The sequence below is a fragment of the Carya illinoinensis genome, chromosome 8 (assembly GCF_018687715.1).
Source record: "Carya illinoinensis cultivar Pawnee chromosome 8, C.illinoinensisPawnee_v1, whole genome shotgun sequence".
In the NCBI taxonomy this organism is placed as follows: domain Eukaryota; kingdom Viridiplantae; phylum Streptophyta; class Magnoliopsida; order Fagales; family Juglandaceae; genus Carya; species Carya illinoinensis.
This window is the reverse complement of record NC_056759.1, coordinates 32,504,146-32,576,234: the sequence shown is the minus strand read 5'-3', so window position 1 is coordinate 32,576,234 and position 72,089 is coordinate 32,504,146. Positions and strand designations below refer to the sequence as shown.

Below are 72,089 nucleotides of genomic sequence, written 5' to 3'. Positions count from 1 at the left end.
CCCGGTTCCATGCCCGGCACGTTCGTAGCCAAGCATCCCCTAGCCCCGCTCCCGTCATCTCTCTCGACAACTCAGGGGACATCACTCAGTTTATTCCGCTCCCGAATGACCAGAGGAGCTCCACCGAGATAATAACCCATCCCGGCTTGGGCTCGTGATACACACGCACCCGTAAAACCACTCACGCCAAAACACAGGCTTTTCACACGTGAACAAAAACACACATGCATGCACCATGAAATGCCAAATCAATGCATGATAAAATAACCAACCAACATAAACAATTAAACAGACAACTCCGTCCTCCATCCATCCGACCCCCGAAACTCCTCGGACTCAGTCCGGAATCAACAACCAACAACAGTAAATAAATTGAATGAGCAATATATATTAAAATCTGAAAATAGGGTTTGGAAAATACTTACAGCGCTATACGGCAATTTTAGAAAACAAGCGGCGTTGCAAGCGGCGGAAAAACAACAACGTCACAGTGAAAATTCACTGTGGCCGTGGGTCTGAAAAATCCACTTTTGAACGGGGACAAACTAGGACACGGGATTGATAGGGAATGGTCTAGAGGTGGTTGTGAAGCTATTGGAAGTGACGGACGGCCGTGGGTGGCGGCGGAATGGCCGGAAATGGCCGAAAATGGCAAATCGGAAAACAAGCTCGTGGGAGCTGCTCCGGTGGTCGTTGGAGGCCGGAAATGGGTGGGTTAGGACGGCAAGGGACCGGTGATGAAGTGGTGAAGAAATGGTGGCCGGAGGTGGAGCGACGGCGGCGGATCGGAGTGAAATCCGTGCGCCCTTTGGAAGCTTTTTCCGGCCAAATGGCCGGCCGGTTGGGGGTGGGTTTTGGAGGGGTGGTGCACCGGAGGGAGAGGAAGAGAATGGGACCGGTGGGAGGCCGAACGGTGGCCGGACGGCGGCGGTAGGGGCTGGGGAAAGTGACGCCGGCGTGAGGGAGAGGGAGGAGAGAGAGAGAGCACGGGGGGGTCCGAATCGGGGAGAGAGAAGAGAGAAAAAGAAAAAGAAAAAAAGAAAAAAGAAGGAAAAAGGAAAAGAAGGGAAAAAGAAAAAGGAAAAAGAGAAAAAAAGGAAAAAGATGTGAAAAGAGATGAGGCCCAATCCTCACTCCGGGAAAACGAAACAAACCGCCAAAAAGATTAAAAAACCACAAAACAACTAAATAAAACACAACATCAAATAAACTAAAATAAATTAAAACCCAATTTTTAAAACGCAATTAAATTAAAATAAAATAACTGATATATTAATTAAAATAAAAACAATTATTTCAGCGAAAATACACTTAAAAGCGGGTCATCACATCCTCCCCTCCTTAAAAACAATTTCGTCCTCGAAATTGCAAATCAACTACCAACTTAATGCAAGCCACATAAACGCTCAAAAACCAACTGAGATCAAAATTAGAATACATACCTTCATCATTCGAACAGATACGGGTACTGCTCCCTCATGTCCGCTGCTCGCTCCCAAGAGAAGTCTTGAGCTAACGGATCTCCCCAAGCCACTTTAACTAAAGGTATCGTCTTGGACCTCAACTGTTGCTCCTTCCAATCCATGATCTGCGACGGAACAACTTCATAAGTGAGATCCGGTTGTAACTGAATACTCGTTGGGTCGACGAAGCGTGGCTCTTGCTGTCCAAAGCTCTTCTTCAGGGATGATACGTGGAAGACATCATGAACATCCCCAAAATAATCCGGCAAAGCAACTCTATAGGCAACGGACCCTACTCTCTCCAGAATCTGAAAAGGGCCGACATACCTCGGATCTAGTTTCCTCTTCTTACCAAAACGCTTAACACCTCTCATGGGAGAGACTTTAAGGTACACCCAATCACCAACTTCAAATGACAATTCTCTCCTCCTGGTATCAGCGTAGCTTTTCTGGCGACTCTGAGCTGCCGCCATTTTTTCTCTGATGATCCGGACTTGGCTTTGCATTTCCTGAATTATTTCGGGTCCAATTACCCTACTCTCCCCAACTTCATCCCAACACAAGGGCGACCTACACTTTCTCCCATAAAGAGCTTCATAGGGAGCCATCTGAATGGTCGCATGGTAACTGTTATTGTAGGCAAACTCAATGAGCGGCAAGTGATTTTCCCAACTTCCTTGGAATTCCAGAACACATGCTCGCAGCATGTCTTCCAGAGTCTGAATGGTGCGTTCTGACTGGCCGTCTGTTTGCGGGTGATAAGCAGTGCTGAACTTCAACTTAGTACCCAAAGCTGCCTGCAAACTCTTCCAGAACTGCGATGTGAACCTCGGGTCTCGATCCAACACTATAGTTTTTGGTATGCCATGTAGCCGCACTATCTCTTTGACATACAAACGGGTCAACTTACCCAAAGAGTCGGTGTTGTTAACAGGCAGAAAATGAGCACTCTTCGTTAACCGGTCCACGATCACCCAAACAGAGTTCTTCCCACTAGGTGTTCTCGGCAAACCCACTACGAAATCCATCGTGATGTCATCCCACTTCCACTCAGGAATAGGGAGGGGTTGGAGTATGCCTGCAGGTCTCTGATGCTCGGCCTTTACCTGACGACACGTGTGGCATTTCTCCACATATAAGGCAACGTCCTTCTTCATTCCATCCCACCAGTAATTTTTCTTCAAGTCACGATACATCTTTGTACTGCCGGGATGAACTGAATACGGGGCCGCATGAGCTTCCGCCATGATTCGTTCTTTGAAATCTGAGTCCTTCGGGACCACTCTGCGATCTCGGAACCGAAGTACCCCATCACTATCCATGCTATAGTGCAACGGCCCTCGAGATTTTCGGACTCTTTTCCTGATGTTCAGCAGCTTCTGATCCTTTCTTTGGAGAGCTTTCAATTCTTCAAAATCTATTACCCGAATGTCCAGAACCGAAGACAAAATCTCTACTTGCTGCGAACTCTCTATAAGGAGCCTTCTCATCCCATAAAGTAACGAATCCATTTCTGACGGTTCGGCTTCATCCTCCAAATGAGACTTCCGGCTCAACGCATCAGCAACTATGTTAGCCTTCCCCGGGTGGTACTTGATCTCACACTGATAGTCACTGATTAGCTCTAGCCAACGCCTCTGCCTCATATTCAAATTTTTCTGGGAAAACAAATGCTTCAAGCTCTTATGATCAGTAAATACCTCACAAGCTTCCCCATACAAGAAATGCCGCCAGATCTTGAGTGCAAAAACAATCGCAGCCAACTCTAGATCATGCGTCGGATAATTCTTCTCATGGTCCTTAAGCTGACGAGATGCATAGGCTACAACCCGTCCTTCCTGCATAAGGAAACAACCCAAACCGAACTTAGACGCATCACTGAAGACTACAAACGGCTTATGCGGTTCTGGGAGTGCTAACACTGGTGCCGTCGTCAACCTGTTCTTCAATTCCTGGAAGCTTCTCTCACATTTCTCTGACCAAACAAATTCTGTATTTTTCCGAGTCAAAGCTGTGAGAGGTCCGGATAAGCGAGCAAAACCCTCTACAAACCTTCGGTAGTAACCGGCGAGCCCCAAGAAACTCCTGATCTCGCGTACTGTAGTTGGGCGTGGCCATGACAAAATGGCTTCTACCTTACTAGGATCAACTGCCACTCCACCCTGGGAAATTACATGCCCAAGAAATTTAACTTCTTCCAACCAGAACTCACACTTGCTGAGCTTGGCGTACAACTGGTGCTCTCTCAATTTCTCAAGTACCAGACTAAGATGATACACATGCTCTTCAACATCTCGGGAATAAATCAGTATATCATCGATAAATACTACCACAAAGGAATCCAGGTAAGGTTGAAACACCCTATTCATCAAATCCATGAACGCTGCAGGGGCATTAGCCAACCCAAACGGCATCACCTTAAATTCATAATGCCCATACCTCGACCTGAAAGCAGTTTTAGGCACGTCCTGGTCTCTGATTCTCAGCTGGTAGTATCCCGACCTCAGATCAATCTTAGAGAACACGGCTGCTCCTTGAAGTTGGTCAAATAAATCATCTATCCGCGGGAGAGGGTATTTATTTTTGATGGTCACCTTGTTCAACTCCCTATAGTCAATGCACATACGAAGGGTTCCATCTTTCTTTTTAACAAATAATACTGGAGCACCCCACGGCGACGTACTAGGCTGAATAAACCCCTTCTCTACTAATTCTTGCAACTGAGTCTTCAACTCTTTCAATTCAGCCGGTGCCATGCGGTAAGGAGCCTTATGCACAGGAGCCGCTCCAGGTTCCAAGTCTATAACAAACTCCATCTCTCGCACGGGGGGTAGTCCGGGCAAGTCATCCACAAACACATCGGGGAACTCTTCCACAACTGGAATGTCTGCCAAGGACTTCTTCTCAGACGGCGTGGACACCATCTGAACCAAGAATGCATCCGCTCCCCATGCAATCTCTCTTCTTGCCTGTATCGCCGATATAATCATCGGCTTTTCTTTTAATCTACTCCCCGCAAATTCCAGACAATCACCATCCGGAAGCTGAAAGCTAATTGTCCGACTTCTGCAATTAATAGTCGCAGAATATCGGTATAGCCAATCCATCCCGAGGATGATATCGAAACCCAACAGCTTGAATACCACCAGATCAGCATCCAAAAACCTTCCCTCAAAGTTTAACGGGCATCCCAAAGCAACCTTGGAACACCACACCATCTCGCCATCGGGTAGCGCCACTACCATAGCCTTCGGCAACAGTTCCGTGACCAAGTTACACACCCGAGCAAACGTGGAAGACACAAACGATCGTGAAGCACCGGAATCAAACAAAGTACAAGCATAAAACTCATACAAACGGACTCTTCCTGAACCAAACACACAACCCATGAAATCCAAAAAAAACAACGAAGAAACCAAATGCACCAAAAATAAATCCAACTTAAAAGATTAAATTAATCCATACCTGTGATTACTCCAGCATCATGGGTCGCTGGTGCCTCATCGTCCACCTCTCCAGGCGTGACAGCATAAACCCGGGCTTGCACTGCTTGTCTCGGGTTGGTTCTTCCACCGTGTCTACCTCCACGGCTTCCTTGAGCTCTAACGGGGCAATCCCGAGCAATATGCCCCACTTGGCCGCACCGATAACACTGGGGTCCGCTACTCGTCCGACACTCGCCCTCATGAGCTCTATTACAAACTCCACAAACAGGCATACGTCCTCCCATGCGAACACTGGAGGATGCTTGAGATCGGGTTCCAGTTCGCTGAACAAACTTCTGAGGCGAACCCGAGCTGCTTCCTTCACCAGAAAAACTTCGCCTCTTTTGCCCTGAAGGGGAGCCCAAACTCAGATTATTTTCCCTCTCTATAAGGGTGGCCACATCCACTAACTCCTGAAAAGTGGATATCCGATGGCTGACTACCAAACGGCGTATATCAGGGCGTAGTCCCTCCTGAAAACGCTCAGCTCGCAACTCCTCTGTGGCAACAAGGTGAGGAGCAAATCGCTCAAGTTCTATGAACCTCCGGGCGTATTGTTCCACTGTTGCGCCCCCTTGGACCAGATTGGAGAACTCTCTTGCCTTTTGCTTCCTTACCGATGCGGGAAAGAAGCGGTCATTGAACTCTTTCTTGAAACGCTGCCAGGTCACCGCAGCGAAAGATCCCAATTCAGATTCCAGCATCACCCTCCTGGTATCCCACCAATCAGAAGCGATACCCTGCAAAAGATAGCTGGCGTAGAGTACTTGCTGAGCTTCAGTGCATCCACACACCTCAAAGGTTTTCTCCAGATCCTTGATCCATTTTCCAGCCTGAAGAGGATCCTCATTTCCAGTAAAGTGTGGAGTCCGATGCGCTAGGAAGCGCTCATAGGTGCATCCGGCTTGCACCATGCTACTGGACCCTCCTGGATACATCCAAGGTCCTCCCTGATATGGCCAAGGACCCCCTGGTTGTGGCCAATACCCTCCTTGTTGCGGACAAGGTTCTCCTGATGGTGGATAAGGTCCTCCTGATGGTGGCCAAGGCCCTCCTGATGGTGGCCAAGGACCCCCCTGTGGTGGCCAAGGTCTTTGTGGTGGCCAAGGCCCTGCCTGTTGAGACCTCGCACTCTGTTGCATAAACTCTGTCATCTGCCGAATTGCTTCGGCTATGGAGTCATCTCTGGAGGTATTTTCCTGTGGTTCCTGAGTATTTTTCCTTGGTCTCCCTGGTCTCCCCATATTCTTGTCACAACACCACTCTTGACCCTCCTTTAAGAAAACAAATAAAACCATCATAAAACCAACGAAAACAAAACAGCACTATACCGCAAGAAACAAAAGAAACCAGCATGCCAAGACATAACTACATAAATAAAAACAAACACACAAGCCCACACAAATAAAACAAATAAGACAACTATACTTAACATAATTTTCAAAACACAACTTTAAAAACATTCTGGTACTACCTACGGGACTTGTGGTTTTACCCAGAGCCAAACCGCTCTGATACCACCTGTGACGCCCCCAAAATCCCCACGCCCGAACACGGGGAAATTGAGACGTCCGGATGGTGACAACCCGGGTCACCATCCCATCGTCGGGTGCCGAGTGTGTGCAAGGCAACAGATGTGTACAGAGAAACTCGCGGCGGATAAAGAAAGTCATAACTAAGTACCAGAATTTTTCTTAACGTAATACAAGCTGTTTAAAACGTACATAGATAAATATTACAAAACACGACTACAGATTTAAACAAATATAAAGATAGCATCAGCAACCCTGCGGAGCCGCATCCTCGGGCTCAGCCTCCTCCTCTTCGTCCTCTAACTCTGCACCAAAAGCTACGGAACCACGAATGGTACCGCAGGTAAGTAAAACCCAAACACTACCAGATAAAAACACATAAAACTCATACAAGATGCATGAAACATGCCCAATGCACAAAGCCCACAAAAACCCAAGTTTTCCACACACGCCAAAAAACCCTTTTTGGCCCACAAATACATCCTTTCCGAAAAACATGCCAAAAGTCACATTTGGCCGCCAAAAGTCCATTTGGCCCAATATCTCGCCGGAAGTCCATCCGGCCCAATATCTCGCCAGAAGTCCATCTGGCCCACGCCAAAAGTCCCATTTGGCCTCATAAACCATTATCCAATTTTAACCGTATGCACCATGACCTCCCCTAGGGGTCATCCGCACACCTTGGCTCCAGTGTCACACCGTAGAGTACCACCACGCATGTGACACCTAACGAGCGATGCCCAGTTCCGCGCCTCCCGCGCGTGCGTAGCCAAGCATCCTCTAGCCCTCGCCAGCGAAGGGCCACGGAGTCGGTGAGTAGGGCGATGCTTGGTTCCATGCCCGGCACGTTCGTAGCCAAGCATCCCCTAGCCCCGCTCCCGTCATCTCTCTCGACAACTCAGGGGACATCACTCAGTTTATTCCGCTCCCGAGTGACCAGAGGAGCTCCACCGAGATAATAACCCATCCCGGCTTGGGCTCGTGATACACACGCACCCGTAAAACCACTCACGCCAAAACACAGGCTTTTCACACGTGAACAAAAACACACATGCATGCACCATGAAATGCCAAATCAATGCATGATAAAATAACCAACCAACATAAACAATTAAACAGACAACTCCGTCCTCCATCCATCCGACCCCCGAAACTCCTCGGACTCAGTCCGGAATCAATAACCAACAACAGTAAATAAATTGAATGAGCAATATATATTAAAATCTGAAAATAGGGTTTGGAAAATACTTACAGCGCTATACGGCAATTTTAGAAAACAAGCGGCGTTGCAAGCGGCGGAAAAACAGCAACGTCACAGTGAAAATTCACTGTGGCCGTGGGTCTGAAAAACCCACTTTTGAACGGGGACAAACTAGGACACGGGATTGATAGGGAATGGTCTAGAGGTGGTTGTGAAGCTATTGGAAGTGACGGACGGCCGTGGGTGGCGGCGGAATGGCCGGAAATGGCCGAAAATGGCAAATCGGAAAACAAGCTCGTGGGAGCTGCTCCGGTGGTCGTTGGAGGCCGGAAATGGGTGGGTTAGGACGGCAAGGGACTGGTGATGAAGTGGTGAAGAAATGGTGGCCGGAGGTGGAGCGACGGCGGCAGATCGGAGTGAAATCCGTGCGCCCTTTGGAAGCTTTTTCCGGCCAAATGGCCGGCCGGTTGGGGGTGGGTTTTGGAGGGGTGGTGCACCGGAGGGAGAGGAATAGAATGGGACCGGTGGGAGGCCGAACGGTGGCCGGACGGCGGCGGTAGGGGCTGGGGAAAGTGACGCCGGCGTGAGGGAGAGGGAGGAGAGAGAGAGAGCACGGGGGGGTCCGAATCGGGGAGAGAGAAGAGAGAAAAAGAAAAAGAAAAAAAGAAAAAAGAAGGAAAAAGGAAAAGAAGGGAAAAAGAAAAAGGAAAAAGAGAAAAAAAGGAAAAAGATGTGAAAAGAGATGAGACCCAATCCTCACTCCGGGAAAACGAAACAAACCGCCAAAAAGATTAAAAAACCACAAAACAACTAAATAAAACACAACATCAAATAAACTAAAATAAATTAAAACCCAATTTTTAAAACGCAATTAAATTAAAATAAAATAACTGATATATTAATTAAAATAAAAACAATTATTTCAGCGAAAATACACTTAAAAGCGGGTCATCACAAACTTTTTCAAATTTCAAAATAAAAATTATATTATAACAATATTTTAACTTTATAATCTTTTTATTCAATTTTTTTTCACATTACTTATAACTCAATAAAATTTTAACTCAAACTATTTTATTACTATTCACAAATTTTTATTTTACTACTTGTCAGAAATTATTTCACTATTGTTCCCATATTTATCATATGACTATCCAAACGATGCCTAAGACCAACATATTTCAATTCAACTATTAAAATCTGATAAGTAGCATGTCATCAAATTCTGGCAAATAGAAATGAGGACTTTTACCTATTTTCTTAGATAAGCTTGAAGCATAATCTTAATTTACTAATATATAAATGTGGCATATTTAATGGCACAGTAAAGAAAAAGTTGTAATGATTATATAAAAAAGAGTAAAAAAATATTTTTTTATTTGAGCGATATTTAAGAAAAAAATTATGAAAGATTTTAAGAAGTTTTGACAAATGCTCATTTCATATCATTTCATTAGTTGCTATATACCTAGCAATAGTTGCCTCCAAAATGCATCCAAATTAAAATTGTACTTTTAAGAAACAAAAGGTTACCATTAATTAAACTACAAAATTACGGTGGGTGGAACAAATTAAAGCCTGATTTCAAAGATGGTAATTAAATATATATATATATACACATATATGTATAGAAATGATATTTATAGTCTTGGACTGTGCAAAAATATATATATCGTGTAATCTTTTAAAAAAAATGAATAAATATTAAGTCCATATAAAAAAAATTAATTTTTTTTATAATATACCTCACTAATTTTAAAATAATTATGTGACACTTATACACTCAGATCTATTACTATATATAACATTACTATTGTATCTATCCTTAATTTAGCAGGTAAGATTGTGACCACTTCAAAACGTATTGTGCTTTGCAGCTAGTGCGCATGCATTTCAAAGCACATTGGTACGAGATCATAGATGGCAATTAATATTGATGGCCCTGATTTATTTTATTTTAATAATATTTCTATTTTATAGAATAATTTTATTTAAAATTTTTTAGATGAGTATTACCTATCATGACATAATTTAATTTATATAAGATTTAAATAATACGAGGGGAAATATCATGATACGAGATTAATTATTGGTACAAGTTAATTAGCGCGCAGCTACTTAATTAATTAAATCGAACGTAATATCTTCCACAACTTGGTTGTCATGACTCATCATGACCAATGAGCATACCACGCACATTGGACTACGTCACTACAAGAAAAACAAATTTTTATAATCAATTTATTGCAATGAAAAAACTTGATTGTGAATGGTCTTTTCGTTACAATAAACTAATCACAAAAATTTATTTTTCTTGTAGTGCGTACAGTAATATGGATATCGAAACATCCAACCAAATATATATATACACACCAAAATAGGTTGTTTTTGTTATTAATAACAAATAACGAAAACGACCTATTTGACCGATTTGACTAGGGGTGTTTATCCGGACCTGATTTTTTTTCGGTCCGTTCAAAAAATCTGGAATCGGGGCGGTTAAAAAAACCTAGATCCGGTTTTATAACCCGGTTATCTGTAACCGGGTTATACATCTACTTTTTTTTTCCTTCCCCGAAAACGGCACCGTTGCTAGATTGAATACTTCCTCCATCGCTTACTCAATGTCTCTCGAATCCTCTTCACTTTTCATCCCCTTTCTCAACTTTGTCTCAGTGTCTCTCATCTCTCGCCGCTCGTCTCTCAAGTCTCTCGAATCCTCTTCAGTCAATCAATCTTCTCTCAACTCTCGTCTATCGTCTCTCAACTCCCAAGTTTCTTGAATCCAAAATCCTAGCCGTGCCATTGCGATTGTGAAATCGGTAAGTTAATCTCTCTCTCTCTCTCTCTCTCTCTCTCTCTCTCTCTCTCGGTTTAGTTGGATTCATTTTTTCTAGATTTGTGTTTGATTTTCGCTTGGGTCTGTTTGGATTTGTGGTTGATTTTCGCTTGGATCTATTTGGGTTTGTGTTTGATTTTCGCTTGGATTTGTTTGGGTTTGTGTTTGATGTTCTGGGTTTAGTATTTTGTGGTTTATATTATGATTTTTTCTGCTTTTGGTCTAGCACCCATCATTTGGTAAAGTAAAATACCTGTTGGTGTAATGAATCCGTTTGTAATGAGTGATGTGACGTAGTAAATCCTCTTATGTGTGCGAATAAATCACAAAACACCTGCTAAAACAACAGCAAGCCCAACAAATCTCATGCTTAATATAGATAAATAAATCACAAAATGACGATGCTGCATTCCAAAACTACTTATTGGTAGACCATATGTACCCTTGAGGATAAACCCCACAGAAATGTCACGAGGCAGGCAATAGCTTGGAACAAGTTGCGCATGTTTGTCACTTGGTCTATTGATGCCCAAAGTTACTTTCTTATTTGAACTTGAGAGGCACAAATGGGAGAGAGACAAATGAAGAATCTAATGACAACCATCAACAAAAACCACATTTTTCATAAAACTTTAAAATGTCTTTTAAATGGAAATGAATTTTCAATGAGAAGAACTTTAGAATGGGAAGTTAATTGTTTTGTATGCAGGGTAATTGTTAAATGGGAAGTTAACCATGATTGTCCTTTTTCATAAATTTGATCTATTCAAACCTGTACTAAAATAGAGACAAAAAGGATCATGCTTTTATTGTGCTTCCACTCAGAAAAGCATATCCTGACTTGTTGTTTGGATATGCTTTTATTTTGCTGATTCCCTTTTTGATGGGAATGTTTTATGCATTTCTCTGACTTATTTCAAATTGAATTTATGTTCTAAAATTGAATAATAATTCTATGCTTAAGCCCTTGGCAAGAATGGTGCTGGATGCTAGTTAATGCTTGATTACTTGATGTAGATGTATCACAACAATTGATGGAGCTTTTCTGAGAAGGCTAGCTGAATGCTCAGTTGGGACATAGAATTTGGTCAGATTACAGGCCATCCAATTTGTTGATTTGTTGATTACGGGCTTAATTCTGTGCTTAAGCTCTTTGCTTCTTAATTTGTTAATTACAGGCCATCCATTTACCAAATTAAGGTGAAAGAAATTAATTTTTTTCCCAAATTCAAGATTCAAGATGTGAAGAGTTCTGATATTGTATTAGTTTAATTAGTTGTGATGTATTATTATTTATTTTGTTCTTTGTAAATTTATGTTTTGCATTGTGATGTAACAACAATATTATCTAGTTTGCATTTTTATTTATTTTTTTCTTCAATTTATTTTTTTAGAAAATTCTTTTAAAGTGTTTTAATTATTTTTTTAAAAAATCTAGAAAATTTAAATATGAGATCAGATTTCTTTTTTCTTTTTTTAAAAAAAGTGCTATAAATTCTTTTTAAAGTGATAAAAATATTTTTAGATTTTTGTAATTTTTTTTTTTTACAAAACCCGGATATCTATATATTGAATCCGGTTATCCACCCGGATTGAACCATAATCACCCGGATTAGGAAATTCGGATCCAGATCTAGATCCAGTTATGGCCGGATACCCAGATACAAATCTGGATGCACACCTCTACATTTGACCCATAAAATTAATCACTAAAGTCTCAAACTACACGAAATATTATATATAACAAGAAGTCTCATTTATCTTCAATCCTATATTATATTAATTTATATAGGTTGGCCCGGGCCTCTCACGGCCGAAATATATATATATATATATATATATTGAAGCCCGCTTAGAAAACTTAAGTCTTATTCGTATCATGTTTTTTTTTTTTTGTTTTTGAAGAAAATCCACCATTTCATTAAACCAAGGAAGATGGAGATACACGATTACAGGGAGGTCCAAAGACCACAACAACTGAACTTTCTCCTAGCTTAAGGGAATCCTTGGCCAGATTGTGAGCCATTTGATTGCCACACCTCCTAACAAAAGCCATAGACCATTGGCATAGACTGGATAGCACCAAACTAGTGTCATACATGACCATTCCCACCCTATCCCATCTCTCAACCTGTTGATTAATGCCATTCACTATCTGCAAAGCGTCCCCTTCCAAGATGACAGGGCTGAACTCCAAGTCCTTAGCCAGAGAAGCTGCCTGAAAAGCTCCTAAAGCTTCAGCCAATAGAGGGTCAGGAATGCAGGAGACAAGAAGCTGCTTTGTGACTAAAACCTTGCCTTCATGGTCTCGGGCCACCAGACCAATGCCAACTCTAGCTTGGGGCACATCCACAGCAGCATCCTAGTTAATTTTAATTGAACCTGAAGAAGGAGGAGACCACCCAGTTTGAGTATTAGACGCTTGAGGTGTATTTTTCCTACTTCCTTGGGCCTCCTTATAAGTTGCAAGAGATAGTGATGCTTGATTCACCACCAGCTTCGGATGCATGAAGGAACCCTCAAAAATCAGTTTATTTCTTCTAGTCCATATGTTCCTGGTAATGACTGAAAACAGTTCCATCAAAGGTTGTGTACCTTGCTTGCTGAGGCACTCGAATAGTTCCTTAAAACTGTCTACCCTTAAAGAGCTTTTTTGGAAAAACATATGGCTTTGACTCCAAACATCCATGGCAGAGGTGCAGTTCCAGAGAGCATGAGTGGTGGTTTCCTCTTCCGAGCAACAGATAGGACATATAGGGGAGTCCACAATCTTTTTCCTGAAGAGGTTGAGTTTTGTAGGGAGAGCTTCTAAGCATGCACGCCACAAGAAAGATTTGGTAGCATTAGGGACCTGCAGATACCACAAACCAGTCCAGTCTCTCTGCCTCAGCAACCCTCTATAAGACTGTCCCTTGAGCTGTGCTAAAAGCTCCTTCTGAAGGTGATAGGCACTCTTAACAGTGAAAGAGCCATCTTTGGATCCCAACCAGATTAGTTTATCCATAGCACCGGATGAGCTTAAGGGAATTCTCTGGATCACTGCTGCTAACTCAGAGCCACAAACTTCTGTTATCAAGCCTCTATCCCACTGCCTAGTTGCTTGGTTTATGAGTCTAGCCACTTTATCATCCTCCAGCAGAATATGTACAGGTGATTGGATTCTATAGCTTGTAGGTTGTGGCAGCCACCTATCTTTCCATATTTTGGTGTTTTGACCATCACCAATGCGCCATATGGAGCCTTTTTCTATCAGTCCCTTAGCAACACAGAGACTTCTCCATATAAATGAAGGCCTATGACCCACCTTGGCTTGAATGAACTCAACACTTGGGAAATATTCCAATTTTAGGACCTGTGCAGCAAGGGAATTGGGCTGTTGGATAATTCTCCACCCTTGCTTAGCCAAAAGAGCTAAATTAAAACTCTCAAGGTCTCTAAAGCCCAAGCCACCTGCAGATTTCGATCTTCCCATCTGACCCCAAGATACCCAGTGCACCCTTTTTTCATTTTGTAGATGGCCCCACTAGTAATGGTGCATAACTTTGTTTATTTCATTCAAAAGGGATTTAGGTAGTTTGAAGACTCCCATGCAATAAGTGGGAAGGGCTTGAATCACAGCCTTAAGAAGTATTTCCTTCCCTGCCTGAGAGAGAAACTTGTTTTTCCAGTTACTGGTTCTTCCTCTGATCCTATCAATGATATCCTTAAATGCAGCATGCTTAGATCTACCAATGAGAGCTGGTAATCCAAGATACTTATCATAGCTTGAGGAGGCCCTAGTTCCAGCAAGATTCAAAATGTATTCTCTTGCAGCTGGCTTTGTGTTGGGACTGAAGAAGATAGAGGTTTTGGTCTTGTTAAGTTTCTGACCCGAGGCTTCTTCATAAAGGTTCAGCAAAACATGGATAGATGACCACTCTCCTGCATTGGCTCTACAGAAAATCAAGCTATCATCAGCAAAATATAGGTGATTAATGCTAAGCTTCCCCCTGGAAATAGGAAATCCATGAATCAACTTGATACTTTCAGCATGATTCATTAAGCTACTAAGCACCTCAGCCACCAGGATAAAAAGATAGGGGGAGAGGGGATCTCCCTGTCTGATTCCTCTAGTTGGAATAAACTTGCAATGAGAACTACCATTAATAAGGAGAGAATAGGATACCGTAGTTACACACTGCATGACCAAGTTAATCCATCTGTTGCTGAAGCCCATCTTACCCATGACCCTTCTCAAGAAAGCCCACTCCACTCTATCATAGGCCTTGCTCATGTCAAGCTTTATAGCCATATATCCTTGCTTCCCTTTGCCTTTGGTTGACATTGCATGAAGAGTTTCGAAAGCCACTATAACATTGTCCATGATCATCCTGCCAGGAATAAAAGTACTTTGGGTAGGTGCAATAATATTAGAAAGAATCAGTTTAAGCCTATTCGAGAGAACTTTGGACACCACCTTGTAAATGACATTGCAAAGTGAGATGGGCCTAAAATCCAGAACAGTTTGGGGATTTCTGATTTTTGCGATTAGAACTATGAAAGTATCATTAATAGCTGCAATATTACCATCCCCATTTAATATTTCCAAGACAGCATCAGTGAGGTCAACTCCTACAATATCCCAGTGTGATTGGTAGAACAAAGCAGGGTATCCATCTGGTCCTGGAGACCCCATGGGATTCATATGGAACAGAGCAAACTTTACCTCTTCAGCTGAAAACTGTTTGGTTAGGTTGGCATTCATCTCCCTATCTATTCGAGGATGGACCTGGTTCAAACATGCCTCAATTCCCCTTGGATTTGATGATGTAAAGAGTTCTTGGTAGTACTGAGAAAACAAACCAGAAATCTCTCTCATGTCTGTTGTACAGCTTTCATCAGTCCTCATAAGCTTATGAATCCCATTGTTCTTCCTCCTCTGATTGGCACATTTATGGAAGAATTTAGAATTTCTGTCACCATCTCTCAACCACAGTTGTTTTGCTCTCTGTTGCCACCTCAAGTTCTCTTCCTCAAGAGATTTATCAATTTTCTTCTGTAGCACCTTTATGGCTGCTGAGTTAGAGCCCTTATTTGAGTCTTGCATCTTCAAAAGTAGCTTTAGTTGTCCTTGTATGTCCCTCTGTTTTTTCCCAAGGCTCGAGCTCCAAAGCTTTAAAGACTCCCTGCATCTATTTAGTTTCCTCATGATTAAATTCATTTTTTGGCCCTGAGTTGTATCCTGGGAAGACCAAGTAGATTGAACAATGTTGTTGCATGCTTCATGTACATTCCAGCTTGCTTCAAATCTGAAAATCTTCTTCCTTCTTGTCTCAAAACTTGAAGGCCTCATACCTCTCTTTGTAGCAATAACCAGTAATGGGCTGTGGTCAGAAGTTTGGGCAGCAAGAACATTGATGTTGCATTCACAGAACAGGTCAGACCACATCAAATTACCCATAGCACGATCCAGTCTTTCTTTAGTGAACTGATCACCCTCTCTATTGTTGCACCAGGTGAATTTTGATCCTTCAAAACCAAGGTCACTCAGGCCACACCAGTCCATAGACATTCTGAATGCTTCCATCTGTGGATATGGTCTGCTGGCTGATCCCATCTTTTCATGGTGATGCAATATCTCGTTGAAATCTCCCAAACAAAGCCATGGTTTGTCCTCCCTTGGTTTGATCAACCTCAACAGGCTCCAGCTTTCCCCTCTCCTTGATGTTTCAGGGAAGCCATAAAAACCAGTAACCAAAATCTGTTGGGGGCTCCCCTCTTCAGTGAGGACCATTGAGATATGATTATGTGAGAAGTTTTCTAAAGAGAAGTCCACACTGCTATTCCATAAAAAAGCTAAGCCCCCACTGAGGCCTCTACTTCCCACCACAAAACTACTGTCAAAATGAAGATTGTTCCTCACTTCCTCAACCCTCTTCCTACCACATTTGGTTTCCATTAAGAATATGAAGTCGGGGTACTTAGACCTCACTAGGAGGTTTAATTCTCGAACTGTACGGGGGTTCCCAAGCCCCCTACAGTTCCAGCTGAGGCCAATCATTGCTTAAGGTGGGGCTGCTCCACAGCCTCCACCAGGATAGTATTGTCACTAAATGCTGATAATTCATGGGAGTCTTTATGTTTTTTCACTTTATTATCCGTGTCTAACTGGGAGACCATTTCCCTTTTCTTATTGCCCCTTCTTTTAGGAGTTGTGACCAAAGAGAAAGAATGATTTACCTCTCTAGCCTTTCTTTTCCAGGTGGCCCCTCTTTGCCGAGTCACTGCTCTCGTGATGCTTGGCTTAAATACTTCTTCATTAGTTAATCCTTGTATCAGATCCCTATTAGATTCAGGTGAGGCTGTATTAATTACAGGAGAGGCCAGCTCCTTGGCAGTTGGAAGTTGACTGTTAGAGGTAACAGCCTCCACCATAGGTGCGATCAGAGACTCAAAAGACAGGTCCTTGCCAGGCATTGACAAACCAGTTGCTTCCTTAAATTTATTTCCAATTGAATTAGTGTCTTCCTCCTCACCTACTGTCTGTTTCAGATTGGTTTCACCTTCTTGCCCTTTTGAGGAATCAGTGTGCTGCCAATGCTGTTGATTTGGACCACCAGACTTGCCTCCATACTGCCTGCCATCAAAAATCTTAGAGTTCATAGGCTGAGCCCGAATCCAAGGGCCAAATTGCAGGATCTTAGGATCAACGCCAGATATAGGTCCCCTCTGTTGAGTACATCTTTTCCCTTTGTGAGCCAATATGCCACAGTGAAAACAAAATGACTGTAATCTTTCATATTTTATGGCGATCCAGTGTTTTAAGTTATTCAGTTCCATCCATTTACCACGTAGAAGGGGTTTGTGTAAGTCCACTGCAACTTGTATTCTCATACATTTCCCCCATGCCACCCCATCTGAGTCTGCATCGACTCTAATGACATGGCCAACTGAGGAGCCCAACTGTTTACCCACTTCCTCTGTCATTGCTCCCCAAGGAAGGCCGTGAAGTTGAATCCAGAAGGGTTCAAAACGGAACTGGATGTCATTCAAAAGAACATCTTCATCAAATTCTAGGAAGGATACAAGGTTTCTATCAAAAAACCATGGCCGGCCCCCTAAAACTTTTTCTTTATCACCAAGAAACTGAAATTCGATTAAGAATTTAAAGTCCCCTAATTCTTTGAACTTCACCCATCCCTCCAGTCTCCAGATATTCGACATGGTGACTCTGAAAGCCTCACTATTTATTCCTTTTTCGGACAACACTCCCCCAACAATGCAATGTTTGCTACGTGTAGCTTTCTCTGATGATCTTGCAGAACGGAACTTGAAGACTTCACTTTCAGCCGAAGACAGGTTCAGTCTCTCCCACCTTTTGGCGAGATCCTACTCCTCCATATTACAGGTTCAAAGAGTATGAAAAGCGAGTGATAATGGACAATACTCCCAAAAGGGAAGACCAAACCACCTTGCACGAGCAAGGGGACTGAAAACCTTACTCTACCTCAAACTCGCGGGAGAGAGAGACAGAGAAGGACCGTTGAAGTTCCTATTCGTATCATGTTTTAAAAGAGAATAATGATATATGAATATCGTATCATGTTTTAAAAGAGAATAATGATATATGAATAATGATATATGTATATGTCTTATTCCCGGTCGGTGAAAACGCTTTCTGCTTTGCCATATGGTTGACAAGGTTCTCAGCTCCGACCGTTGTTTGGGTGGCAAACAGAGATCCGGTTGATGGTACAGGTTCACAGCTTTCGCTTTCAAAAGATGGCAAGCTTCGCCTAACAAACTCTACCGGTATAACCGTTTGCGCCACCAGAGCAGCAGCCTCGACCCCTTTAGCGTCCTCGAAATTGCAACTACAGCTCCAAAACACCGGAAATCTTGTTCTAAATCATTCTCAGAGTGGTGTCATCTGGCAGAGCTTTGATTCACCAACAAAATACTCTTCTTCCACAACAAACGCTAACCAGGATTTCAACCCTTGTATCAATATCAAGCAAAGTAGACTACTCTTCTGGCTACTATAAGCTATTTTTTGACAACGATAATGTCCTTCGTCTGTTATACCAAGGTCCTGTTGTATCCAGTCTCTACTGGCCTGATCTAGAGCTTAGTGATCCTGGACATGCCGGAAGGTCTATGTACAACTCTAGTGGGGCTATATCTGGTCATCTGATCTTTTGGAGATCCTAGCTACAGATTTTGATGTGAAAACTCAGAGAAGAATAACTCTTGATTGTGATGGTAACCTTCGATTATACAGCCTGGAAGCAATGAATGACGGGTGGGATTAGGTTGTCACATGGCAAGCAGTGTCAGATCCATGCACGATTCATGGCATATGTGGACCCTATTAACGTATGTCTACCCAATGCACCACAGCAGAAAAATAAAACTGAGAATTCCACCTCAGAGGACGCAGTACAAACAGAATGTTGAAGAATATTCCTTCTCTGCAGAGTTTGTTATTTTCTCCAGTTGTAATATTCCTTTGCAGCTGTAATATTTCTTACATTCTCCTTTTAGTCTGATATGTAATCGGCTGCCTATATAAAGACATGAGCACTAATGAAGGAAATATGACAGAGAGCATTTTCTCTACAGAATGAGAATTCTTTCTCATAGTTTCTTTTACAATGTTATTCATTTTCTCTGCATTTCATCATGGTATCAGAGCTGCTGACTAGCAGTCTCTTGATCCTAGCTTCATCATGTCTACACAGTCCAAGAATTCCTCATCATCGGTTACCTCCTCATTTTCTCACATTGTTTCTATCAAGTTAACTCATGACAATTACCTAATATGGAAAGTCCAAATTTGTGCTTATCTAAGAGGTCAAGATTTGTTTTCCTTTGTTGATGGAATGCAGACAGTGCCTCCAAAATTTCCAACCACAGATTCTGAGTCTCAACCCAAAAATAATCCTGCTTTTCTCTCATGGCAGAAAACAGATCAAATGATACTTAGCATTTTATTTTCTGCACTTTCTGAAACAATTGTTGGCAATGTTATTTCCACTAGAACCTCACGAGAACTATGGACTGCACTTGAATCAATGTTCAGTTCTCATTCTCAAGCAAAAGAGTTCCAAGTCAAATTTCAACTGACAAATTTGTCTAGAGGAGATCCATATCTGAGTATTTTTCCAAAGTAAGAATGCTTGCCGATACTCTTTCGGCCACTGGTAATCCTCTTTCAGACAAAGATTTTGTGACCTATCTTTTAAATGGTCTTGATCCATCGTATGAGTTATTTGTTACATCCATTACAACAAGATCTGATCTTATTACCTCTCATGAACTTTATCACCTCTTACTCATTCATGAAAGCAGAATGTCTCATAACTCACGTAACACCGTCTCTCTCAATTCTTTGACACCATCTGTGAATGTGAGTACGGGTAACTCCTTCTATGACCAACGTGGTAGGGGGAACAGAAATACCAGAGGACGTACCAGGCCCTTCACCAGAGGCAGATTCTCTCCCAACCCAAATTCCCAAATCCCATCTTATTTCACAAACCGACCTACTTGTCAAGTCTGCCAAAAACCAGGACACACAGCCCTCCAGTGTCACTATCATGCATACCAACTGAACCACCACATTCATTCTCTGCTCATTACACTGCCCCATCCTCCACCATTGATCAAACTTGGTACCCTAACTCGGCAGCCACAAACCATATAACCCATGATTTATCTCATCTTAACCTTACATCTGAACCATATTATGGAAATGAACAAATTCCAGTGGGTAATGGACATGGACTGAACATCAACAACATCGGTGACTCCTCCCTTCTTTCTAACTCATGTTCTTTTCGACTTCATAACTTGCTTCAAGTGCCATCCATTACCAAAAATTTAGTTTCTATTTCTCAATTTTGTTATGACAATAGCTGTTTCTTTGAATTTCATGCACATCATTTTTCTGTTCAGCGGCCCTCTCATTGATGGATTGTATCGGTTTCCCCCACCTGTCTTCTCCTCTCCTCCGTCCGTTGCTCTTGGTGAAAGAACTTCCATCGCACAGTGGCACAACCGTCTTGGTCATCCCACCCTCAAGCTTGTTTCCAGAATAGTGCGTTCCAACTGTTTGCCTTTCTTTCCCAATGTTGCTAAGTTCACATGTCCCGATTGTCCTCTTGCCAAGGCACGGCAACTGCCTTTCTCCTCCAGCACCACACACTTTTGGGCCTTTAGAAATAATTTGGGCTGATGTTTGGGGCCCAGCTCCTATTTTATCAAGAAATGGATTCAAATACTACTTATCTATTGTTGATCATTTCACAAGATTCTCTTGAATATTTCCTTTAAAACTCAAATCTGATGTTCTACAAGTTTTTACTTCATTTATTCAGTTTGTTGAACGCTTTTTTAATTCCAAAATTAAAATTCTTCAAACTGACGGAGGAGGTGAATTTCGTCCCCTTACCTCACTTTGCATCAATCTCGGGATAATTCATCGTTTCTCTTGCCCACACACCCATCAACAAAATGGAATCGTTGAACGAAAACACCGTCACATTGTTGAAACTGGACTAACCTTATTATCTCATGCCTCACTTCCTCTTTCATTTTGGGAAGATGCCTTTGAAACGGCTACTTACTTAATAAACATTCTTCCCACTCCAGTGCTTCAAAATAAATGTCCTTATTTCATGGTGCATCACAAATTACCAGAATTACCTTTTTAAAAATTTTTGGATGCTTATGTTGGCCAAATTTGAGACCATATAATCATCACAAAATTAATTTTTGATCAACTCCATGTCTTTTTCTCGGGTATAGTTCATCACACAAATGATACAAATGTCTTGACCTTAAAACCAAGCGTATGTACATCTCCCGAGACGTTCTCTTTGATGAACACTCCTTTCCCTATTCCAAACAAATTTCTACTCCCTTGTCTAAACACAATTCCATTAATATTCCGTTACCCATATTCCCTACTTCCATTTTAGGTCCACCACCTACTTCCTCCTCAAGGGCACCTAACTCCCCTTGTTCGAATCCTTCAGCCCAATCTCCTCAGCTCAATCTCTAGAGCAGCTCCAATCTAGCTCAAACACCTTCTGAAACACATTCTCAGCCCAACATATCGCCCTATCCAAACTCAGCTCAAACACCTTCTCAGCCCAGTACATCGCCTAGCCCAAACCCGGCTCAAACAACCTCTTCGTCTAACCTCTCGCCGACCCTATCTTCCCCGATTCTCCCTTCTCTCTCTACTGCAACTGAACCTCCATCTAACTCTCCTGAAAATATGTCTTGTTCCCCCAAGAGCACCCATCATTACCCAATCCATGACCCAATCCTCTCGTCCTCGTGTCTTCACCGATGGGACAATCCCTTATCCATCTTGAACATGTTCCATTTCCACTAGAACCGTACCCGATGAACCATCCTCCTTTACCATCGCCTCAAAATTTTCTGAGTGTAAAGAGGCCATGAACAGAGAATATGATGCCCTCATTCAGACCCAGACCTGGACCCTTGTTCCCCCTCAAATTGCTTCTAATCTCGTTGGTTGTAGGTGGGTATTCTGCACCAAACTTCACTTGGATGGTTCGATTGAATGGAGAAAAGCCCGGCTCGCTGCAAAAGGTTTTCATCAACAACCTGGGGTTGACTACAATGAAACCTTCAGTCCAGTTGTTAAGCCCACCACCATTCGGTTAGTCCTCTCTTTTGCTATTGCACAAAATTGGTCTCTGCGACAAATAGACATCCAAAATGCCTTCCTACATGGAAGTTTCACTGAGTCTGTTTTTATGCAACAACCCCCTAGTTTTATTGATTCCAAAAATCTCAATTATGTGTGTAAATTACACAAGGCCATCTACGGTTTAAAACAAGCACCTCGTGCCTGGTTCTCACGGTTAAGCCATTGGCTTCTCAGCTATGGCTTTGTTGCGTCTCACAGAGACCCATCTTTGTTTATCCTATGGAATTCATCTATTTGCATTTTCACATTGGTTTACGTTGATGATATGGTAATTGCATCTCCCACATCAGTTGCAATTGATAATTTTCTCTGTGATCTTAGTCATGCTTTTCCAGTAAAAGACTTAGGTCAACTCTCATATTTTCTTGGATTACATTTAGACTACTTACCTCATGGTATGTTACTTTCCCAAAGAAAATACATTTTTGACCTTCTTTGAAAAACCAACATGACTGCTCCCAATCCCATTTCTTCTCCTATGTCAGCTTCTAGTAAACTCTTAAAATTTGATACCCCTTTGTTTGATGATCCTACTCTTTTTAGGAGTGTTGTTGGCAGCCTTCAGTACTTATCCTTAACGAGACCAGACATTGCCTTTTCAGTTAATAAGTATGTCAATTCATGCATGATCCAAAAATCACTCACTGGACTGTTGTCAAAAGAATACTGAGATACTTAAAGTCTACTATCAATCATGGTCTGTTTTTTGCAAAGAAATCTGGTTTTATTTTACATGCCTATTCGGATGCGGACTGGGCAGGGTGTCCAGATAACCGACGCTCTACAAGAGGCTTTTGCATTTTTCTGGGTAATCATGTTATATCCTGGAGTTCACGCAAGCAGCACACAGTGGCAAGATCAAGCATTGAGGCTAAGTATAAGTCGTTAGCCAACACCACTGATGAACTAATATGGCTTCAGACTTTGATTAAAGAACTTGGATTTTCTCTCTTCAAAGCACCTATTTTATGGTGTGACAACTTGGGCACAACATACCTCACCTCCAATGCTGTCTATCACTCACGTATCAAACACATGGATATTGATTTTCATTTCGTACATGACAGGGTCACTGCCAAAACTCTACAAGTCTGTTTTTGTAGTAGCAAAGACCAGTTGGCTGATGTATTTACTAAGCCACTGGTTGCTGATCGATTCTCTATTTTGAAGACGAGTCTCAATGTCCTTGACACCCCATTGGACTCGCCGGGGCGTATTAACGTATGTCTACCCAATGCACCACAGCAGAAAAATAAAACTGAGAATTCCACCTCAGAGGACGCAGTACAAACAGAATATTGAAGAATATTCCTTCTCTGCAGAGTTTGTTATTTTCTCCAGTTATAATATTCCTTTCCAGCTGTAATATTTCTTACATTCTCCTTTTAGTCTGATATGTAATCGACTGCCTATATAAAGATATGAGCACTAATGAAGGAAATATGACAGAGAGCATTTTCTCTACAGAATGATAATTCTTTCTCATAGTTTCTTTTACAATGTTATTCATTTTCTCTGCATTTCATCAGGCCCAATAGTGTTTGTAGTTATGATCATGCTTCTGGCAGGAGATGCTCTTTCTTGCAAGGATTCAAGATCAAAGATCTAATTGATTGGTCTTTTGGGTGTGAAGCAGAATTCAATCTCCCTTCCAATCAGAGTCATTAAAAGCTGTCTAGTTTTGTCCAACTTTCTCATTTTCATTTCTTTGGCTTTGATTTAGAGTTCCTGCCTAAAGTGACCTTACAACACTGTGAAAATGAATGCCTAAGGATGTGTGGTTGCAAAGGTTTCCAATTTGTATTTAAAGCAGATTACGGTGGCTGTTTATGTTACCCCAAGTATGAGTTATTCAATGGACAACTTACACCAAATTTTGAGGGAGACTTGTATTTAAGAGTACCCAAAGTTGGTTTTGTCTATAATAAGACGTTGGATGCTGCTGAATCATGGTTGGATTGCACAGTCAAACTTAGCAAGCCAGTTAGAGGAACGTATGAAAATAAGACACTGAAGCTTTTGCTTTGGTTTACTACTGTAGTGGGAGGCCTAGAGGTAACCTGCATTTTCCTGGTGTTCTTTTCCCTGTTTATGAGTAGTAAGAATTCCGACCCAGTTGTAGAAGGACACCTCCCGATGTCTAGATTCAAACGATTCAAGTTTTCTGAGCTGAAAAAGGCCACACGAGGATTCATTGAAGTGATTGGACGAGGAGGGGGAGGGGTAGTATAAAAAGGTATACTGCCCGATAAGCGAGTTGCAGCAATCAAAAGACTCGACGAAGCTAACCAAGGAGAAGTTGAATTCCTAACAGAAGTAAATACCATTGGGAGGCTTAACCACATGAACTTGATAGATATCTAGGGATATGTTGACTACATTGCTCCTTTGTTTAGTCCCACACCGGTGGGAAATAATGAAAGAGCAAATCTTTAAGGTTATAAATAAGAGGCTTAGCCTCTTAGTTTAAGTGCACCAGTTGAAAGCTTATCTAGTAACTTTTGACTTTAATTAAATTCCTCTATTAGCTTTTTGTAAAAGGGGAAGATGTGTAAAATTAAAGTTTTACTAGTGGGGTAGCTTTGTGGGTGTGGTGAGGCGAAAAATTATGTGATTGTAACAATATTTCACATAATGAATTTTCTTCTCTGGGCTTGGTGGTTTTTCTCCTGTTTTAGAGTTTCCACGTAAATTTCTTGTGTTGTTATTATTTCTCTATTTTTCTTATTATTCCTGCAAAGGGTAGATTCTAGGGGGATGAATTTGAGAGGTCTAAATTTCCAATAATTGGTATCAGAGACACTAGGTTCTTTTGTGGGGTGGAGCTTTGGTGTGGTAGTGTGGATACGTACAGTCTAAGGAGGTTCTGTTTAGGAGATTGGAAATTTTAAGTGTATCCATTGTGACCCTCCAATCTTTCCTGGGAACTGACTTAGTGAGGTACTATTCATTTCTACAGTAAATTCATCAAAGCAATGTCAGGAAGTAGGGTTTCATATCTTATCAAATTTGAGGTGGAGAAATTTGATGGGAGAATCAATTTTGGCTTGTGGCAAATACAAGTCAAGGATGTCTTGATTCAATCAGGATTACACAAGGCATTGAAGGACAGACCGACACCTGAAGTCAGCACTGGTACTAGTGTAACTGGTGAAGGGAGCAGATTTAAAATGAGTGATGAAAATTGGGAGGATCTGGATTTGAGAACAGCAAGTGCCATACGTTTGTGCCTGGCCAAAAATGTTCTTGCAAATGTGCATGGAATATCTACAGCAAAAGAACTCTGGAAAAAACTTGAAGAGTTCTATCAGACGAAGGGCGTCTCAAATCGTGTGTACCTGAAGGAGCAGTTTCATACACTACGGATGAGTGAAGGTACAACTATTTCAGATCATTTAAGCGTTCTCAATGGCATTGTCGCTGAACTAGAAGCTATTGGAGTTAAAATTTATGATGAGGATCAAGCCTTGAGACTCATCTAGTCTCTCCACCTTCTTATGAGCACATGAAACCTATTTTGATATATGGGAAGGAGAAAATAATTTTTTCAGAGGTTCCCAGTAAAATCTTTTCTGAAGAGAGAAGACTCAGTAGTGGAAGTAATGTTCCACTTGAGAACTTAGTAATGGTAGCAGCTGGAAATGAGAAGATGAAGAATTCTATGAAGAAGAAAGTAGTCTGCTGGGAGTGTGGACAATCTGGGCACGCCAAGAAAAATTGTCCAAAAGCTGGAGCAGGTTCGGCAAGTGGCTCCAAGTCAGTAAATGGAGATACTGGAAATGATGCTAGTGTTGTGTTTCTCTCCATGAAACATTTTGATCTTTAAAAAGAGACATGTACATCCTCATGGTATGCCGCTAATTCCCAAAGTTGCCATGATAGAGGATGTGTTAATATTAGCGAGTCTACAAGTTTGCACATAGGCATTGGTTTGGCATTGATGTAGGGTGTGTGGTGGAAATTCATGTCGATGGCTGATGAAATTTCAGGAGAGCCAAACGTGGAAGTTACACCATAATTTTTAGCAAGGTTGTTTTCGACATGGGTCGAAGTGAAATGCTTAGAATTGATTTATTCTGAGTGAGTATGCTTTTATGGTGAAGCATGATAGTGGGAGCTATGAAAATCTTCATTGAGGTGGAGCTTGGCTGTGAGACCGGTCAAAGTCGCAAGGTGGAGATTGTTGACTAAATTGCTCCTTTGTTTAGTCCCACACCGGTGAGAAATAATGAAGGAGCAAATCTTTAAGGTTATAAATAAGAGACTTAGCATCTTAGTTTAAGTGCACCAATTGAAAGCTTATCTAGTAACTTTTGACTTTACTTAAATTCCTCTATTAGCCTTTTGTAAAAGGGGAAGAGTTGTAAAGTTAAAATTTTACTAGTGGGTAGCTTTGTGGGTGTGGGAGGAGAAAAATTGTGTGATTGTAACAATATTTCACATAGTGAATTTTCTTCTCTGGATCTGGTGTTTTTCTCCTGTTTTAGAGTTTCCACGTAAATTTCTTGTGTTGTTATTATTTCTTTATTTTTCTTATTATTCCTGCAAAGAGTAGATCCTATGGGGGTAAATTTGAAAGGTCCAAATTTCGAACAGGATATTGCGTAGAGGGAAAGCATGGGCTTGTGGTGTACGTGTACATGGAGCACGGATCCTTAGCAGATAAACTTACTTTTAACGAACTTGATTGTAAAAAGAGGTTTGACATTGCAGTGGGCACAGCGAAACGCCTAGCTTGTTTGCATGAAGAGTGCCTAGAGTGGGTTTTACATTGCGATGTAAAGCCTCATAACATACTCTTGCACTCCAACTATCAACCAAAGGTAGCAGATCTTGGTCTGTCTAAACTACTGAATAGAGGTGAGCGTGATCATTCTAGCTTCTCAAAGATGAGAGGAACTAGAGGTTATATGGCTCCTGAATGGGTTTATAATCGTCCTATCACCTCTAAAGTTGATGTCTATAGCTATGGGATTGTGGTGCTAGAAATGGTTACAGGAAAGAGCCCCACAGGTACGCAGCATAGCTCTGGTACTGGCGGATTGGCGAAAGAGTATAATAGATTGGACTCGCTGGTGAGGGAGAAGATCATGATGCATGCTGATGGTGAAGCTTCAAGGTAGTCGTGGAATATTGAGGACATTGTAGATCCAAGCATGGGCGGCAGATATGACTCGGCTAAGATGGAACTTCTGCTCAAGGTGGCTTGGCAATGCGTTGCAGAAGATAAGGATGATAGGCCCACCATGACCCAGGTTGTAGAGATTCTTCGCTGCGACGAGGTCAACTGATATATATATATATATATATATCTAAGTTAACCGTAAAAACAATAATTTATAAGGCTTTTTTTTTCACTAAATTAAAAAAACGAGACAACGAGACCCCAATAATGTAACTTATTAATTTGAATTTTTTTTTTTTTTTTGGCAAATTGATAATTTGACAACTCTTTAATGGTGAAGTTAATGGGTTCTGATATTATTATTATTTTATATGAAATCTTGTTATAGAAATATTTTATTTACGGTGAAGTTAATGGGTTCAATTAAATATGTGGATACTTTAAAGCATGTCTAACATTCAAGGGGTAAGGATTAATATCTTCCTTTATGCAGGTCGAGTAGGTTCTAGATATCTTTCTTTTTGTGGTATACTAATTCACTCGAAACTCGATAAGGTATCTGGTTGAAAAACATGTTATTAAAGTTATGCATATATATATATATATATATATATAATATCTTTCTAAGCAGGATGCATATATGCACATATATATACATCCTGCTTAGAAAGATAAGTCTTAATATTTTGTTTGTTTTCAAAATAAAGTCTTATCAACATTTTGTATTAAAATATAAGCTGCCTAGACAGAATCAACACGAACTTGCAGTACCCATATATTGAGTCCGATACTGGATTTGGTCCGGTCCAGTATTGATATTATTTTTCTTAAAATTGGTCTGATTTTAGTTTTTATTTTCTAACACCGTACTGAATTGATTCATATATATATATATATTTTAATTTCTTATATTCTATAAAATGTATTTTTTATATTATACATCGTTTTTATATATAATATATATAATTATATAAAATAATTTTGTATTATATCATAAATTACTAATTAATATAATATTAAATTTTAAAATCTTATATATATCAGTACTATATATTATAATATATCACTATATAGTCTATAATATAATTATAATATATAATATCATATACTACTATATCTATTATTACTGTATTATTATATACTATAATAACTATATTATATATACAATATAAAAAATAGAAAAAATAAGACTAAATCGGACCGAAACGGTAAAACCAGAAGTACCGGTTCTTCAAATCTCAAAATTAGTATATACCGGTTTGGTTCTAAAATATGTCTAAAACCAGACCAAACCAAACCGGTTACACCCCTAAATATTAAACAAGTTGTCCATCATTGAGTTTTAACTTTGAGTACTACACATAAAGTGACGAAGTTTTGCATATAATTTTCTTTTAAAGAAAACTGTCATTATATATTTATCAAAAAAACTTATCTCGATGGCTGGATACATTTTGAGATGTTTTCATATCAAACATGACATAATAAACTAAAATAATGCATTTAAATCTCCACCAATACATTATTTTATTTTGTAACTGGTATAGTGGTCTTCACTATTGCTGATACTCTCTCTATAGACAAATGTCTAAGAGATAACACTCTGTCTAAACAAAGACTCAACCCCACTTTTCATAGAAAGAGATTAGTCAACTTCTACATATAAACATCTGAGAGACAAACTTTTTTATTTTACTTTCTTTAACAATTAGGAAACCAAAAAGGAAAGCTGTAAGATAGATGCGAAAATAGACGAATTATAGTTTGGAGTAACTCCAGTAGATTTTAGAATCTATGATGGCCCGTGAAGGCAATGTACTTGTCTCATTTTAGTCACAAATGTCAGATGTGCAAGGTCTGGTGGTGGCGAGTCTGATAATCTGGCTTGTGTAGTGAGAAGAGTTGTCAGAATAGGTGGCGTGTGAGAACCCCGTATGGTGATTTTCACAAAACCACCAGTTTTCTCCGAACTATTTTCGACCTATGAATTTACTTATGCCGTGTGTGTCTATCAGGACTTGCCAAAAACCTGTAGATATATCTTTTTCGGCCTTGAAGAAAGCAAATAAAATTAAGGAAAAGAAATCTTGATAAATAAGATGAGTGAATGGAGGAAGAAGGGAATGAGAAGGAGGAGGAGGAGGAGGAGGAGAGAGAGGAGAGAGGAAGCCGAGGCCTTCTCCTCTCAGGTGAAAATCAGATTTGGAGCCCTTAATTTTTTACAAGAGAGAGAAAGGGGGAAGGAGTATCCTTCTCTCCACATTTTGTATATAAGTTAATAATGCATTGTATCTCTCGAGTGAGATATATAGGGACAATACTAAATAGATATTATAGAAGTAATCCATCAGTATTTAATATTATCAAAGAATTTAATTATACTAATAATAATTAATGTTGTAATTTGGTTTGGCTAATATATAAAAAAATAAGGAAGAAATTCTGTAATGTACTTGCCCCAACTTGAAGTTTTCACATGGGGAGAGCTAAATACATGAGGTGTGTCTTTTAATATTCATTACTGCTCGAAATATTTATACCAGCATCAGACTTTGATCTCAAGAATATAGATTTGGCTCTTATATACAGATAGATCAAGATCCATTTAAGTTTGTATATAAATTTGAGGTCTCAATTAAGTGGGGGAAATATATATGGTTAATAGAATGGATCATATTTATGGTCAATATGTTCTTCTTAGGATTATTAATTTATTAGAGTGCGTTTGAGTGCTGAGATGATATGAACCTACCTCAAATATTTTCATACAATAGGCTATACTCCGCATCCAAACATTTTTACTTGAACTCATCATATTTCTTCACTGTTCCTTGATTGAACAATTTGATATAGTTGCATGGCATAGGAGTTAGTAAAAATCATTGATGCGCAATGCCCAAGCTGTATGAACAAGCTCTAAGGAGATGCTTGGTGGAATGAAATGATATGAGAAAATTGTAAATAGCAATCAAATAGTTTGTAAATAGTAATTGTGAAATGGTTTGTGAATTGTAGTGAAATGATTTGAATTAAGATATTTTTATGGAGTTTTGAAAAATAAGAAAGAAAAAGTTGAATAAAAATATTATAAAATTAAAATATTGTTAGAATATAATTTTCATTTTAGAACTCAAAAGTTCAATTCTTTTTCATGTTTTATTTAAAGTGCTAACGATGTGTTTCGTATATCTTTGGGTCGGGCTCTTAGCAGTTTAGGTCTCTTGCTTACAACCTGTAGCAATAGAGAAAGGATCGGGAGTGGCCAGAGGTGGCCCAGGTAGCCTCCGATGCTTAAGTCAGTAATGGCTTACTAAAGAGTAAGCAAAGTGGGTGAATGCAGAGTTTTTAGCAGGAAGATTTGATTAGAGAGTAAGCCGATCCTTTTACCTGAAGGTCCAGGGATCTTATATACCCAGCCCAGAGGGTCAGATGTCCATACCCTGTGGGTTGGGGGGAAGGGAAATCATCCCGGAGCTCCCTTTGCCATACCATCTTTAATACGGCATGGCCCTCATAGTTCAGTCATTAATGCGGCATGATTATATGGTAAACTCATTTAATGTGGCATGATCTGTTGATGCTTACCTTGAGTCCAGTCTTTATTTTGTGGCATGCTTGATTCTCCTTCTTCCGACTTGGATTCCCGGGCTTCCGTTACAACTTCCCATCTTAACTCAAATAGTTATACCCAAGTTATATGGGTTACAAGTTCTTCCTGAGCCGTTGGGAGGCTCCTGCTGATTTGGGTCAGACCCCTTCTGGTTATCTGAAATACCTCAAACATAGAAATTTGAAAAAATTATAATGATTAAATAATGATTAGAAGAAAAAAAATTAAAGATTTCAAATTGAAAAATATTTATATTTGAGTGATATTTGAAAAAGAAATAAGATGAAATGAAACTATTTCTACCCCATGCCTAAGCCACTTGAACAAGCTCTACCTCCATTGATACGAAGCTGTCCTCCAATTATAAATAATTTTTGAATTTTTCAATGAGATAAACTTCAAACAGGGTAGAGTGTAAAACTCCTTTTATACTGTCCAATACAAAAATGCCACATCATAGGTTCATGAAAAAACATTTACATGCTTGCCTCACACAATCTTACCTCCCCTTCCTTTACCCCCAGCATGTACTTACTCTGTAAACACAAATCAAAGAATCCAACCCTTCCTCCAATGGATCAAACACCTTTTTCAGCTCGCAAAGACAAACGGGGACAAACCCAAAGAGATAAAAAGTAATCCCCATTAACATCCACTTTGGAGAACAGTACAGAAAATGAATTAAAAGAAAAGAGATACATATGGAAATGGTGCCACAGAAAAAAAAAACGAAAAAAATGTAGACATCAGCACTGCTCTTTTTCGAGTGACTAGATATATGGGCAATGAGGAGGTAGAGACCCTTTGTTGTTGCTCCATATTAGAATCCATGAGGCTCAAATAAGGTAAGTCCAAATCATCCTTCCTCAAAGGAGTCAACATTCTGGTGAGAGGACTAGAGGAGTGCCGATCGCTGGTAGAATGGTAAGATGTGGTAGACCCACGTCTGCTCTCGGTGATGTAAATGGGGCTAGATATGAAGGCCCTAAAGGCACGAGCTCTAGCACGGAACGTCATCGTCGCCATCACGACTATGACCAAGAACATCGTGTTGTGGGATCCACTTCCATTTGCATACATGCGGATCTACTCGAGGAGAGAGAGACTGAGGCTTGAGAGAGAGCGAGACACAGAGAGAGGGGGGAGAGAAAGCAAGAGGGAGATGGGAGAAAAAAATTATAAGTATGCAGGGTTGGGGGGGTGGTTGGGAGGACGGGAGGGGAGGTAAGAATAAGATTGTGTGAGGCAGACACAATTTTTTTTTTCACAAACCTATGACATGGTAGTTTTGTATTGGATGGTGTAAAAATGAGTTTTACACGCTACTCCGGAGTCTCTCTTCTTCAATTATCAATAATTTTTTACTTATAAATATCCAAAAATATCGATGATAAATTTTCCAATTTAATTAGAAGATTTTGAATTAAATAAATATGAGAAAGAATAAACTTAGGATATTTGATAATATTTAATATTTTTGGAAAATTCAAATTAAAAATATTGGAACAAAAAATGTGTAAAAATAATTTTTTACCTCAATGGGGGAAGAAGAATAATATAGATTTTTTTTTTATTAGACAACATCGAGACCCCAATAAGGTAAGTAATTTGAAAATATTTTGCACAGAGTGACGTGACTTACAACTCTTAAAGCACGCTTTGCCCTTTTAGTTTGTAATTGGATGTTAAGGTGGTTAGATGATATGAGTTAATCTATGAATAATAGTGAGTTTTGTGAGTCTATTGAGATGTGCTTGAATGACTGAAATAGGTTGAAATATATTTTAACTTTTTTTAAAAAGTTGAAAAATTAAGGAGTCACATAATTGATTGGTTTGAAATAGACTAAAATGAGCTCAACACCCAAACAGTAGTAAGTCTCATTGATGTTTAGAGTTAGTTGGTCTGTGATGTGGCATACATTGATAAAGATATTTAGTCTCAACGTTAATATGTGATGATATTTGCAATTATATGTTGGTCCACTCTTTTTAAGAAAATGGTAAATTTAGATCTACTTAAAAGAAATTATTTTTTAATAGTGCATTCCATATTTTTTGAAACAAGCGTATGAAACTTGCACTTCGTACGACTGTATATAGAATTTAGGCCTGCAACCAAGCATTGCAAAGCTGGTTTTGAACCCGACCCGACCCCACCCCGACGGATCTCATTCAAGGAGCCAACATGAACCAACTCAACCCGAACAAAAGCAAAACGGGTCGAACTTGTATGACCCAACTTTAAAACCACGGTTGTTATCCATGCTTCCAGAAATATAAATTGATTCAAATCATTCAAATATTTACAAACCACGGGAGAGGAAGAGAGAGAAGTGGTCTTGGGATCAAAGGAGGAGAAGATCTCGAGATGAGAAGGTGAGGCATCCCCAAGCCTCGACCTGCCCAGCACCAATAGTAGTGGCGGCGGCAGCAGATGTATAAACCACGGCGTTTAGCTTGAGCAACACTATGCTAAAGGAAAAGAAGCAGATCTGTAATTGGAGGCCCCTAACAATGGCGTCTAGCCTCTTCTCTGCATAGCAAACTTAAAAAAGCTCTGCTTTTTGTCTTCTCTCTCAGCGTGGGGCTCAGATTTGGCTCAGATTTTGGAAAGGAGGGTGGCTATACTAATGCTGGACAACTACTAAGGAATTTAGTTTATGGTGGTTGTTGCAAGATGATTTTGGTAGGAAGAGGTGATGGCAAAACTTAATGAAAGAATTCTCTGCATGCAGTATATAAAGGCTATTTTCCCTTTCTGCATTTTTCTCTTCTCTTGTCTTCTCTGCATAGCAAACCCAAAATTTTCTGTTCACCATTTTCTATTTCATTGCGTTTTCCTTTTTGTGAATTTCTTCTTTTTGTTCATGCTTGCTGATGTTGCACGCTAATTTTAGGCAAATAGGGAATTTGGTGTTCATATCGAGCAAGATGGCCTGGACGAGTTTGTCGAACTCGACAGTGCTGTTGCTGTTGGCGTCTATATTGGCCAAAAGGAAGTGGAGATGGTTGCCAGAGGGCTTGAGGCTGAGTGAGCGAAGAAAGCTGAGTGGGCAGCTACTGGCTATGGTTTGAGGAATTTCAGACGGGTTGACACCAATTAATAAACCCGTTATTTAGTCAGGTTGGAGACCCACTCAAGTAATATCCGATAAAATACGGGTCGGTTCGGGTCAGCCTAATTGGGTCTAGGGAGTGCTCAGGTCACATGCACACCCCTAATAGAATTACTCAACATTAAATATAGGTCCTAGATTTACCTATTTTTTCAAAGTGAGCGCTTACGATTTACATATGCTAAAATTGAAAAAAATATTGTTAATTCTTCTCAATTAAGATCTAATCGCTAAGTGTAAGCCTTTTGTAACTAGAGGGTCCGTACAATAATATGTCAAACTAATTTAGCACTTAAGGTACAGGTGAGAAGTTTCTAATAGTTTGAAGATGCCATGTATATAACTAGAGTGTAAGCTATTGGGATGAAACCATAAACCTTTAATGAAGAAAATCGCAGCTGTGACGCCCCCAAATCCCCATGCCCGAACACGGGAAAATCGAGACGTCCGGATGGTGACAACCCGGGTCACCATCCTATCGACGGGTGCCAAGTGTGTGCAAAGGTAACAGATGTGCACAAAGAAACACGCAGCGGATAACGAAAGCTATAACTAAGTACCAGAATTTTTCTTAACGTAATACAAGCTGTTTAAAATATACATAAATAAAATATTACAAAAACACAAATACAGCTTTAAACCAAATATAAAGCATAGCATCAACAACCCGGCGGAGCCGCATCCTCGGGCTCAGCCTCCACCTCTTCGTCCTCCAACTCTGCACCAAAAGCTACGGAACCAAAAATGGTACCGCAGGTAAGTAAAACCCAAACACTACCAGATAAAAACACATAGAACTCAAACAATATGCATGAAACATGCCCAATGCACAAAGCCCATAAAACACGATTGTTCCACACACGCCAAAAACCCATTTGGCCCAAAAACACATCATTTCCGAAAAACACGCCAAAAGTCACATTTGGCCTTTATCCGACTCAAACCAGAATCCATGTTATCCGTATGCACCATGACCTCCCCTAGGGGTCATCCGCACACCCTGGCTCCAGTGCCACACCGCAGAGTACCACTACGCATGTGACACCTAACGAGTGATGCCCAGTTCCACGCCCCGCGTGTTTGTAGCCAAGCATCCTCTAGCCCTGACCAGCGAAGGGCCACGGAGTCGGTGCGTAGAGCGATGCCTGGTTCCGCGCCCGGCGCGTTCGTAGCCAAGCAACCCCTAGCCCCCGCTCCCGTCGTCTAGCGACAACCCAGGGGACATCACTCAGTTTATCCCGCTCTCGAGTGACCAGAGGAGCTCCACTGAGATAATACCCCATCCCGGCTTGGCGTCGTGATACACACGCACCCGTAAGACCACTTACGCCAATACACAGTCTTTTCACATTATTTCACAAACACACGTGCATGCACATGCGATGCCATAACAATGCATAATAAAATAACCCAACAACATAAATCAAATAAACAGGCAACTCCGTCCTCCATCCATCCGACCCCCGAACTCCTCGGACTCAGTCCGGAACCAACCAACCAGCAGATAAAATAATTGAATGAGCAATATATATATTTAAATCTGAAAATAGGGTTTGGAAAATACTTACAGCGCTATATGGCAATTTTAGAAAACAAGCGGCGTTGCAAACGGCGGAGAAAAAGCAACGTCACAGTGAAAATTCACTGTGGCCGTGGGTCGTGAAAAACCCACTTTTGAACGGGGACAAACTAGGGCTTGGAATTCATAGGGAATGGTCTAGGGATGATTGTGAAGCTATTGGAAGTGGTGGTTGGCCGTGGGTGGCGGCAGAAACGGCGGTGGGAGGCCGGATTTCCCAAAAAGGAAAGCTAGCTCGTAGGAGCTGTTCCGGTGGTCGTTGGAGGCCGGAAATAGGTGGGTTAGGACGGCAAGGGACCGGTGATGAAGTGGTGAAAAATGGTGGCTGGAGGTGGAGCAACGGCGGCGGATCGGAGTAAAAGCCGTGCGGGCTTTAAAGAGGTTTTCCGGCCAAATGGCCGGCCGGATGGGGGTGAGTTTCGGTAGGGAGGTGCGCCGGAGGGAGATGAACCGAACGGTGCCGGCGGTGAGCCGCACGGTGGCCGGACGGCAGTAGATCGGGGGTGAGAGGCTTCCGGCGTGAGGGAGAGAGAAGAGAGAGAGAGGCTGGGGGGTCGACGCGGGGAGAGAGAGGGAAAAAGAAAAGAAAGAAAAAAAGAGAAAGAAAGGAAAAAAAGAAAGAAGGAAAAAGAGAAAAAGGAAAAAAAGAAAAGGAAAAAGGAAAAAAGATGTAGGGAAAAGACGAGGTTTAATCCTCAGTCCGGGAAAAACAACACTAAACCGCCGCGAAGATATTAAAAACTGTAAACAACTAAAAGAAATAAAACACAACATCAATTAAATTAAAAACTAATAATTTTAAAACGCAAATAAATTAAAATAATAACTAATATATAAATTAAAATAAAAACAACCATTTCAGCGAAAATACACTCAAAAGCGAGTCATCACATCCTCCCCTCCTTAAAAACAAATTTCGTCCTCGAAATTTGCAGATCAACCACCAACTTAAAGCAAGCCACAAGAAAGCACATAAACCAACTGTGATCAAGATTAAGATACATACCTTCTCTATTCGAGCAAGTACGGGTACTGCTCCCTCATGTCCGCTGCTCGCTCCCAAGAGAAGTCTTGAGCTAACGGGTCTCTCCAAGCCACTTTAACCAAAGGTATCGTCTTGGACCTCAACTGTTGCTCCTTCCAATCCAAAATCTGCGACGGAACAACTTCATAAGTGAGATCCGGTTGCAACTGAATACCCGCTGGGTCGATGAAGCATGGTTCTTGCTGTCCAAAGCTCTTCTTCAGGGATGATACGTGGAAGACATCATGAACATCCCCAAAATAATCTGGCAAAGCAACTCTATAGGCGTCGGACCCTACTCTCTCCAAAATCTGAAAAGGGCCGACGTACCTCGGATTTAGCTTCCTCTTCTTACCAAAACGCTTAACACCTCTCATGGGAGAGACTTTAAGGTAAACCCAATCACCAACTTCAAACGACAACTCTCTCCTCCTGGTATCAGCGTAACTCTTCTGGCGACTCTGAGCTGCCGCCATTTTATCTCTGATGATCCGGACTTGGCTTTGCATCTCTTGAATTATTTCGGGTCCAATTATCCTACTCTCCCCAACTTCATCCCAACACAAGGGCGACCTGCACTTTCTCCCATAAAGAGCTTCATAGGGAGCCATCTGAATGGTCGCATGGAAGCTGTTATTGTATGCAAACTCGATGAGCGGCAAATGATTTTCCCAACTCCCTTGGAATTCCATGACACATGCTCGCAACATGTCTTCCAGGGTCTGAATGGTGCGCTCTGATTGGCCGTCTGTCTGCGGGTGATAAGCAGTACTGAACTTCAACTTAGTACCCAAAGCTGCCTGCAAACTCTTCCAGAACTGTGACATGAACCTCGGGTCTCGATCCGACACTATACTCTTTGGTATGCCGTGTAGCCGCACTATCTCTTTGACATACAAACGGGTCAACCTACCCAAAGAGTCGGTGTTACTAGCAGGCAGAAAATGAGCACTCTTCGTTAACCGGTCCACAATCACCCAAACAGAATTCTTCCCGCTAGGCGTTCTCGGCAAACCCATTACAAAGTCCATCGTGATGTCATCCCACTTCCACTCAGGAATAGGGAGGGGTTGGAGCATACCTGCAGGTCTCTGATGCTCAGCCTTTACCTGACGGCATGTGTGGCATTTCTCAACATATATGGCAACGTCCTTCTTCATTCCATCCCACCAGTAATTTTTCTTCAAGTCCCGATACATCTTTGTACTGCCGGGATGAACTGAATAAGGGGCCGCATGAGCTTCCGCCATGATCTGCTCTTTGAATTCAGAGTCCTTGGGGACCACTCTGCGATCTCGGAACCGAAGTATCCCATCGTTATCCATGCTATAATGCAACGGCCCTCGAGATTTTCTGACTCTTTTCCTGATGTTCAGCAGCTTCGGATGCTTTCTTTGGAGAGTTTTCAATTCTTCAAAATCAGTTACCCGAATATCAAGAACTGAAGACAAAATCTCCACTTGCTGCGAACTCTCTATAAGGAGCCTTCTCATCCCGCAAAGCAGCGAATCCAATTCTGACGGCTCGGCTTCATCTTCCAAGTGTGACTTCCGGCTCAAAGTATCAGCAACTATATTAGCCTTCCCCGGGTGGTACTTGATCTCACACTGATAGTCACTGATTATCTCTAGCCATCGCCTCTGCCTCATATTCAGATTTTTCTGGGAAAACAAATGCTTCAAGCTCTTGTGATCGGTAAATACCTCGCAAGCTTCCCCATACAAGAAGTGCTGCCAGATTTTGAGAGCAAAAACAATCGCAGCCAATTCTAGATCGTGCGTCGGATAATTCTTCTCATGGTCCTTTAGCTGACGAGATGCATAGGCTACAACCCGTCCTTCCTGCATAAGGACACAACCCAACCCAAACTTAGACGCATCACTAAAGACTACGAATGGCTTATGCGGTTCTGGGAGCGCTAACATTGGTGCTGTCGTCAACCTGTTCTTTAATTCCTGGAAGCTTCTCTCACATTTCTCTGACCAAACAAATTTTGCATTCTTCCGAGTCAAAGCTGTGAGAGGTCCGGATAGGCGAGCAAAACCCTCTACAAATCTTCGGTAGTATCCGGCGAGCCCCAAGAAACTCCGAATCTCGCGCACTGTAGTCGGGCGCTGCCATGACAAAATGGCTTCTACCTTACTAGGATCAACAGCCACTCCGCCCCAGGAAATTACGTGCCCAAGAAATTTAACTTCTTCCAACCAGAATTCACACTTGCTGAGCTTGGCGTATAGCTGGTGTTCTCTCAATCTCTCAAGTACCAGACTAAGATGATACACATGCTCTTCAACATCTCGGGAATAAATCAGTATATCATCAATAAATACTACCACAAAGGAATCCATATAAGGTCGAAACACTCGATTCATCAAATCCATGAAAGCTGCAGGGGCATTAGCTAACCCAAACGGCATCACCTTAAATTCATAATTCCCATACCTCGACCTGAAAGCAGTTTTAGGCACATCCTGGTCTCTGATTCTCAGCTGGTAGTATCCCGACCTCAGATCAATCTTAGAGAACACGGCTGCTCCTTGAAGCTGATCAAATAAATCATCTATCCACAGGAGAGGATATTTATTTTTGATGGTCACCTTGTTCAATTCCCGATAATCAATGCACATATGGAGGGTTCCATCTTTATTTTTAACAAATAAAACCGGTGCACCCCACGACGACGTACTAGGCTGAATAAATCCCTTCTCTACCAGTTCTTGCAACTGAGTCTTCAACTCTTTCAATTCAGCCGGTGCCATGCGATAAGGAGCTTTATGCACAGGAGCCACTCCAGGTTCCAAGTCTATAACAAACTCCATCTCCCGAACAGGGGGTAGTCCGGGCAAGTCATCCACAAACACATTGGGGAATTCCTCCACAACTGGAATGTCTGCCAAAGACTTATTCTCAGACGGCGTGGACACCATCTGCACCAAGAATGCATCCGCTCCCCATGCAATCTCTCTTCTTGCCTGAATCGCCGATATAATTATCGGTTTTTCTTTTAATTTACTCCCCGCAAATTCTAGACAATCACCATCTGGAAGCTGAAAGCTAATTATCCGACTTCTGCAATTAATACTCGCAGAATATCGGTATAGCCAATCCATCCCGAGGATGATATCACAGCCCAACAGCTTGAACACCACCAAATCAGCATCCAAGAACCTTCCCTCAAAATTTAACGGGCATCGCAAAGCAACCTTGGAACACCACACCATCTCACCATCGGGTAGAGCCACTACCATAGACTTCGGCAACGGTTCCGTGACCAAATTACACACCCAAGCAAACGTGGAAGATACAAACGACTGTGAAGCACCGGAATCAAACAAAGTACAAGCATAAAACTCATACAAACGGACTCTTCCTGAACCAAACACATCAACCCATGAAATCCAAAAAGCAAAGAATAAACCAAATACACCAAAATTAAATCCAAATTAAAATTAAATTAAACCATACCTGTAATTACTCCAGCATCATGGGTCGCTGGCGCCTCATCATCCACCTCTCCGGGTGTGACAGCATAAACTCGGGCTTGCACTGCTTGTCTCGGGTTGGTTCTTCCACCGTGTCTACCTCCACGGCTTCCTTGAACTCTGACGGGGCAATCCCGAGCGATATGTCCCACTTGGCCGCACCGGTAACACTGGGGTCCGCTACTCATCCGACACTCGCCCTCATGAGCTCTATTACAAGCTCCACAAATAGGCACCAGTCCTCCCATACGAACACCTGAGGACGTTTGAGGTCGAGTTCCGGTCCGCTGAATAAACTTCTGGGGCGAACCCGAGCTGCTTCCTTCACCAGAAAAACTCCGCCTCTTATGCCCTGGAGGGGAGCCCACACTCAGATTATTTTCCCGCTCCACAAGGGTGGCCACATCCACTAATTCCTGAAAAGTGGATATCCGATGGCTGACCACCATACGGCGTATGTCATGGCGTAGCCCCTCCTGAAAACGATCTGCTCGCATCTCCTCAGTGGCGATAAGGTGAGGAGCAAATCGCCCAAGTTCTATGAATCTCCGGGCGTATTGTTCCACTGTCGCACCCCCTTATACCAGATTGGAGAACTCTCTTGCCTTTTGCTTTCTTACCGATGTGGGAAAGAAGCGGTCATTGAACTCTTTCTTGAAACGCTGCCAGGTCACCGCAGCGAAAGACCCCAATTCAGATTCCAGCATCACCCTCTTGGTATCCCACCAATCAGAAGCGGTACCTTGCAAGAGATAACTGGTGTAGAGTACTTGTTGTGCCTCAGTGCATCCACACACCTCAAAGGTTTTCTCCAGATCTTTGATCCATTTTCCAGCCTGAAGTGGATCCTCATCTCCAGTGAAGTGTGGAGTCCTATGCGCCAGGAAGCGCTCATAGGTGCATCCGGCTTGCACCATGCTACTGGACCCTCCTGGATACATCCAAGGCCCTCCCTGATATGGCCAAGGACCTCCCGGTTGTGGCCAAAACCCTCCTTGTTGTGGACAAGGCCCTCCTGATGGTGGACAAGGCCCTCCTGATGGTGGCCAGGGACCCCCTTGTTGTGGCCAAGGTCCTTGTTGTGGCCAAGGCCCTGTCTGTTGAGACCTCGCACTCTGCTGCATAAATTGCGTCATCTGCTGTATTGCTTCGGCTATGGAGTCATCCCTGGAGGTATTGTCCCGCGGTTCCTGAGTAGATTTCCTTGGTCTCCCCATTTTCCTGCCACAAGACCACTCTTGACCCTCCTTTAAGAAAACAAATAAAACCATCATAAAACCAACAACCAACAAAACAGAACCAAAGACCAACACCACATCACACCAAAACAAAAGAAACAACTTGCAAAAACATAACCAAATAAATACATACAAGCAAACAAGCTCAAACAAATAAAACAAATAAAACAACTGTACTTAACATAATTTTTAAAACATAACTTTTTTTTTAAAAAAAACATTCCGGTACTACCTACTAGACATGTGGTTTTACCCAGAGCCAAACTGCTTTGATACCACCTGTGACGCCCCCAAATCCCCACCCCCGAACACGGGGAAATCGAGACGTCCGGATGGTGACAACCCGGGTCACCATCCTATCGACGGGTGCCAAGTGTGTGCAAAGGCAACAGATGTGCACAAAGAAACACGCAGCGGATAACGAAAGCCATAACTAAGTACCAGAATTTTTCTTAACGTAATACAAGCTGTTTAAAACATACATAAATAAAATATTACAAAAACACAAATACAGCTTTAAACCAAATATAAAGCATAGCATCAACAACCCGGTGGAGCTGCATCCTCGGGCTCAGCCCCCTCCTCTTCGTCCTCCAACTCTGCACCAAAAGCTACGGAACCAAAAATGGTACCGCAGGTAAGTAAAACCCAAATACTACCAGATAAAAACACATAGAACTCAAACAATATGCATGAAACATGCCCAATGCACAAAGCCCATAAAACACGATTTTTCCACACACGCCAAAAACCCATTTGGCCCAAAAACACATGATTTCTGAAAAACACGCCAAAAGTCACATTTGGCCTTTATCCGACTCAAACCAGAATCCATGTTATCCGTATGCACCATGACCTCCCCTAGGGGTCATCCGTACACCCTGGCTCCAGTGCCACACCGCAGAGTACCACTACGCATGTGACACCTAACGAGCGATGCCCAGTTCCACGCCCGGCTTGGGGTCGTGATACACACGCACCCGTAAAATCACTTACGCCAATACACAGGCTTTTCACACTATTTCACAAACACACGTGCATGCACATGCGATGCCATAACAATGCATAATAAAATAATCCAACAACATAAATCAAATAAATAGGCAACTCCGTCCTCCATCCATCCGACCCCCGAACTCCTCGGACTCAGTCCGGAATCAACCAACCAGCAGATAAAATAATTGAATGAGCAATATATATTTAAATCTGAAAATAGGATTTGGAAAATACTTACAGCGCTATATGGCAATTTTAGAAAACACGCGGCGTTGCAAACGGCGAAGAAAAAGCAACGTCACAGTGAAAATTCACTGTGGCCGTGGGTCGTGAAAAACCCACTTTTGAACGGGGACAAACTAGGGCTTGGAATTCATAGGGAATGGTCTAGGGATGATTGTGAAGCTATTGGAAGTGGTGGTTGGCCGTGGGTGGCGGCAGAAACGGCAGTGGGAGGCCGGATTTCCCAAAAAGGAAAGCTAGCTCGTAGGAGCTGTTCCGGTGGTCGTTGGAGGCCGGAAATAGGTGGGTTAGGACGGCAAGGGACCGGTGATGAAGTGGTGAAGAAATGGTGGCTGGAGGTGGAGTGACGACGGCGGATCGGAGTAAAAGCCATGCGGGCTTTAAAGAGGTTTTCCGGCCAAACGGCCAGCCGGATGGGGGTGAGTTTCGGTGGGGAGGTGCGCCGGAGGGAGACGAACCGAACGGTGACGGCGGTGAGCCGCACGGTGGCCGGACGGCAGTAGATCGGGGGTGAGAGGCTTCCGGCGTGAGGGAGAGAGAAGAGAGAGAGAGGCCGGGGGGGTCGACGCGGGGAGAGAGAGGGAAAAAGAAAAGAAAGAAAAAAAGAAAAAGAAAGGAAAAAAAGAAAGAAGGAAAAAGAGAAAAAGGAAAAACAGAAAAGGAAAAAGGAAAAGAGATGTAGGGAAAAGACGAGGTCTAATCCTCAGTCCGGGAAAAACAACACTAAACCGCCGCGAAGATATTAAAAACTGTAAACAACTAAAAGAAATAAAACACAACATCAATTAAATTAAAAACTAACAATTTTAAAACGCAAATAAATTAAAATAATAACTAATATATAAATTAAAATAAAAAGAACCATTTCAGCGAAAATACACTCAAAAGCGGGTCATCACAGCAGCAACATCCTCAAAATTTACCTTGTTAATAAAGTTAGCCTATTCCATTTATCAACAGGACCGTCTCCAAATCAACAACCCAGGCCGTTGAATTCAAAGATAGGAAAGTATTAAATATATATGGGTTGCCAAGTTTCTTGATAGGCTAAAATTGTTGATTTGGGAAATAGCTTGGGCGAATATTTGAATAAAATTGATGTTGCTAATATTTCTGCTCCATATCTGCAGTGCTATATTAACATTTTAAGTTTCCTCTGTTCTCTAGAGATGTCAAGTATATATCATTTACTTCTGACATGCAACTGGGCAGATATATGCAATCTTGAAGGACCTAGCCACATATATACATCTTCATCAATCAGTAAGCTGGTTTTTCATTTGGAAGTAACCTAATTTGCTATGCTGTAGCTACCACATTAAGGATAATGAAATTTGAGAATCTAATATTTCAACGGTAGAAAAGATTAAGGAAGAAATTGAGTTATGTATGTATGTATTAGCATATCTCAGATGCCCTTAATTGTGAATTCTTTTCTCATACGCACAATAGTACTATTGTTCATGTATAAACGTTTGTGACTTTAAATTCTATGAAAAATGCAACATAGAATATTGTTTTGGATTCATATAAAAAATGAAATAAAATTGTACTAAATTAACTAAGTATATATGTAATAAAAATTGACCATAATTGATCTCTTCCAATCATAGTATAAGTAGGACGAGGCAAAGCTCTGAAGCTCATTGAGGAAGAACAACAAGAACTTGTTTTACCAGAGGAAGCTGTCTTATCTACTAAGCTCAGAGGTAGCCATTGCCTATTTGCTCTCATTTTGAATGATAGGAATGTGAAACGCGAAGCTTTCAAGTCCACCATGGCCAAGGTGTGGAACTCAGAAGGCTAGATCACTTTTAAAGAGCTTGGCACGAACAAGTTCATGATGGAGTTTCAACTCCTCTCAGACAAGAGGAAGGTGCTTCAGGGGCGGCCTTGGTCTTTCGACCGCCACCTCATTTGACTCAAGAACTTCAAAGGAGAACTATTCCCCAATGAGGTACTCTTCACCTCAGAACCCTTTTGGGTTCAAGCCCATAACCTACCTTTTGTAGGCATGAATGAACTGCTAGGGGGAAAGATCGGTGCAGCCATCAGAAAGGTCAATAAAGTTGAAGTTGATGACCAGGGATGTGGATGGGGCAGCTTCCTTAGACTCATGGTGGAGGTTAACATCACTAAGCCTCCATTATGAGGAAGGATGATCAACCTTGGTGGCAAACAATCCTAGACCTATTTTAAATATGAATGACTTCCCAACTTTTGTTTCAAATGTGGGCTTTCGAAGCACGTTCATGGGAAGTGCTCCAGCTTCAACTTAACTCTGCAATCTCAGGACCAATATGGGTAGTGGCTATGTGTGCTATCTGTACTACCGCATTCTTCCTTCGTGAAGAAATATGGAGGCTCACCAGAATTGTCATCATAGGGACCTTTCTTTCGGGAGCAACTTGAGGTAGTAGGTGACTAGAAGGGTGATTCCGGGAAGTCCCACTTAGCAACTGAGGATGAGGCCACGAGTCAAGATACTACAACTGTCTTCCCTGAGTCAATCATGGTTCATCACTTTGCAGGGCAGAGAAACCAAGACAGGAATGTGCCAGTGGAACAGGACTGTTGTCCAATGAGCCTATACGAGGATCCCTAGAATCACGGGACCCATGCTGAACCATGAAAAGGGTTTTCGCATCTCTCAACAGGCCTAATGTCACATGTAAGCAACATAAGACAAGTCTTGCCTTTTTCTTTGACAAATAGTGATGTGCTTACTGACAATAACATTCCCATTAAGTTTATTTCCCCAAACAAGTCAACTAGCCCGCAACCAGCACTTCTCATTAGTGACTCTCGAGCCACTCCATTTGCAACCATTGTATGCACCAAATGGAAAATGAAAGCTTGGGAACTGTCCCTCACTCTCTCAGATAAAACCAACCTCCCAAGTGCCCCTACCCAACTTTCCAAGACAAAAAGATCAGCTTCTATTATAGAAACCAGGTCTAGTTCTAAAGGGCCTAAGAAATAGAAAACTATGCTCATACCTGCAAGGAGCTCAACTTAGGTACCTAAGGTGGAGGCTACTCAGCAACCCCACCCAGCCAAATGAATTGCATAAGCTGGAATTGTCGGGGGCTTGTGAACCCCCGAACAATTCATGAACTTCTCCTGTTGGTGAAGTCCAAGATCCCACACCTGTTTTTCCTCATTGAAACCAAGTGCTTTAATGACAAAATAAAGAAAATTTGTGTGAAACTGGGTTTTGAAAACTATTTTAACATAAAAAGTAGGGGAAAAAGTGGTGGTTTGGCCCTTTTTTGGAACTCCATTGTGGATGTATAAGTGGACACTTGCACTAATTGGCACATATCAACTTATGTCAAACTACCTAGAGATGAGAACCCTTGGCTACTAATAGGGTTCAATGGCCACCCTAGCACTGCAAAGAGGAATGAAACATGGCACCTTCTTAAAGCCTTAACTCCTACACTACCAGTCCCTTGGTTGTACTTTGGGGATTTCAACGAGATTACCAACATAGATGAAAAACTTGGAGCTGCATCAAGACCCTAAAAACAGATCCTAGATTTCAGGAAGGTTTTAGATTTTTGTGATCTATGACCTTGGTTATGAGGGGGACAGATTCACATGGGCAAATAAAAGATTGGGTGGGCAATTCACCAAAGAGAGGATTGACAGGGTGCTAGGAAACTCCACCTAGATAGCAAGGTTAGAGGACCACTTAGTTCATCACTTAGCAGTAGCATCATCAGACCACAGGCCTCTTCTCATTTCCACCCATCACAAGTTGGGTATGACAAGGAAAGGAAGAATGTTTAGATTCGAAGCAAAGTGGAGCAAAAGAGAGAGTTGTGAGACCTTGATCAAAAGAACCTGGGAAAATACCACAGGTCCAAGCTATTGAATAGAGAGGGTTGCAAAATACTCTTTCAAGACTACGGAATTGTCAAGAAGGCCTGAAGCTATGGTGTAAAGATCTTCACAAGTGCAACAGGGAATCCCTATAGTTGAAATTTGACATGTTAAACCATCTCAAAGAACAAAATGAAGGACATTTGCTTGCTGAAATCATAGACCTTCAGAGGGAAGTGGACATTCTGCTTGAAGAGGAAAACTCTAATTGACAACAAAGAGCTAATCAAAACTGGCTTAGGGAGGGGGATAGGAACATTGCCTTCTCCCATAAATGTGCCAGCCAAAGAAGAAATTAAAATACCATCTTCAAGATTTTCAATGAGGCAGGTCAGGAGTTGACAAGTCAACAAGAAATCAGTCATTAGTTCCAACAATACTTGCAAAATATGTTTACCTCATCCAACCCCATTGGCATAGCTAATTGTCTCATAGCCTTGCCCTGTAAACTCACAACAAAAATGAGGGCAATGCTCTCCCAACCTTTATGTAAAATAGAAGTTAAGAAGGCTTTGATTAGCTTGAATCCACTGCGATCCCCTAGCCCAGATGGATTCCCAGCTGTGTGCTTCAAGGATGATTGGTCCATGGTGGGCACAAGAGTCACTAGAGTAGTACTCTCAATTCTCAATGGCAGCAAGTGGTCCAATGGAGTGAATGAGACATTTATTGATTTAATTCCAGAGAAAACAACTCCCTTGCAGGTGATTGACTTTAGGTCCATTAGTTTGTACAATATTTTTTACAAAATCATTACTAAAACTATGGCCAACAGATTAAAGCTAGTCCTACTAGCCTTAATATCCCCCACACAAACAACATTTGTCCCTGACAGGCTAATAACAGATAACATCATATTGGCTTGCGAGTCTCTCCATACAATGAAGGCCAGACTTAAAGGAAGGGATGGATTTATGGCACTTAAACTTGAGATGAGCAAGGCCTACGACATGATAGAATGTCCTTTTTTGAGGTCTGTTCTGAAATAGCTTGGCTTTGATCAACATTGGGTGGATTTGATAAGCAGGTGTGTACAGACAGTCTCTTACTCCATTCTTATTAATGAAGACTCATAAGACAGCTTCCACCCCACACGAGGTCTTAGGCAAGGGGATCCCCTATCCCATTACCTATTTATATTGTGCACCAAGGCCTTGAGCTACATGCTCAACAAAGCTGAGTAGTCTAAGATCATCACTGGTTTGCCCATTAGAAAGAATAAACTCTCTATTAACCATCTATTCTTTGTAGATGAAGTATACTCTTTTGCAAAGCCAATTTAATTGAATGGAGCAACCTATACTACCTGCTGGAATCCTATGAGGCTGCATCTGGCCAGAGATTAAACAATGAGAAAACTTCAATCTTTTTCAACACCAACACCAGAGAGGAAACCAAAGAGATTATCACCAATATTGCAGGGATAAGGGGCACCACTTCCTCTAAAAAATACCTAGGCTTTCCTGCTTTAATTGGAAGATCTCAAGCTCACTCTTTCAAGAGCATCCTAGACAAAGTGCAAGCAAAGATCTCAAACTGGAAAAACAAGTTCCTTTCCCAAGCAGGTAAAGAAGTACTCATTAAAGCCATCATTCAGGCCATACTACCTTATTGCATGGGCATTTTCAAGCTACCCAAGTAGCTAGTTTATGAAATTAAAAAAATGGTGAGGAACTTTTGTTGGGGTCAACAATCTTAGGAGCACAAGATATATTGGGTGAACTGGAACCAAATGAAAAAGGGCTAAAAATTATGGTGGTCTCGGCCTAAGGGATTTTGCCAATTTCAACCTAGCCCTATTAGCTAAACAAGGGTGGAGATTAGTCTCTAATCCTAACTAACTAGCTACACAAGTGCTCAAGGAAAAGTATTATCCTAACGAGGCCTTCCTTACTACAAACCTGGGTTAGAATACCTCATATATGTGGCAAAGTTTCCTAGCTACAAGATCTCTGCTCTTGGAGGGGATGATTTGGAGGATTGGAGATGGTGAGACAGATGAGATATGGAAGGATAAATGGCTTCCCAAGCAGAACACTTTCGAGCCTCAAGACTTAATTAGATTTCTAAGTCTCGATCCTCACAGACAAGACTACACACCAGTGGAAGAGGGACTTGGTTTCCTCTATGTTCACCAAGGAAGAAGCAGAATTGATCCTGAAAATCCTACTTAGCTATTTTCCTAAGCCTGACAAGCTATAGTGGAGATGTACCTCATCAGGCCATTTCAGTGCCAAGTCAGCCTACCATTTCCTCATAGAACTGGATTACCAGAAAATGGGGCAATCCTCAAATCTCAGAGCCCAATAGGCACCATGGATCAAACTCTAGAATTTAAACATTCCCAATGCCACAAAATTCTTCCTCTAAAGAGCCTGTCTCGATGCTTTACCCACCCAAGCCAATGAGGAAGGTGATAGGATCTAGCATGTCCAATATGCCAACAAGTTCCCGAGACCACTGAACATGTCCTATGGGATTGCCCTTCTGCAAGGGATGTATGGGCAATGAGCAGTAGGAAACTACGGAAGGCAAGCATGCACTTCCCTCGCTTTGTAGAGATGGTTGAAAGTTTTGTTGAGTCCTTGGGTCTAGAAGAGATGCTAACTTTTGCCATCACCTTATGGTACATTTGGAAGAGAAGGAATGAGATGGTCTTTAAGGGACTCCCCACACACCCCTCTAATGTGGTCCAGCAATCCCAACAGTTAGTAGAAGATCTCCTATTGCTTAACCTACAAAAGAGGCCCAAGTCAATTGGCCAGCATTACAACTTGCACTGGGAAGCCCCCCTTCCCCCAAGGGCCAAGTTAAGCTGAACTGGATGCATCTATTGATAAAGTCTCATGTAAGGTGGGAGTGAGTGTGATTATTAGAGATTGGGAGGGCCATGTGTTAGCAACCCTTAGAATGAACCATGATTTATTTTCGGATCCACTCGTGGCAGAAGCTTTTGCAACTCTTCTAGCAGCCATCTTTAGGAAGTCCTTGGGTTATCATGACATCATTTTGGAAGGAGACTTCTTACAAGTAGTCTCAGGTCCCACCTCAAAGTCAGATGGCGTCACTTATGTAGGCCCACTCATTGGAGACACTAGAGACACTCTCAACTCATTTACCTCATGGTCAGAAAGGCATATTGTTAGAGTAAATAATGAAGTTGCTCATGCCTTAAGCAAGGATGCTCTTAGCATTAGTAGTTGTACCACAACTTTTGCTTCTATTTTGCTTTGTATCCAAACTTTGATTTAATGAAATTAATACAAGACTCTTTTCAAACAAATAAAGTAGGATGAGTTATCTATATATATATATATATATATTATATTTATCCCTAAACTTATAATGAGGAGAGTGAATGTGATGTAGTTTTGGTTGTGTCTAAAAATATTAGTTTTAGCTGACTTGATTGACTCATTTTTTTCCTTCATAATTGAGAATGGCAAGTCTCTTTGCAAGAGCTAGACATATTCAAAGGCTAGCTGAATTCTTTTGCACAAAGTTAAGATTAGTAAATTATTATGGATCTTCTAGTCTGAGACACCGGCCCTTTCTCTGATTATAATATTATATAGGACTATTCACCCAAGGCATTCCAAACCGAAAACAATATTTCCGACTCAGCCTGAAACCTTTCTCGTTTCTGAGATTTTGTTTCGACTCAAACTGGCAACAATCGATTTTTTGAACTGTACTGTTCCGCTTATTTCCGACCCGAACCGTCATTCTTATTTAGTTATACTATCTAGTTGCTTCCTTGCACTCATAAAGAGCATTGAAAAAGAAAACATCATATGCTAGAATCTTCCAAGAATAACCAGGCAGTAGAATATCATCAAGGAACGTCCAGGCAGCAACATAAAGCCATTGAAGCCCTAAGGCAAGTACTACAAGCAGAAAAAAAAAATGCATATTATCATTCAAGGATCCTATAGTAGCTGAAAAGGAGAGAAATGGAAACACCAATTGAGTCGAGTGGCATTACTAAACAAAAATGGCTTGAACAGATGAAGAAAAATTGGAAAACTTTTGTAAATACCCAAATCCCATTCTTTTCTCAGCAAATCTCCAACAAATTAGCAGACCACGCCTAAGCCAACAAGAAACAAGATTCCTTTCTTCTGCTTCACAACTCTCATATTCTTCCTAAAATCCATGTTCTTGAAGATTCATAAATAGCGAGAGTCGATATGCCAACCATGTTTCTAAAATCCATGTTCCATGTTCCTAAAATAGAGAGAGTCGATGTGCCAACCGTGCAAACGGATTCGAGAGTCAGAGAGAAATAGAACCCTCAATTGCATGAGCAGCAAGTCTGTAAGAGAGGGTCAGTGAGAGAAGAGAGGGACGTTACGAGATGCATAATGTTATGAAATGTGAGATGAATGATGAATAAATGCAGTGGGTTTCGATAAATAACACTATTTATTAACCTAGGACTAGTTAATATTCAGAAAGAAATGAAAATCAAGTAATTACCTGTTTCCGTACCGATTATTTTTGGAAGGATTCAGAATGCTCCGAGTTTCGATTTGATGGGTTTTTTGGTAGGTAATTTATTTTGGGTCGAGTCGGAATGTTAGGAAGGATTCGACTTACGACTCTTTTGAACAGCCCTAATATTGAAAAATGCTAAAGTCAGGCATACTTGGGGGAGGGTGTTGGGGACCTCAGTCAAGTCCCTAAATATTATGATGTTTGGTCTCGCTTTGCATTGTGATGATTGAATGTTCCTCATCGTCTTGTTTAGTCTTCGCTTGAATATGGCAATGAAGGGTTCCTAGGTTAATGATGGTATGGTGTTTAGTGATAGATTTGATGGTGATAATGAGTTCAGGTGATCTAAGTGATGAATTTGTGTGTTTGATGCACTGTAGGACGGCTTGATGATGACCCTTGGTGTTGGCAACATTTGGATGATGATTAATGTTGGTATGGTGAAGTGAGGCTAGGGTTTGAATGGCAAATAGATAGGGCTGCGAAGTTTGGAAGATCTTTTTTGTGTAGTCTAGGGTTTTGGTTAGATCAAAGATGGAAAGAATCTTAGGGTTTGTGATGTGTAGGATGAGATCTAAAAGTGTAGGAAGTGTTTTAAGGTTTGAGGGATTGATTTAGGAATTGGTAGAGGCTAGGGTTACGGTTTCCTAAAATAAAGAAAATCGTTATGGGCATTAGAGTTTTTAGCTCGAATTGTTGGAGACAATAGATCTAGGATAGATCTAGGGTTTTATGGCTTTACGGAATAGATCTATAAGGAAGTATGTTGTAATGGGTATTTTGGCTAGATCTCTTGGGAATGGTAGATCTAGGATGTTATATGAATAAAGAACTAAGGAATTATGGAATTGGAAAGGGCTAGGCTTGATTTGTGTTTGGAATATGAGAAGATGCAAGAAAATTTAAGATCAATGGGAAATTAGATGAACAAGTAGGAAAATATATATGAACAAAGAATAAATGACTCAACAAAGGAAAGATGAAGACTCTCTTTTTCGCATATATGGATATTTTGAGAAATCAAAGAATAGTAAGAATAATGCTTAGGATATGATTGATACGCATGAAAATATAAACGAAATAATTAGGAAATAAACAAGAACAAATATAGGTAATTAAATGGAAAAAGGAAAATAAGCATAAGATTGATAAATAATTCACCACTGATTCACTAATTACATGGTGATGAAAAAGATAAATGAATAACCACATATTCACGAATTGCAAGGTGATGATCCTCTCCTTGGGATTCACGAATTGCACCCAAGTAGTTCAAGTGCCAAGCACTGAAAGGGATCTCAATAACAAATAATTCATCCTCTAGGAAATTTGCCAACAGATGTAAAATGAAATACTAAGTGTCATGGTTATAGACTAACATAGTTGGAAACCCTAATAGGTTCCCTAAATAATGAAATGACTAAAATAAAAAAAAAAAATAAATGGTAGTGGTGTGGGGCCCATTGGGGTCCATAGCAATGGCCCTTGGTGGCCTGATCTAGCACATGGCTTGGGCCATAGGCAGGCTGTGTGCGTGGTTGACATGGCCCAAGCATGGACTTGGGCGTTGGCTACCCAATGGTGCTACCTGACATGGCTGGCATGGCCCAGGCAAGTGGCCTGGGCATTAGCTAGCTGTGGCATGCCTATTGGTGTTTCATGGCCAAAACATGGGCTAGGGCGTTGGTCCTGCTAGGCATAGGCAATTGCCATGCACAGGGATGGCACAGCCTAGGCAGGGGCCTAGTTGCTGTAGCTGTGGGGCACATGTAAGGGCCATGCACAGGGTTGGCATGCCTAATGAGGCACACCACCAACCTCGCTGGGCCGCTGCTGCGCACGCTGGTCATGTCATGGCATGACCCTGCATGGCCGAGGCAGGTGGCCTAGGCATTGGTATTGTAAGGCACGGCTTGGAGCCGTGTGCGGGATGGCATGCTTGATGGGGCATGCCACTAGCCTCGTTCCTGCTGCTATGCATTTTGGGCATGTCTTGCCATGGCCTTGGCGTGCTAATGGCCATGCCATGGGCTATCATGATTGGGCCCTTGGCATGCCTGCTAGGTGTTGCCGCGTGTCAAGGGCATGTCATGGTTGAGGCCGTGGCATGCCTGTTGGGCTGTCTTGGGCATGCCATGGTAGGGGCTATGGCATGCTTGCGGCAGGTCTGTGGTGCTGACATAGGCGTGCCATGGGATATTGCCGACGGCATGTATGTGCGGTAGACATTATGGGATATAAGAATTCAAAATGACCTGCATGCATATATATAATATTATAAGAACAAATCTATTTATCATCTATTTTTTCATCATTCTCTCATCATTTCATGATGTGGTATTAGATGATAGGTTCACAAATAAAATATAATAAATAATCTCCAATTATCTAACACCACATTATGAAATGATGAGAGAATGATGAGTAGCATTAATACTCAATATTCTAATATTAGTATACAATACGTATGTATTTGTCTCATATATATGTTTGTTGCGTGAATTACAATTTGATAGTATAACCCACTAGTATTCCTAATAAAATCCCTCTAGCAGCTTGCCCTTCGCGAGGGAAATTAAGGACCCTTCATACAAGTTTCGAAAACAGACTTTGTAAAATATTTTTGTATATATATATGCAATCTGCTTATAAAGATAAGTCTTATCAATATTTTGTATTAAAATATAAACTGCCTAAACGAGAATCGACGCACAGATTGAGAGCTTGTAGTACCCATATACAGATGGAAAAAAAGATAAATCGGCCAGTGGGTTCGGTTAAGTATCGGATTTGGTTCGATCGATACCGATTTTAGTTTTTTAAAACAATTGATTAAAATTGATCTGATTCTGATTTTCCTTCTTCCAACACTGAATTGAACTAGACCACCAGTTCATATATATATTTTAATTTTTTATATTGTATAAATTATTTTTATATGATTTTTTATATTATATATAATTATATAAAATAACTTTGTATTATATGATAGATTACTAATTAATATAATATTAAATTTTAAAATCCTATATCACTATAGTCTATTGTATTAATAGTTATACTAATACTAATAGTATATATTATAATATATCACTATATTATTATATACTATAATAACTATATTATATATACTATATAAAAAAAGTGAAAAAACTAGACCGATTTGGAGTGTAATTGCTGCCGTATCGGTTCTTTATATCTCAAAACCAGCATATACCGGTTTGGTTCTAAAATATGTCCAAAACTGGACCCATTACACACTTGCATATATCAAACGAGCTATCCATCATAGAGTTTTAACTTTGAGTACTACATATCATGTGACGAAGTTTTGTGTATAAATGTTTTTTAAGGGAAATTTTCATTATTCATTCATCAAAGAAGCTTACATTGATGATCAGATATATTCTGTGATGTCCTCATATCAAACATGACATCATAAATAAAAATAATACATTTAGGTCTCCACCAGTACAGTATTTCCTTTTGTGATTGGTTTGGTGGTCTTCACTATTGTTGATACTCTCTATAAACAAACGTCCAAGAGACAACACTCTGTTCAAAAAGAGACTCAATCTCACCCTTCATAGAAAGAGATGACCCAACCTCTACAGACAAAATCTTAGAGACAAACTCTTTTTTTACTTCAATTAATAATAAAGAAACAAAAAAGGAAAGCAGTAAGACATATGCAAAAAAAGACGTATTACAGTTTGAATCAACTTTGGTAGATTTCGCAATCTGTAACAGCCTGAGAAGGCAATTTACTTGTCACTTTTGAACCACAAGGGTTAGATTTGAGAGGTTTGGTGGTGGTGAGTCCGGTGATCTGATGCGTGTATTGAGAAGAGTTGCTGGAATGGGTGGTGCATGAGGACCGCGCGTAGATGTACATAGACGGCGCGTGAGAACCACGCGTGATGATTTTTGCAAAACCACCACTTTTCTCCAAACAATTTCCAGCCTATGAATTTGCTTGTGCCGTGCATGTCTCTCGAGAGTTGCTGGAAACCTATAGATCTGTCTTTTTCAGTCTTGAAGAAAGCAAAATAAAACTAAGTAAAAGAAACCTCGATAAACAAGATGGGTGATTGGAGGAAGGAGTGAAGGAGAGGGAGGAGGAGGAGGAAGCTTTAATTTTTTATGAGAGAGAGAGGGGGAAGGAGTCACATTCTCTCCATGTTTTGTATATAAATCTAGTATACACACAGACAAGTATGCACGATAGATTATTTGGGAATTGGAACACTTGTTGCTCCTTCACAGGTAAACCTTCAGATAAATATAAAAAATCAAGTTTTTACTATTGCTTGGACACATTATGATATTACATTTTGTTGGTTTGACACAACATTTTTTTATACCTATAATATACACAACAAATTATTTGGGTATTGGAGCGACTGCTCCTCCATTCTAGGAGTGTCAACGTGAGACACTGATGTTGTTTTTTAATCTTTTATTGTCGTTCTTACTAAGTATTTTTTCATTATGTCCAACCATCTCAATTGCATCTCTCGGATTAGGATGATTATCAAGATAATTATAAATGGTGGTGATTAGCAAGAATGTTTTGGTGGAAATGACTGTATTTGGACACAATTATTGGAGTATGTTTTGGTGAAAATTATTGGAGTGTAGTTTTGGTGGAAATTATTGGAGTATGTGGTGGTGTTTTGGTCCATTAAGGTATTGTAATGTAATATTCAAACATGTAAAGCTACTTCTTGCAATAGGCTCAATGCAATTTCCTATAATGCATTTTTGTACTAATGGAATTCGTGCAATATCTTCTTATGCACAATTTTGTGATAGAATGTGTTTACAGGGAATCTGAAACTGGCACTTGAAGATATACAAAAATCTGAAGCTGTCCATTCATTATTAAAAGAAAAATATTTACAAATTCATAACTAGAATGAGTTTACAAGGTATCTTGTAAAAATTGAATCTGGGCTGGAATTGTTATGTGAAGATATACAAAAATCTAAAACTATCCATTCATTCTCAAAAGAAAAACATTCACAAATTCACAACCAAAATAAGTTTACAAGGTATCCTGTAAAAACTGAAGCTGAAATTGCCATGTGGAGATATACAAAAATCTGAAACCGTCCATTCATTCTCAAAAACAAAATATTTACAAATTTACAACAAGAAATGCCGTAAAAATAAAAATGTCCATCCATTTCATTTCAATATTAAAGTACATCTCAGAACTACCCAAAACATAAAAATACTTTCAACCTATGTGCCCAATTTCTCAGATTAGGACATATAAATTCCAACAACAAAAATTTCCATTTAATCGATTGATTGCCTTTTGGCAATATGTCGGTTTTTCCGGGTCATACCAACAAAAATATCCACAGGGATGCCCAACCTACAAAATGGCCAATACATATTAGCAAACTGAAATTACCAACACATATTAACAAAGAAGATCATACTGTAACCCAACATCACCTCCATAACATACTATAAAGTAAGCCTGTATTCTAATATTTCTTCATAAAAGCATAGCCACATTCCTATCATCGTATCATAAATAAGGGCATCCACCAATGTTAATAATATTCTATTTGATTACCCCTAATATTCTTTACTACTCTATCAAAACTAAAACCAAACAATTGATATAAAAAGAAATCTGAGAAAAGCAAGTAAACCCACAACAGATCAACACACTTTCAGATTACCCACCACAATTTCAGATTTACCCATTGCCACTTTAGAATAATAAAACCCAACTACTTATCCCGTTTGAATATGACCAATATATCTAGCTACACACACACACACACACACACACACACACACACACACTATACTTCTTTTGTTATTTTCTCACACACACACATTATACTTCTTTTGTTATTTTCTCAAAGATGGATCTTAATAATGAGTTAAACAAACGTAGGCTTAATGAATCTTGAATCCACGACCTCGTCCGTTTGTCTCTTACTATATATTATGTAATCTATATGTCAACTCACCTAGCTTGAGCATATTAAAAAGGAAAAACATATCAAATTAAATTCCCAATTGTGCATGTTAATTAATTAAACCAAGAGTTTCAAACTTTCAATGGCTGATCGCAAAACGCATGTTCTTACTACATATGATTTCACATGTTCTTGCATTTTCTATTTGAGTCTCGAACAATGTACCAAACCAAGCTGCCCTTTAATTTTATTTTCAAATTAAGCATATTAATTATTACAATAATGCTAAATCCATAACCATAAATCACTACAGAAAACATTTACAACAATGGTAACTCAAACAGTTAATAATTACAATTTATAACCCGCCAATAATGGCAAAAAATTAGATGGGCTAAGTAGAAATTATGCAAGAAAACATAAATTAGAGAAGTGAAAATTTGAGACAAGCATCAAAGCTTACTGAGTAACAACAGAGACTTTGTTGTTGTAAATGGAGCTCTCCCAATCGGGACAGAGGCAAGCGATAGGCTCAGGGTGATTGAGGGTTCAGGCTTAGGGAGATGGAGGGTTTGGGAGGCCTAAAATTAGAAGGGGGAGAGGGCGGGTGAGGGGCAATGGGCTTTAGAAGCATAGGGTTCTGGCTAAGAATTAGTGTGAGGGTTTGCGGTTTAGGGGATGAGATGTTGAGAGGATGCCGAGAGGGAGATGAGATGGCTCAAGGAGATGGAGGCCATAGGTGAGGATTCGTGGTTCAAGGAGATGGGTTCATGTGCTTCTATGGGAGATGAGGGTTTGTGAGGTTCAAGGAGATGAGGAGTGACGCCCCCAAATCCCCACACCCGAACACGGGGAAATCGAGACGTCCGGATGGTGACAACCCGGGTCACCATCCCATCGACGGTGCCAAGTGTGTGCAGAAGCAACAAATGTGTACGGAATAACACGCAGCGGATAACGAAAGTCATAACTAAGTACCAGAATTGTTCTCAACGTAATACAAGCTGTTTAAAACGTACATAAATAAAATATTACAAAACACGTATATAATAAAATATCAAATACAAAGCATAACATCAGCAACCCGGCGGAGCCGCATCCTCGGGCTCAGCCTCCTCCTCCTCCTCCTCGAACTCTGCACCAAAAGCTACGGAACCAAAAATGGTACCGCAGGTAAGTAAACCCAAACACCACCAGATAAAAACACATAGAACTCAAACAACATGGATGCAAGAAAAACCAATGCACATGCCCCGCAAATCCACATTTTTACCACGCACGCCAAAAACCCAATTGGCCCAATAAAAACATATTCTTAAAAACCACGCCTCGCCATTATCCCAGATAATGGCCCAAACCACCATTTTCCCAGAAAATGGATCAAAAGTCTCAAAACCAAAACTCGCCATTTTCCCAGAAAATGACCCGCATCCGAAAACCATAAAAACACACCGGTTATGCATGCACCATGATCTCCCCTAGGGATCATCCGCACACCCTGGCTATGTGCCACACTGCAGGTAAGGACCGCGCATGTGACACCTAACGAGCGATGCGCAGACTCGCGCCCCGCGCGTACCTAGCCAGGCCATCCTCTAGCCCTCACCAGCGAAGGGCCACGGAGTCGGTGAGTAGAGCGATGCCCAGACTCACGCCCCGCGCGTACCTGGCCGGGCCATCCTCTAGCCCTGCTCTCGTCGTCTCCCAGCGACAACTCAGGGGACGTCACTCAGTATTATCCACTCCCGAGTGACCAGAGGAGCTCCACCGAGATAATAACCCATCCCGGCTTGGGCTCGTGAGACACACGCACCCGAAAATCCATTCACGTCAGCAAAACAAGGTTTCTCAAATAAAATAAAATACACGTGCATGCCCCATGCAAATGCAATTATCAACGCACAAAACAAACAACCAATCATAAAACAATAAATCAAGCAACTCCGTCCTCCATCCATCCGACCCCCGAACTCCTCGGACTCAGTCCGGAATCAACCAACCAGCAAATTAAATAATTCAAAGAGCAATATATATTTAAATCTGAAAATAGGGTTTGGAAAATACTTACAGCGCTATATGGCAATTTTAGAAAACACACGGCGTTGCAAACGGCGCCGGAAAAGCAACGTCACAATGAAAATTCACTGTGGCCGTGGGTTGTGAAAAACCCACTTTTGAACGGGGACAAACTAGGACACGAAATTGATAGGGAATGGTCTAGGGATGGTTGTGAAGCTATTGGAAGTGGTGGTTGGCCGTGGGTGGCGGCGGAATCGCCGGAAAGAGGCCGGATTTCCCAAAAAGGAAAGCTAGCTCATGGGAGCTATTCCGGTGGTCGTTGGAGGCCGAAAATGGGTGGGTTAGGACGGCAAGGGACCCGTGATGAAGTGGTGAAGAAATGGTGGCCGGAGGTGGAGCGACGGTGGCGGAACGGACGAAAAACCGTGGGGCTTTGAGGAGCTTTTCCGGCCAAACGGCCGGCCGACAGGGGGAGATATTTGGTGGGAAGGTGCACCGGAGGGAGGGGGTTCGAACGAGACCGGTGGTGTCGACCACGGTGGCCGGACGGCGGCGGGTCGAGGGCAGAACCGTTTCCGACGTGGGTGAGGAGAGAGAAGAGAGAGAGAGGCCGAGGGGCTCGATCGGGGAGAGAGAGAAGAAAAAAAAGAAAAGAAAGAAAAAAGAAAAAGGAAGGAAAAAAGAAAGAAGGAAAAAGAAAAAAAGAAAAAGGAAAAAGAAGAGAAAAAGGAAAAGAGCTGTAGGGAAAGGATGAGGTCCAATCCTCACTCCGGGAAAACAAAACAAACCGCCGAAAAGGGATTAAAAACCACAAAACAACTTAAAGAAATAAAACACAACATCAAATAAATTAAAAACCAATTTTAAAACGCAATTAAATTAAAATAATTAAACTAATATATTAATTAAAATAAAAACAATTATTTCAGCGAAAATACACTCAAAAGCGGGTCATCACATCCTTCCCTCCTTAAAAACAATTTCGTCCTCGAAATTGCAAATCAACCACCAACTTAAAGCAAGCCACAAGAAAGCACATAAACCATCTGTGATCAAGATTAAGACACATACCTTCCTTATTCGAACAAATACGGGTACTGCTCCCTCATGTCCGCTGCTCGCTCCCAAGAGAAGTCTTGAGCTAACGGATCTCCCCAAGCCACTTTAACTAAAGGTATCGTCTTAGACCTCAACTGTTGCTCCTTCCAATCCAAAATCTGCGACGGAACAACTTCATAGGTGAGATCCGGTTGCAACTGAATATCCGCTGGGTCGACGAAACGTGGCTCTTGCTGTCCAAAGCTCTTCTTCAGGGATGATACGTGGAAGACATCATGAACATCCCCAAAATAATCTGGCAAAGCAACTCTATAGGCGACGGACCCTACTCTCTCCAGAATCTGAAAAGGGCCGACGTACCTCGGATCTAGCTTCCTTTTCTTACCAAAACGCTTAACACCTCTCATGGGAGAGACTTTAAGGTAAACCCAATCACCAACTTCAAACGACAACTCTCTCCTCCTGGTATCAGCATAACTCTTCTGGCGACTCTGAGCTGCCGCCATTTTATCTCTGATGATCCGGACTTGACTTTGCATCTCTTGAATTATTTCGGGTCCAATTACCCTACTCTCCCGAACTTCATCCCAACACAAGGGCGACCTACACTTTCTCCCATAAAGAGCTTCATAGGGAGCCATCTGAATGGTCGCATGGAAGTTGTTATTGTATGCAAACTCGATGAGCGGCAAATGGTTTTCCCAGCTTCCTTGGAATTCCAGGACACATGCTCGCAACATGTCTTCCAGGGTCTGAATGGTGCGCTCTAACTGGCCGTCTGTCTGCGGGTGATAAGCAGTACTGAACTTCAACTTAGTACCCAAAGCTGCCTGTAAACTCTTCCAGAACTGCGACGTAAACCTCGGGTCTCGATCCGACACTATACTCTTTGGTATGTCGTGCAACCGCACTATCTCCTTGACATACAAGCGGGTCAACTTACCCAAAGAGTCGGTGTTATTAACAGGCAGAAAATGAGCACTCTTCGTTAACCGGTCCACAATCACCCAAACAGAATTCTTCCCACTAGGCGTTCTCGGCAAACCCACTACGAAGTCCATCGTGATGTCATCCCACTTCCACTCAGGAATAGGGAGGGATTGGAGCATACCTGCAGGTCTCTGATGCTCGGCCTTTACCTGACGGCACGTGTGGCATTTCTCCACATATAAGGCAACGTCTTTCTTCATTCCATCCCACCAGTAATTTTTCTTCAAATCTCGATACATCTTTGTACTGCTGGGATGAACTGAATACGGGGCCGCATGAGCTTCCGCCATGATCCGTTCTTTGAAATCTGAGTCCTTTGGGACCACTCTGCGATCTCGGAACCGAAGTATCCCATCATTATCCATGCTATAATGCAACGGCCCTCGAGATTTTTGGACTCTTTTCCTGATGTTCAGCAGCTTCGGATCCTTTCTTTGGAGAGTTTTCAATTCTTCAAAATCAGTTACCCGAATATCAAGAACTGAAGACAAAATCTCTACTTGCTGCGAACTCTCTATAAGGAGCCTTCTCATCCCACAAAGCAACGATTCCAATTCTGACGGCTCGGCTTCATCTTCCAAATGTGACTTCCGGCTCAAAGCATCAGCAACTATATTAGCCTTCCTCGGATGGTACTTGATCTCACACTGATAGTCACTGATTAGCTCCAGCCATCGCCTCTGCCTCATATTCAGATTTTTCTGGGAAAACAAATGCTTCAAACTCTTGTGATCAGTAAATACCTCGCAAGCTTCCCCATACAAGAAGTGCCGCCAGATCTTAAGGGCAAAAACAATCGCAGCCAATTCTAGATTGTGCATCGGATAATTCTTTTCATGGTCCTTTAGCTGACGAGATGCATAGGCTACAACCCGTCCTTCCTGCATAAGGACACAACCGAAACCGAACTTAGACGCATCACTGAAGACTACGAATGGCTTATGCGGTTCTGGGAGTGCTAACACTGGTGCCGTCGTCAACCTGTTCTTTAATTCCTGGAAGCTTCTCTCACATTTTTCTGACCAAACAAATTCTGTATTCTTCCGAGTCAAAGCTGTGAGAGGTCCGGATAGGCGAGCAAAACCCTCTACAAATCTTCGGTAGTAACCGGCAAGCCCCAAGAAACTCCTGATCTCGCGCACTGTTGTCGGGCGCTGCCATGACAAAATGGCTTCTACGTTACTAGGATCAACTGCCACTCCGCCCCGGGAAATTACATGCCCAAGAAATTTAACTTCTTCCAACTAGAATTCACACTTGCTTAGCTTGGCGTATAGCTGGTGTTCTCTCAATCTCTCAAGTACCAGACTAAGATGATACACATGCTCTTCAACATCTCGGGAATAAATCAGTATATCATCAATAAATACTACCACAAAGGAATCCAGATAAGGTCGAAACACTCGATTCATCAAATCCATGAAAGCTGCAGGGGCATTAGCTAACCCAAACGGCATCACCTTAAATTCATAATGCCCATACCTCGACCTGAAAGCAGTTTTAGGCACATCCTGGTCTCTGATTCTCAGCTAGTAGTATCCTGACCTCAGATCAATCTTAGAGAACACGGCTGCTCCTTGAAGCTGGTCAAACAAATCATCAATCCGCGGGAGAGGGTATTTATTTTTTATGGTCACCTTGTTCAATTCCCGATAATCAATGCACATACGGAGGGTTCCATCTTTCTTTTTAACAAATAAAACTGGTGCACCCCACGGCGACGTACTAGGCTGAATAAATCCCTTCTCTACCAACTCTTGCAACTGAGTCTTCAACTCTTTTAATTCAGCCGGTGCCATGCGATAAGGAGCTTTATGCACAGGAGCCGCTCCAGGTTCCAAGTCTATAACAAACTCCATCTCCCGAATAGGGGGTAGTCCGGGCAAGTCATCCACAAACACATCGGGGAATTCTTCCACAACTGGAATGTCTGCCAAGGACTTCTTCTCAGACGGCGTGGACACCATCTGAACCAAGAATGCATCCGCTCCCCATGCAATCTCTCTCCTTGCCTAAATCGCCGATATAATCATTGGCTTTTCTTTTAATCTACTCCCCGCAAATTCCAGACAATCACCATCTGGAAGCTGAAAGCTAATTATCCGACTTCTGCAATTAATACTCGCAGAATATCGGTATAGCCAATCCATCCCAAGGATGATATCAAAACCCAACAGCTTGAACACCACCAAATCAGCATCCAGGAATCTTCCCTCAAAATTTAACGGGCATCCCAAAGCAACCTTGGAACACCACACCATCTCACCATCGGGTAGAGCCACTACCATAGACCTCGGCAACGGTTCCGTGACCAAATCACACACCCGTGCAAACGTGGAAGACACAAACGATTGTGAAGCACCGGAATCAAACAAGGTACAAGCATAAAACTCATACAAACGGACTCTTCCTGAACCAAACACACAACCCATGAAATCCAAAAAAGCAAAGAATAAACCAAAAACACCGAAAGAAATAAATCCAACTTAAAATTATATTAATCCATACCTGTGATTACTCCAGCATCATGGGTCGCTGGTGCCTCATCAGCCACCTCTCCGGGTGTGACAGCATAAACCCGGGCTTGCATTCTCTGTCTCGGGTTTGTCCTTCCACCGTGTCTACCTCCACGGCTTCCTTGAGCTGCTCTTGGACATTCTCGGGCAAAGTGACCCTGCTGGCCACAATTATAACATCGAGCCCCACCAGAAGGGCACTCACCCACATGGGCTCTATTACAAACTCCGCATACAGGCACACGTCCTCCCATGCGAACACTTGAGCCGCATCCTCGGGCTCAGCCTCCTCCTCCTCCTCCTCGAACTCTGCACCAAAAGCTACGGAACCAAAAATGGTACCGCAGGTAAGTAAACCCAAACACCACCAGATAAAAACACATAGAACTCAAACAACATGGATGCAAGAAAAACCAATGCACATGCCCCGCAAATCTACATTTTTACCACGTACACCAAAAACCCATTTGGCCCAATAAAAACATATTCTTAAAAACCACGCCTCGCCATTATCCCAGATAATGGCCCAAACCACCATTTTCCCAGAAAATGGATCAAAAGTCTCAAAACCAAAACTCGCCATTTTCCCAGAAAATGGCCCGCATCCGAAAACCATAAAAACACACCGGTTATGCATGCACCATGATCTCCCCTAGGGATCATCCGCACACCCTGGCTATGTGCCACACCGTAGGTAAGGACCGCGCATGTGACACCTAACGAGCGATGCGCAGACTCGCGCCCCGCGTGTACCTGGCCAGGCCATCCTCTAGCCCTCACCAGCGAAGGGCCACGGAGTCGGTGAGTAGAGCGATGTCCAGACTCGCGCCCCGCGCGTACCTGGCCGGGCCATCCTCGAGCCCCGCTCTCGTCGTCGCCCAGCGACAACTCAGGGGACGTCACTCAGTATTATCCACTCCTGAGTGACCAGAGGAGCTCCACCGAGATAATAACCCATCCCGGCTTGGGCTCGTGAGACACACGCACCCGAAAATCCATTCACATCAGCAAAACAAGGTTTCTCAAATAAAATAAAATACACGTGCATGCCCATGCAAATGCAATTATCAACGCACAAAACAAACAACCAATCATAAAACAATAAATCAAGCAACTCCGTCCTCCATCCATCCGACCCCCGAACTCCTCGGACTCAGTCCGGAATCAACCAACCAGCAAATTAAATAATTGAAAGAGAAATATATATTTAAATCTGAAAATAGGGTTTGGAAAATACTTACAGCGCTATATGGCAATTTTAGAAAACACGCGGCGTTGCAAACGGCGCCGGAGAAGCAACGTCACAATGAAAATTCACTGTGGTCGTGGGTTGTGAAAAACCCACTTTTGAACGGGGACAAACTAGGACACGAAATTGATAGGGAATGGTCTAGGGATGGTTGTGAAGCTATTGGAAGTGGTGGTTGGCCGTGGGTGGCAGCGGAATCGCCGGAAAGAGGCCGGATTTTCCAAAAAGGAAAGCTAGCTCGTGGGAGCTATTCCGGTGGTCGTTGGAGGCCGAAAATGGGTGGGTTAGGACGGCAAGGGACCGGTGATGAAGTGGTGAAGAAATGGTGGCCGGAGGTGGAGCGACGGCGGCGGAACGGACGAAAAACCGTGGGGCTTTGAGGAGCTTTTCCGGCCAAACGGCCGGCCGGCAGAGGGAGATATTTGGTGGGAAGGTGCATCGGAGGGAGGGGGTTCGAACGAGACCGGCGGTGTCGACCACGGTGGCCGGACGGCGGCGGGTCGAGGGCAGAACCGTTTCCGGCGTGGGTGAGGAGAGAGAAGAGAGAGAGAGGCCGGGGGGGCTCGATCGGGGAGAGAGAGAAGAAAAAAAAGAAAAGAAAGAAAAAAGAAAAAGGAAGGAAAAAAGAAAGAAGGAAAAAGAAAAAAAGAAAAAGGAAAAAGAAGAGAAAAAGGAAAAGAGCTGTAGGGAAAGGATGAGGTCCAATCCTCACTCCGGGAAAACAAAACAAACCGCCGAAAAGGGATTAAAAACCACAAAACAACTTAAAGAAATAAAACACAACATCAAATAAATTAAAAACCAATTTTAAAACGTAATTAAATTAAAATAATTAAACTAATATATTAATTAAAATAAAAACAATTATTTCAGCGAAAATACACTCAAAAGCAGGTCATCACATGAGGGAGGTGAGGGGTCATGTGGTTCATGGAGATGTGCTTGAGATTTTCAGGGAGATGAGGGAGATTTTCGGGCTTGTAGGTGGGATGAGGGAGATTGAAGATTTTTTATTTTCAGGATTCAGAGGTGGAGATAGGGAGATGAGGAAGATGAGGGAGATTTTCAATTTTCAATTTGCTATTTTTTTTTAAATCCACCTGACAGGAGCCAAGTCAGTCGGTGAAGGGTTTTGGAAAAAAAATTTTGTGGGCATATCTTTTCCATAATTAATTACATATACACATTACACATCATAGTATCACTATCATATATATTACATATATTAGGATAGATGAAACTTGACTTGCTAATAGTGAGTCATGTAACTATATATTGTAAGACTATTAATTTATTATTTAGATTCTAATATAGTAGTATATAACATTGTGACTAGATTTTAATCAAATATTTTACTTGTATTTGAGTGGCTGGTTGTGTTCCTATTTGTGATTTATTTAACAGTGAATGATTAGATGATGGACATTGTCATTGGACTATGATGGCTCATGGTTGCTCTTACCTTTTAGTATTTATTTAGGGCCTTGAGTGTTAGCTATGACCTTGGCTAACAATCACTTTATTGTTTTTAATTGATTTGGAAGTGTGAGGCTCTAATATAAAATTTTGAATAATAGTATATTAAGATAGCCTAATTTTGTTTTCAAGTTTGCTTAGCGTTTGAAATATTTGTAGTTATATATATATATATATATATATTTCATATCTAAAATCTGTTTCTTTTCTTTTTGTAATGTTTTTAGTAAACATGAAACTTGAAAGCCCACAAAAAAATTAATCAATTATATGTAAAGTTTTGTTTAAAAATAGATTAAATATGAAGCAAAAAAGAAAATCCAAATCCAACTTGCCTCCAACTCCAATCCAATAGATCAGAGTCAAAATTGAATTTGAGCCCATGTAAGTCTAAGTCGGAGTTGACGTTCTGGTTTGAACTCCAACAAAGTCGTACTTGGAGTTAGATTTTCGAATACTGAGTTGAACTTAGTTGGTTTTTAGCCCTACGGCAAACTGGACCTTTAAATTAGAGCCATAATCTTCATAGCTTGAGAGATGGTGCAAAAAATAGAATAATTCTTCATTCCAACAATTTAAAATGTGGATGAAATAAAATACTATAAGAACATAATGATTCAGGAAGAAACAATTGAAACCCATTCAAGGAGCGTAGGAAATCCTAGTAAACAAACAAAAAATAAAGATCAAATTCCAGAATTAAACTAAAAACGTAATTATAAGGAACAAAAGAACCAAAAACTATAAACTTGAAACAATTTAAACACATATGTAACACCCAGGCCCAAGCTAGCAAACTATAATTTCTTTTAGATAATATTTATAGGAAGCCTATTTGAGATCTATTGAGTAATTTTAATAGGCCATGGATCCAAAATCTTATTATGATGAAATATGAATTTTTATTGGGTTTGATAATTAGGTTAAAGCCATTTAATATTTTATGCGCCAAGTGGAATCTGTTTGCTTGGTAATTGGCCCGAAAAACTTATAAAGCAAGTTGGGCTAGTTTAGAATTTGAGATGAGGCCCATAGAAAATTTATTTAATACTAGGCCCATTTGTAATTTATTTAATACTTGACCCATGAAAGTATGAACAAACCAAAGATATTATTTGGACTACACTAACCAGCCTTGTTAAGACGATTCACTAACCAAGATGTGGGCACCCTAACATTTTGGAAATGGACCCTAGATTCAAAGCTCATGAGCTAAAGCCCAAAAGCATTGCATGACCCGCACATAACTCCATGCATGTTGATTTCTTCCTTTTCTTTCGTTAAGGTTTCCAGCTACGCGCATATATATAGATAAAGATCACACTTCACAGCAATTTCTTCCTCACAACCTTAGCCCCCTCCGGTGAAGACACAACTACCCATTTCTCTATAAGCCTAAGTCATACAAGCCTCTTTCCACTAGGATTATGATTTTAGAGTCCTCTTCTTATTAAAATTCCTAACGGCTACCAATTCCTATAACCATGTAGCATGCATGCTGTTTTTGTTTCACTACCCTAAGGTATTCAATACTACATATATATACATCACACATATGTGTAGTTGCACAAACTTTTCCACCATGAACCTCCTGTATGCGAACTCCGGCAGCATCCATAAAGACCTAGGCCGCTGCATAGTGAAACCAGTACCTAGTCTCCACATCTCATCCATCAACCACCACAAAATAAGCCCCAGGTCCCCCTCTCACCCTCCCTCTAATCCCATGCATCAGTTCTTGATCTCTCCAGTTCTTGATCTCTCTCACAAGACCCTCTGTCACGACAACATCCAGCCCATAGATGGGTTCCTTCTCGTCTCCATGCTGACAGCCCTCTGTCTCTCACCTCTCAGGTGTAAACCACTAGGCCTCACTGTCCCTCGAGCGAGGATCACTCGACCCCAACCGAGATTGAGAACCACCATAGAGTAGCCTAGCCACATGTGCAGTATCACGAACCAGTTGCTGCTGACGACTATTTTTTATGCTATTTTGTGATTTTTTGTTAGTTTGGGCTTTAAATATGGATGTTTATGACTGTGTTTAGCAACTACATGCTGCTGTAGGTGTGTGTAGCAAAAACTAGACTAGAAAATGCTAGAGTAAAATTTAAAGTTGGGATGCTGCTATAGGGACTGCACTTGTTCTATTAAGATTGCCATATGTTTGTCAAAACTATATGCTATAGTTGGGACTGTAAATATTGGAGTGATCTGTTGATCATTTTGGGCCAGTATATGTTGGTGGAATTCCTTCTCTTTTTTTTGGTATACTATCTAGGTTCATCTATATGCTGAGGTTGTTTGGTGTGATCATGTGGTTTATGTATATGGGATTGTGAATGTCCAAAGCTGGTAGGTGCTTTCTGGATGCATACAAAATGAGTGTGCATCCAAAACTGTTTCTCTAGTTGACTGCATATGGGTTGTGAATGTGCATAATAATGTTTTTGTTAACATCTACAAAAACTATCAACTAGAGATGCTAATTTTATATATTGTTGGATTCAATTGATGGAAATGAATATGACTATTGGAGGCTATTGGAGATTATGAAAATAAAAATAAAAAGTATTTAAAAAATAATAAATAAATAAAGAAATATTAGGAATAAAAAATAATAATATTTTATTTTTATAGAGAATTTGATGGCTAATTCAATGTAGACTTTAAGTTTTGGGGTATTAGTTAAAGGCAAAAAAGTTACGTATTAGTCAAATTTTGAAAACTGAGATGACTAATTCAATGTCAATGATTTAAGATAAGTAGTTTGATCATAAATTAGGATTAAAACAAGTTAGTCAGTTATATATATTACAATTAAAGTTAGTTTGGAAGTCAATATTTATGTACGATGCATGTCATGAAATATGCAAGCACGTTATTCTTCATAATTCATGATAATGTTTCATTCCGCGCATTATAGTTATGTATGTATTGTATATGCATCTCATTCATCTTATGTCACATAAGACATGTAAGTTCTCATAAGATCAAGTGTAAGATAAGCCCAAAACAATTAATAAAATTGTCATTTAGATGCATAGTACAAATTTGATTTTATAGGTGGATGTGCAAATCACAGATCTAAGTGTGGTCCACCATAGTATGCTAATATACTATTAGTGATTCCTTTTGTGGCTACAGGATGTGGGGCCGGTGCACAAGCTTGCATACATGGTTAAATGTGTGGGTTAGCAAGATAAGTAAGATAATTCATGCATGTCATAAGCATATGTATGAATGAATATGATTTTACTCGATCTCACCCACGAAATATTTTATGAAAAAAATTATATTGTGTTTTTACATTATGATGAATTTCTTACTGTGCCTACTCATTTTAATTTATTTTATGTTTTTAAACAATCATATGTAAGAATATTTATAAAGATAGAACTGTTGGATGAGACTTGGTCCAGGGAGGCTAGGCAAAAGCTTAAGTCAAGTCATATACAAAGATTTTAAGTCATGGTTTTTACAATACATAGTTCAAAACTCTTTTAATAAATGCTTCAATGCTATGTTGTATGATTTTAATATTTTAATACAATATGACTTTATTTATTATAAGGAATTTTTGTATTTAGCATCTTGTTAAGAAAATAATTTAGTCAAGGTCAGTAGTAATACACTGGCTCGATCCCCGAAATTTCTAAAGGTGACTTTCATGCTTATCCAAGGAAAAAAAAAAGGTGTTATAGAAGAGGAAAAGTATAAGTCAATAGAGGGACCAAGAAAAAAAAAATCATCTCTTTGAGGGTTTTGAGACATACAATCCTCAACATCCCTCTTTCTCTCTCGAGAAAGTGTAGGGTAGTGTGCCGCTGTCTTACGACAACCGGCGTGGTCTCATAGTTTCTTGTGAGTTTGTTTTAACTTGGCGACTTGATTTCTTCTCTCTCAATCTTTGCAACGATGGTTGAAGAGGAGCTAACTAAACGATGGGAGCGACTGCACCTGTCAAATGAAGAAATAACTGTTATTAAAATCCAAGCCGAAGACTCACGCACCAAAGTTGTTCAAGAAAATGTCTGTGTGGTTGGCCGAGTCCTATCCGAAAAAGGGGTAAACAATGAAGCATTTAGAAATACAATGACCCAGGTCTGGCGTCTGGAAGGATGGGTGCGTTTTAAAGATTTAAATGACCAATGCTTCCTAATAGAGTTCCAAAAAATGCAAGACAAAGAAAAGGTGTTGAGCAGGAGGCCATGGTGCTTCGACAGAAACCTACTGACCATCCAAGAAGTTGATGCAAAAACTTCAATCAATGCTACCCAGTTTCGGTATGAACCCTTTTGGGTGCAATGCCATAATTTACCACTGGTTGCCATGAATGAAGATATAGGAGAAAAACTGGGTAATTGCATTGGACAAGTCATAAGAGTTGACACAGACTCGGATGGCTCAGCATGGGGTATATGTCTGCGGGTTAGAACTGCCATTGACCTGCACAAACCTCTTCTAAGAGGTAAGTGGATGGAATTTGAAGGACTAAGGTACTGGATCTCGTTTAAGTACGAACGGCTGCAAGGCTTCTGCTTTCATTGTGGGGTATTATACCACAAAGGTAAAATATGCTCGAGATATCACCTGGAAGCCCACACTGAGGAACACCAATATCAATATGGGTCATGGCTTCGGGCACAGCCAATGAACTCTTCTATTTTTGATAAGAGGAAGTATGGGGGTAGTCAGGAAAGGGAGGAGATGAAGAACCAGAATCTCTCGACTAGGGAGGGCAATGGGGAAAGGAATAGATGGGATTATAAGGAAATGAAGCAGGCCAGACCTAAGGAAGAGAGGGGCTTTATTCATAATAACCATGTAGAACTAGATTCAGTGATAGAAAGCACAGAAATTCCTAAGGGTGTGCTCAAGGTGGAGGAGGAACAAAGTATTTCAGCAGCTATGAAAACCCCGTGTATAGGGGATGATCATAAAAGGAGACAACCTAAGGAAGATACAAAGAAGGTGAAAAAACAAGAAGAAGAAGTCAGCTTTCAGGAAAGAACACCAAGCAATCAAGAAGCCCCACCTACTATGATGGAGTTGGATCTGAGTAGTGCTTCAAAGGATGACTATACTAAGCAAGTGGACTTCCCACGTACCAGAAGTCTAACATCAACCAGTCAAAAGGGAGAAACATGGGTATCTGAACTTACTGGGGACAACACAGGTACACCTGAACCCCAACACAATCCCAGTATGGTGAAGTTAGAAATGGGACCTGATAGGACAGGTGGTGGCCTGGATGAGAATCAAAAAGGGGGAAGATGGAAAAGGAAAGCACGGGGGGTAACTAGTCCCATTATTTTACCAAATGTCACCAACCGCCAAGTCCAAAAGGGCCCTAAAAAGAGAAGTCTAAGGGTTGATAAAGAGGTGACCCCTTTATAGAAAAAAGCAAAGAATGGTACTCAAGATCCCGAGTCCATAAACCTGAAGGCAGTGGCTGGTCCCCAGCACTGCCCTCCCCAATGAGTCTTTTAGTGTGGAATTGTCAAGGGCTTGGGAACCCTCGATCAATTTGTATCCTTAGGATACTAACTAAGGAGAAGTACCCCATGCTAGTTTTCCTTATAGAAACTAAATGTAACAAAAGTAGAATGGAGGGCATTAAAAGAGCTATAAGTTTTGATGCTTGTTTTGATGTAGAGAGTGTGGGGCTGAGTGGGGGAATTGCTCTGTTGTGGAAGGAGGAGTGGCAGGTCAAAATACTTAATTACACACGGTGGCACATTAGTGCAATGATCACTGGCAAGGACACAACAAGGCCCTGGTTATTCA

General features: G+C 41.3%; 2 protein-coding genes across 2 annotated transcripts; both read left to right on the top strand.

Moving 5' to 3' along the window:
• The first annotated feature begins 26,885 nt into the window (after nucleotides 1-26,885).
• On the top strand, nucleotides 26,886-34,017 carry LOC122274632 (putative receptor protein kinase ZmPK1). Its single transcript, XM_043083654.1, has 3 exons — nucleotides 26,886-27,364; nucleotides 27,413-27,500; nucleotides 33,880-34,017. The coding sequence occupies exons 1-3, from the start codon at nucleotides 26,886-26,888 to the stop codon at nucleotides 34,015-34,017; spliced, it is 705 nt and encodes a 234-aa protein (XP_042939588.1).
• A 36,200-nt stretch (nucleotides 34,018-70,217) lies between these two features.
• LOC122274631 lies at nucleotides 70,218-71,699 on the top strand. The gene has a single exon (XM_043083652.1). The coding sequence runs from the start codon at nucleotides 70,218-70,220 to the stop codon at nucleotides 71,697-71,699; it is 1,482 nt and encodes a 493-aa protein (XP_042939586.1).
• Nucleotides 71,700-72,089: the final 390 nt, after the last annotated feature.

What these genes read in the sequence shown, in the direction of transcription:
- LOC122274632 (XM_043083654.1), top strand. Translation starts at nt 26,886, where the DNA reads ATGGAGCACGGATCCTTAGCAGATAAACTTACTTTTAACGAACTTGAT. An exon ending in GCTGATGGTGAAGCTTCAAG is followed by an intron (nt 27,365 to 27,412) that starts GTAGTCGTGGAA and finishes CATGGGCGGCAG; the next exon opens with ATATGACTCGGCTAAGATGG. An exon ending in ATAGGCCCACCATGACCCAG is followed by an intron (nt 27,501 to 33,879) that starts GTTGTAGAGATT and finishes CGCTAATTTTAG; the next exon opens with GCAAATAGGGAATTTGGTGT.
- LOC122274631 (XM_043083652.1), top strand. Translation starts at nt 70,218, where the DNA reads ATGGTTGAAGAGGAGCTAACTAAACGATGGGAGCGACTGCACCTGTCA.